This window comes from Rutilus rutilus (assembly GCF_951802725.1).
Source record: "Rutilus rutilus genome assembly, chromosome: 23".
NCBI classification, from domain to species: domain Eukaryota; kingdom Metazoa; phylum Chordata; class Actinopteri; order Cypriniformes; family Leuciscidae; genus Rutilus; species Rutilus rutilus.
This window is the reverse complement of record NC_140233.1, coordinates 30,759,667-30,831,755: the sequence shown is the minus strand read 5'-3', so window position 1 is coordinate 30,831,755 and position 72,089 is coordinate 30,759,667. Positions and strand designations below refer to the sequence as shown.

Here is a 72,089-nt window from a genome sequence, read left to right as displayed (position 1 = left end):
GCTTGAATTATTTATACTTTGGATCTGAATCACCCAAAGTCTGTCTACAGGTTTTTTCCTATAGAGGTATAAGGAACATCTTTGAATATACACTAGGCCTAATAATACATACCATTCACACTTAAGATAACTAATGTTCTGCATTTCATTTATAATAAAAATCATAACAAGGACAGGTGTGAATTCCAGAAAGGTTTTAATCACTGAGAAGACATTCACAAAATTGTATACCATTGCAAGTAATGTATATTAAAGTACATTTCTTACAAAAAAATAAGTAATGTACTTATTGTTTACATTTTATTGCAAAACACTTTTGCTGCTGTTGAGATGGGATGGGTAAGGAAGCGACATATTTGGTGGTCTGGTTAGGTTTAAGGGTGGGTTAAGGGTTAAGGGAAGGGTCAACAATGTAATTATAAATGTAACTGTGCTTATTTTTATACTACTTTATTCAAGGCATTCAACTTTCAATTCTATATGGTTTTATGTATTGGCAATTATTTAATATTGATGTTGAAGGCAATGTTTCATAATAAAAAATCAAACAGAGGCCGATATTCAGGTGTTGCATAGTTTATTTGGAGCTGTTTTGGAAGGGAAAGAATAATAAACTGCCCCATTATGAATTAGAGCCATGAGGATTCTGGAATGTCTCGGGACTTCGTTATCAGCTCGCTTCATTAGCAGATTTGTCTGATAAACATTTATTGGCTTGTCAATTAGCTCCCAGAGGATTAATTATTATTTGACATTTCAATATGTCCTTTAAAAGCAAACTATTTTAGAACTCATTAATGGAAATGCAACCGTTTCATTGCCCCTCTGTGGATTCAATACAACTATTGTCTAATTAAGACATAATCTTCATCTGTTTCAACAATATACTGTGTAATGTGGACAATAACAATAGGTTCGGGGTGATGCAACTATAGTCCTGAAGGTGCTCCAATTACTTTGTATCAACAAACATTGTTTACAACATGACTCTTAGAAAGCAAGCATCTTTCTGTCAATGGGGAAATCAGCTGTCATACCACATCAGCTAAATTACAGAAATTAATTACAGCTGTAACTACATGCAGGTATTTATTTTTTATGTATTTATTAAATATAAGTACAATGTAAAACATGCATGTAAACAATAAGTGCAATTGTATCAAATTATTAATTTAAATGTTAGTTAAAGGTGAAGTTAAAGACATCATATAAAGTGGGACTATTAAATGATCTGAATGACTCAAACAATAATTAAAGTGAATTGACTCAAAAATAAATGTACATGAGTGTGTTATCTTACAGGTAGAAAATATATTCTGTTCAAGTATAAACGAAGCTAAACTCAGTACAAATACATGAAAATACTGTAATAATACTGTAAACATGTTAACTTCCTGTCACCCAGCTCCCAGTAACATTTGCATCCATCTTTTTACCGTGTACAAGTCTAGTCAGGAGTGGAGTAGCAGTAATGTTTTGTTTTTGATTATTAACTACTCAAATATATTCATTTTTATCATTTATTTATTTATTTATTTTTTCTTGAAAATAACGAACACATTATATATTGAAGTTTTACATTGACCTTTGTCATCCTAGAATGTTTATTTCACAGTTCCCATTGATCACAGTTGCCTTGGTGAAGGTGTTGATGCTTTCTGGTACTATACAACCATGCTCAAGTGTTGCATCACATTGATAATGTGCAAGTAGTTACTTTCTACGCAGGAAAATCAAGTCTTAGTAATTCTCTACTTTTTTCTACTTGTTCCTAGAATTTTTTTTTTCTTTAAATGTTCAAATAAGAATTTGTTTTATTAAAGAAAATGAAATAAAAATTATGGAGCTGTAAAGAGTTGTTAAATATAACACGTTATATTGATGCACTTATCCAATAAAATATTTAATCTCCTGCTTTAACCTCTGGGTTGTACATGTTGGGTTTAAAAAATGTATATATAGTGTGTGGTCATGGTAAACCTATATGTCGTGTGGACCAAATGTCCCCACAAAGATAGTATATCCCCAAAATATTTTGATCCCCTTGAGGAAAACAGCTTATAAATCATACTTAATGAGATACACATATATTTTTCCAAATGTCAAAATGCAGAAAGTTTTCTGTGATAGGTAGGTTTAGGTTTAGGGGTAGGGTTTACGTTTACGGGTTTTCATAATCATTATGTACATGTGGAACTACATTATTGTGAGAAGCTCAACATAAATACACCTATTGTATAAATAAATAATAAAGATAATATTAATAATATTTAAAATAATATTTTAATCATTTGTTTAGGCTTTAGTACATCACATACAAGCCAGTTATTTAAAGGTGCACTATGAAAGATTTGTTCCAAATTAAAAAAGTTTTTTTTTTAAATCCTCCAAGCCACTTGCAATTTTATGTTTCAACCACAGATGGTGACAGAGAGACAAAAGTTCCATACTGCATAGGAAACATCATAACCGATCATTAATCCTACATGTAACCAAGTTAGCTTAAGACCACAAGCATTTCCTGTTCATTTTAAATAGCTTGCAGAAAACAACTTGTAACTGATTGTAACTCCACATTTCTAGATTAAAATGAGAGATAAAAACTCATGACAAGCTTTTTAATCCATATTTGTTTTGCTGAGGAAGGCAAAATATACCTTTAATAGTTATGATTTTATTTCTCCAGAATGTGTTGTATCTTGTAAAAACACGAAATGACAGCTATTGGGACAACAAGACGTCGCAGATCAATGGGTCTCTTTAACAATATCAAGGTAAGATTCAAAATGTAAATATCCCTAATTACATACAAATATGACTTCTAAAATAAAGGTGTCCAGTGACACAACTTTCCCCACCTCAGGAAAAGATTATATTAACCAGATCAATATGATTTAAAGGGTTAGTTCACCCAAAAAATGTAATTCTGTCAGTAATTATTCACCGTCATGTTGTCCCAACCCCGTAAGACTTTCGTTCATCTTCTGGATACAAATTAAGATATTTTTGATGAAATCTGAGAGCTGTCTCACTCCTCCATCGGCTGCTAGGTAATTTCATCTGCCAGCCCAGAAAAGTTAGTAAAGAAATTGTTAAAATAGTCCAAGTGACTACAGTGGCTCAACCTTGAGTTTGTCAAGCGACGAGAATACTTTTTGTGTGCAAAAAAATCCCCAAAATAACGACTTTATTAAACTATTAATTTTCTTCTGTGTGGGCCACTGAGTGAGTTCACGAGAGCGTCACGACGCATGCGCGAGAGCTGAGAAGATGATGCAGATGGGTCTCGATGTAGTGTTTAAAATGGTTCTAAAGTGTGCATTTCCTGGATGTCCGAGAAACCAACGAGAAAACGTAAAAGTGCCTTACCAATTTCATCAAAAATATCTTCATTTGTGTTCCGAAGATGAACTAAAGTCTTATGGGGTTGGAACAACATGACGGTGAATAATTACTGACAGAATTTTCATTTTTGGGTGAACTAACCCTTTAAAGGAAAAAAAGGCTACTGCTTAGTCTACCCACTGACACATCTTTTGATAACTAACATATGATATTTTATTCATGAAGAAAACAGCACACTCTAAAAGTGCGGTCAAATTAGCATAATTTCAGTGAAATTTGGCAGGCAAAAACATCCGTTGTCTAATGACTATCGACAATAGTTTAGCGATGTATGAAGCACAGCTCACACTGTCAAACCAAGCAGCTTTCTGTTTGTCATTGCTGCAAAATCAATTTAATTACTTTAGTTACTTTGATGGAAAGTAATGCCTTATCTTATGTTTGCACGTATATTTACGCTTGTACATTAGATGGTGCAGCTCAAGTCAAGTCAAGTCACCTTCACTTTTAATAGCGCTTTTTACAATACAGATTGTTTCAAAGCAGCTTTACAGTGATAATAGGAAATTAATGCAACAAAGATTGTTTTGGCTGTACAGCAGCTCTAGAAGTAAGTCATTAAGTCATTAAGCTTAAGTAAGTTTTTGATTGATTCATTTCCATTGTAAAAATCATTTGTTATTAACTTAGGGGCCGCTTACATGACACCATTTTCAAAACAGAAAACTTTTAATGTGTTCTGGGGCTCGTTCTTCGTACGTTGCTTATTACATCCGAGATCAAATGACACATCCAAGATGATATCATCGTGCTAATCATGATCCGGCTAATTGGGTTCTTCGAACTCACCTGTTGTTTATGATTAGTATCGCTGGATTGAGTTATCTGAGATAATTGCGCGTTCATGCGCTGGTTTAAAAGGGGATATGTATCGATAGTAGAAACATTGATCAGCAACGCTGCTATTGGCTGCTCAGCGTGGCCAAAGAGCGGCTCAGCTTTTCTCCTCAGCAGAGCAAGAACTAATAGTCGAAGTTTATTCGGAATTTTAATGTTTAACCAAAACGCCAGGGAACACCTCAAAGTCTGCAAAAGCCAGGAGAGAGGGCTGGCAAAAAGTAGCAGACAATTTAAATCCGTTAGAAGTGGCCATGTTAGATGTTTTTATTACTTAATATCACCTATATTTTTGTATTTTAATAATTGCATAATTACTTTGTTCATTGTAATGTAAGAGTCACCACACTAGAACATGGGAACAAATAAAAGTGAAGTACAAAAATATTCTACATTATGGTAATTTTTAGTTATATTATCGTCTCTTTTATAAAAGACACTGTTAAATAAATGGTTGTCTGTTTATAAAAGCAACCAAGAAAAAGGCTGAGAAAAAAAGAAAAGATCTTAGTCTTACACTGTAAAATAATTTTTGCTGCATTAAATTAAGGCTGTATAGTCATTTCAACTGTTAAATTTTGAGTAATGATGAATTGCTTTGACTTGTGAAAGTGAAAACTGATAAACTTATGTTTATGTAAAAATATTTTGCCATGAGTTATTGATCACATTTTTCCCGAGTGTAGTTCATTGTAATGACATTGTGTTTTCCTCTTTTGTGCACTTTTACATGATACACCAATACTTGTATCTGTTCCCAAGAAAGTGGTGTCTGAAATATGTGCAGTAAGTGGACATTTTCTAACTTTCCAAAGGAAAGAAAGTATAAGACTTTGTAATGTCCATTTGTTTCCATTGCACTGGACAGTGAATAAAGCCTCTCAGATAACTGTCATATGGAGGAACTAGCCTACCTGCAAGTGCATAAATAACTTTACTTAATTTATACTTGTATGCTTTATGGCTGCAATATAAGTTGTAGGATTCCACATCTACAGAAAGGCTACAGAAGAGTCTGCACAGACAGAGAGACACATAGGCCTACAGGTGGGCAGTGTATAGACAACTTTTCCTTTTTATTTGTTGCATGAGGCATGTGTCTAATATCTGTTGTTGCAGGCACTTGACCACTGGCTTTTCTTTACAAAGAACAATTGAAATAAAACTCAAGGAACTAAGCATATGTGTCTTTTATTAAACATTTAATGAAAAGTGTTTTTTTTATATGGCACATGCAGCAATGTCACAGGCCCTGTCAGGTGTGCAACCCTCAGACTTCTTCAGACACTGAAATCCTCCCTTTAGCCAAAGTTCATTTCATTGTGTGCCCTTGTCCTGGCTAGAGCTGCATTGGTTTGGGTCAGGGAATGGGGTCATAAAACACCTGTATGCAGGAACATGTCATAATCACCTATGAAAAAATGCAGTTCTAATAGGATCAGCATAAGTGTATGTAATACAGTGAGCTTGATATTTAATTGTGGAACTTTCCTTACCACTTTCAAATAATGTGCATAAATGTGAATCTCTGAAAATTCTTAAGTCATGCACAGATCCTGGCCATTTTTCTTTCACAATTGTGATATGAAAGATTTTAGTCAAATGCCTTTTTTTATTTGATATAATCTGGAATATTAAGAATCACAATAGTAACTGGGCTGCACATTTACATTGTGAACCCCCTTTCTGTTCACATAATCCCCTTCATTGAGGCCTTAAAGGCAGCCTCCACTTTAAAATGAAAATTCTGTCATCATATACCCTCATGTTGTTTCAATCCTTTATGAATTTCTTTCTTCTGCTGAACAAAGGAAGATATTTAGAAGAATATCAGTAACCAGACAGTTTCTGGTCTCATTGACTTCCATAGTATATATTTTTTCCTACTATGGAAGTCAATGAAACCAGAAACTGTCTGGTTACTGACATTCTTCTAAATATCTTCCTTCCTGTTCAGCAGAAGAAAGAAATGCATACAGGTTTGAAACAACATGAGGATGAGTAGGCTATATGATGACAGATTTTTAAAGTGGAGTATATCCCTTTAAGCCTGAGTGGCATATAGGCTACTGTAATCAGCATGGTCATGATTGCATGATCCTCATAGAAAAAAATATTATAGCATAAAAAAACTGCTTTAAAAAAAAACTGCTTTACAACATTGGGTCTTCAGTGGCTAGGAAATGCCACAAAAAAACCTAAAACTGTTTTTTAAACCTAAAAGCGCCAGGTTAACAGACAGCACTTTCCATCAAGTTCTCCGCATCTCCAATAGTGTAAAGGAAAGAGCCACTCGCAAATAATCTTAGGGTACAGTTTATGCTGTAGTTAAAGCCCGACTCCGACAAGTCGAAAATAAATGTGCGTTTCCAACAAATTAATAATGTAAACGACAATCTCACGAGTCACGAGAAAAAAAAAAAAAATCTCAGAAAGTGCACTATCGCGCTGCGCTGGACTTCCCGTATCAGCTCCGCTTATAAAGCCGGGATCTAATCCTGTTTACATGAAATAAGCCTGCTCCCGAGCAGGTTTAAGATTGCGCACCTGTTGCTATGACAGCAAGTCCAGGATGAGCTTCGAAGAACCAAACAATCCAAGATCATGCCAAATCGTCAACAATCAAATCCAGCTAACTGAGTTAGCGACGTACGAAGAACGAGCCCCTGGTCGTTAATTTACACGACAACGGTGTTTCCAAACAAACCTTTCAGCTGTGCTGCCATTCAGGATTGCAGTAGAATAGGACGCATGAGAAGAAAGTTCAACACTCTTGCTTCCGAAAAAAAAAAGAAAAAGAAAAAACACAAATGTGATGTTTATCTAAAATTTTTGTGCTTATTAGTATGGTTGAATTGGATCATTGAAGGTCAGCAGCAAATACTTGTGTGTGTATATATATACTGTGTATATATATGTATGTTTGTGTGTGTGTATGCGTATATATGTGTTATTTAACATATTTAATTATATTCTGAGTTTGCGTTTCACTGTTTTTATTCATTTTAGGAATACTGAAACATTTTGTGCAAGTGAAATGAGTAAATGCTCACATTCAGTCAAGAGCTACAATAAGAATCATGTTCACACAGCTCACACATCGCCTCTGCACTTACTAACTTGTGTTACTATTTGAAAAGTAACTCGGATCTCTTGTTTGTTATTTAAGTAGTGTTTTACTTTACTGGTTACTTGATACTTGTAATCTGATTAAGTAACTCATGCTACCTTGTGATGCATTACCCCCAACACTGGTGACAATCAATTAATTTAACATGATGCTGGGCATCTACCTGCACTGTGATATGATTTGCCAGTCTACAGGTTCGGTAGTTTGTTTCTGGAAGTGTTTTAAAAACAATGTAAACACTGTAAGAATTTCAGCAGTATTAGATATTGGAAATGTTAGATGTAGCAATGGAAGCTTCTTTTTACAATGCGGTATTTTATTAGAGGCGTAGCTGAGTTAAGTTTCCTGACTTTACTAGTCTCCATAGATTTGGCCTGGACAATATTAATTTCCTTATATTCACTGCACATTGATTTAATTGATTTAATCATCAATTCCCAAAATACAGTGGTTCATTCAAGAAATAATCCAACTTTATCTTTTTTTACAGGCATACTTTTCGCAGTTACTGTGATTGGGCCGACATTTGGCTACTTGATGTCATCTGTCCTCCTTCGTTTCTTTGTTGATGTTGAGATTTCTTTCCGGTGAGTCTAATATGCCATGTCTACACTTTCATAAATGTAAAGTCACATTTACACACTTTACTGTGCTTAAACGGCATGAGATGTCATTATAATTAAATACTTTAGCAACTGTACTAAACATGTTTAGACGAGTGCCTTTTGACAAGCTATACTGATTTTAAAAAGAAAGTTTGACCTCAAGATTAAACATCTTTAGCAGTCTTGCTTGATGTATCATAGTAAGTTTGGCTTCATGTCTCTTGTATGTGGGAAATCTATGATGAATCAGCTGTTATTTCCACTTTTCAGATAAAAAATTTTCTCTGAAAAATGATGACCCCAGATGGGTTGGAGCTTGGTGGTTGGGATTCTTGATAGCTGCCACCCTCCTTCTCCTGACTTCTTTGCCATATCTGTTTTTCCCTAAGAAGATATCCAGAGGAGGTGATGTATATTTGTATATTTTTTGATTCTGGAAATGATTTAGTAAATTCTGATATAAATCAGATGAATGTGGGTGTTTCTGCTGTAATTTAAGATTCTGGCTTTGTTCATGAAGCCTACTAGGGTCTCACAGAACATGTGTGTATATATATATATATATATATATATATATATATATATATATATATATATATATATATATATATATATATATATATAAACTACAAACAAGGAAAGAAACTTGAGTACAAAAGGAGCTTGTCTCAGCCTGTTCTTGACCCTCTTGCTCAACATGCTAACCTCGCATAAAACACAAAGTGTGTGTTCAACAAGAATGTTCTTGTACTAAATGTTCTTTTTCTGAACTCTGTAAATGAGCATATTCTAATATTGGATGCAAAACCTCAACTTTTAAAATATTGGTATAAAAACAGGCTTCATAAAATCCTAAAAAGGTTAAGGTGATTTGCTGGTGTAAACCAGTTTGCAATATGTGCATCGCTACTTCATATTCCAGAGTTTTTCACTACAATCTTGATCATATCAGTTGGTATTTCAAAAACAAATTTAGATTTCAATCTCCTCAGGAAATCGAAGAAACTCCTGCAGAGCCATCAACAGAGAAAATTATGGAAGACAAGAAGCCTGGAACTGACACAATGGAAGAGGTTTCTCCCACTGAGTTCCTAAAAAGTGTGTTTGCCATTTTACCTGTCAGCGATTTTATTTGACAAAAATTAAGTACTTCCAAGTTCAAATAACAAAAATCAACCTGGGGAAATTAACTTGCGCTTGCTGGTAATGTTGTTTATTTGCATGCTGTCTGCATTATTTTAACAGCCAGTTCAGAGATAATTCCACAAACTCACCCACAAAATCTCATCATATTCAGCATCTGGTCAAACTGGATTCTAAGTGATTAGTAAGTAAGATGCAGGTTTATGGCCTACATTAGAACACGCTAAGTGAAGCAAAGAAACTTTATGCTACGCACTTTGACCTACTTACTCAGAACCAGATGTTAGAAGCCAAATAATGACTTTTGACTTTTTTTTTTGTCTCAACTACTGTAACACTTTATTTTGATGGTCACTTTTGAACATTCTGTTAATAAGTAACTTTGCAACTACATATCAACTAACTCTCATTAGAGCATTAGTAGACTGTTTGCTTAAAGGGTTACTTCAGGATTTAGCATTAAGCTTTGTATTAGTAGAAAACCTGTAGTATTTTCGAATTACCGTACTTTCCACCCTCATATCCCCCTGAGATGAGAGATTTATGTATTTTTTGTCTGGAAAAAATCCTCCGATGACGCAAAAATCGTCATTTTGCGTCATCGGAGGATTTTCTGTCCAGAGGCTAAAGACTACAGCCAGTAGATGGCGTTGTTACGCATGTTTTCAGCCCGCCCATAGAGGGTGGGATCTCACTCACAGAATGTACACACAGTCAGCCATCTTTCTTTGGAAGCTAAGCTTGCAGGCTCTTGTTCTGTGGAGAAAGCTGAATAGTAGGAGAAAGCTGAGTAAGTAGGGAAAACCATCCTCCTTTTCCCGGACTTGTCCAGCGGGCGAGATCGTTCAAAATGTCCGGGATTCAGCTTTTGCGTTCTGCGGTCGCCATTCATTGTTTACATGCAGCTCACCTTTTGTTTCAATCTAACTGAATTCATTCCGATTGGTGAATCTGAATGTAGTGTTTACATGAACGCTAAACAAGTGATCGGTTGATGTGCGTTTTACCCTTGCTAAGAAAATTCCCTCTCCTCCGTGAGAGATGCGAGACCCGGCGCGTCACAGTAATGACGCCACCGGCCTCGCGCCGTTCTCCCGCGGCCGTCAGCCTCGTCCTGCTCGCCACAGTAAACATAATGAATGGCGTCTGTAGAACGCAAAAGCCGAATCCCGGACATTTTGGGTGCTCTGTAAATACCTGGCAAACTCATCACGTAGGCTAGCCTTGTTGTTTTCAACTGAGCACTCTTACCGGTAGGCGTGGCCTCCTAAGGCAGCGAAGCAAGTGCATTCTGGGAGTTGTTGTCTTTCATCCACATAAGCCAAAAATACATTTTCTGGCTTTTCTCAGTCTAGAAAGCTCCAAATTCAAATATTTCTTCACATTTCTTCTACTTAAATGACCTATTTTAAATACACATTCATCTTCCCAGAGGTGAAGTATCCCTTTAATATCTGCTAAATATTCATTGTGATGGTCTCATTACAGACATTATACTGACTATAAGTAACTTTGGAAGTACATGTCAACTTATTCTAACCCTACCAGTCTACAGTACTAATACTCTACTGACACTCTAATGAGAGTTAGTAGACATGTAGGTGTAACATTACTTACAGTCAACAGAATGTGTTAAAGAGACCATCAAGTGAAACCTCAACTACAAATTAATCATTCAAATGTTCTGTTCCTGTAACAATTGTATATCATGAATGTAGCACATTTGTTCTCAATGGGTGGGCTGCACACCAAAAAAATATTTGTTGTTAAAAGTTGTGCGTCCAATCAAACTCTACAATATTTTGGAACTTGTGTAATACGTCTGAAAATAACTTTCCTGGTAATATTAATAATGTAATTTTAGTGTTTGATTTTTTAAGGAGATTACTGTAGGATAAATTATGCTGACTTCACTTGATGTCAAATGTAAAATATGGGTTCTAAAACAAAACCAGCTCGCAACCACTGACTTATCAAAATATTAAAGATCCTTGGATACTGTTTTCATGAAACCATGCTGTTTCATTAATCTACCAAAATATAATGTTCTTTTCTTCATGGATATTCTTTTTGTGCTTTAATGTAGAAATGTTCTTCAGATTCTTTCAAATAGTTTGGTGTCTCTTATCTTTCCTCAGGCTTCCCCAAAATCTTCAGGAGGACTCTGCGGAACCCAATTTATTTGTTGGTTGTGTTGGCTCAGGTGAATCTTGCTGCCATGGTTGCGGGACTTGCCACTTTCATGGGCAAATTAATAGAGAAGCAGTTTGCACAAACGGCCTCCTTTTCTAATATTATGATGTGTAAGTTATTGAAAGAAATTAAGCACGCCTTTTTTTAAGGTGTTCACGCAAGAAAAAATATTTTGCTCCACCCAAAACCATATATCAATATGTGGTGTGTGTTTGAGGCCAGTGAAAGCATATCATATTGTTCAAAGGTACAAATTACTCATTCAAAACCTTTACTGCTACTAATCCACACACAATACAGTATGTCACTCTAACAAATTCTGATTCAAAGGCAAAGTCCAGGGAAATAAGCAAGGGAATATTGAAGCTTTTTGTCTGAGAGTAACATATTTCACTATTTATTGTTCAGTGGGATTAACCCTCTGGGGTCTGAGCTGTTTTCTGGGGCCTGGAGGTGTTCTGACATGCTCTGACATTTGTGCTTATTTCTGTTACTTGTGACATTTTCATGGCTAAAGTCTGATTACACTGTATTCAGCACAAACTCTGCTACAATAATATATCAGCAGCATGTATCAGCAGTTTGTAGTTTTGAGATAATAACATTTATGCGTGGTTTGTGAAAATACAAAAAAAAAATTGTCACTGAAATAAGGCCATAAAACCCATACTGATTATTTCTTCACAAGACTTTTGAAAATTGTATCACGTAGCCTAGAATATTTGCTGCAAAACTATGTGAAAATCACCCTGACTGCTCATTCAGAGAAGACAATATATTGATTTAAAATGTCTAAGACGTGTTTTGTGTGAGAAAGCTTTATGTGAAGGGGCGGATCACCTCATTAATATGCAAGCTTTTCACACCTGAGAAAGACAAAGACACTCCCTAATGGCCCTATTTTAAGAGCTATCAGGCCCTATCATTCTGAGCAACCTTGCACAAAGAATGAGGAGATTTAAAAAATAATGGCTTTTTGATTGTTTGGATTTATTTACAACACAACATAATCCAAATATACACAACAAATGACAAAAAAATCACACTATTGAAAACAATAATCCAAAGACAGAGACCTTTGTGCCATTCCTAAAAACATTGTACATACCTTTCATTTCCAAGGTGTTTGATTTTCACTTTACCATGTTCATATACAGAGACTCATGTGAATGTTGAAGTCAGCAGGACTCAGTGGCATCTGGGCCCTGAGAGAAAAAAAAGTGAACATACTGATATCAAGAGAAATAGGGAATATAGTTCTAAAATTTATTGGGAATAAATTTGAGATTTTTCTGGTTAAAATTGCTTTTTAAAATTCACAGAATACACACACACACAAATGTTTCCAACAATATATAATATAATGAACACCAGGTTTGTTGTGCCTTGTAAGCATAGGCTATGCACAGTGCTGCATAAAATAATAACAATAACCTATAGCAGCATATAAATCTTCCAAAGATTTCAGTAACAACTACGCTAGAGAAAAATATATTAATTATTAGGGCTGTTTTCGACTAAGGATTTTCATAGTCGAATCTGATTCGTTAGATTTTGCCGTAGTCGACTGATAGTCGAACCTCTTTTATATAACGATATATCCAACGATATATATTGCGATATTGCGAGCCATCAATCCAGGCTAACGTCAATTATTACCATTCCATGATATTAATAATTTCACTAATAAGCAAGCTTCATTACAAGTGAAGTGACAAAAAGGTCACTTAATATTTTATTCCAAAATTTATTCCAAAATTAGAACATATTTCTGTAAGAGTTTGGTGAACGTTCTACGCAATCCAATGTGGTGCCACTCTTAACAGATGTTTGTTTATACAATTCCTCAAAATAAGCAAAAAAATTATTATTCTCTCTCTTTCTCTCTCTCTCTCTCTCTCTCTCTCTCTCTCTCTCTCTCTCTCTCTCTCTCTCTCTCTCTCTCTCTCTCTCTCTCATATGCAGTGGACGCGTTCATGTAAACGGCACCTAAAAGCTGTCACTAAGAACCAGAACCAGCAAAAGTAATGATTATGAATATGTAAAATATTTCAATGAAACATTTTAATTGTTTATTAATAAACAAGTGTTTTCTGTTTCGGCTGCAAAGATGAAGTTGACGATAGGCTAGCCTACTAACTCGCGATCTTCGCAGTGAACGCGCCGGAGAAAAATGCACATTTCGGATTACATAGTTTTGTTTTGTTTTGAATGGATCTGTTTAAAAGTAGAGATTTCTGTAGAGAATATATATATATTTCTATTTTTTTTTTAGGTGTGTGAGGCGAGTGGGCTACCTTATACGCTGAGTTTCGGTTCATGGATGATAGCTTAAGCTCCAGCCAGGCGCTTGCGCCTCCGTATATCTCTGTTATATTTACTTTTTATTTATTAAATCCAGGAAATTGGATAATGAAACACTGATTAAAATTAAGATACAATTAATACAAAACGAAATTCATTTTAAAGAAAGGCTTTGTGCTTTCTGTTTGAGGTCTCTGTGAAAGTTTTAAAGCAGTCTTTTAGTGCCGCTTTCAGTGCGGTCGCCCGTAATGGAGAACTGTCACGTAACATTGTTTTTTCCTCATAAATGCGAACACGAAAAATAAAAGACAAAAGACTTTTTAAAAAAGACAACCATCCACAACTTTATAACACTCCAGGAAAAGTAGGCTACCTCTTTTTGGTCAACATCCTCCTTTTTGTAGCCGAAATAGTCCCAAATAGCCGACTATATAGCCAAGATATTTTGACTTTCTTTTTGGTACGAAATCATCATTCGTCACCCCAGCAACAAGCCATACAACAAACTCGTGTTTACTGTGTGTGCTACCGTTCTCTTAATACACCATGGGTGCTACTACCCTTCACATCGCATGTTCCGGGGATGTGACTATCGCTCATGCGCACATTGCGATGCCGATGTTAAAACAGAATATCGTTCAGCCCTAATAATAATATGGGATTTATGTCTGTATTGACAAAAGAGTGGTAGAACTGTTTGTTTGTTTTTTTGTTTGTAAAGTTAACAAGCCTTACCCGTTTCAAATGATACGCCATGTTGGTTGTCGTCGTGTGATATGAAAGAAGCTGCTGACACAACTTGCACTTAACTTTCTTTGGGTCATCTTTAACCTTCTCGAAATACTCCCACACTTTTGGTGATTTTTTAGTGAGCCAATAAATCCGTAAATGCTAACAAATGCGGTCCGGACGTTACAGGCCTGTAGTGTGCTGCTGCTCATTGGTTACATAACACTTCCTACTATTCGACTATGAGGTTCATAGTCGAATCAAACCTCTCCGAATCGAATCGTCGAATCCTCGACTATTAGAAGTCAGCCCTATTAATTATCATATGTTACTTCAAATGTTTCCATTCGTTATGATGATATGAAATGAGATAATAGTAAAAACATGAAGCCTTTGTTTGGTGCGTTTTGCTTTTCAAACGCGATCGTTTCAAACGCGATCGCGATACATTCAAAACCAGAGCTCGCTCCAAAATATTAAACATTATGGTTACCATATTATACATATCTACATTTGAGCAGATATCCACAAACACAGTAACAGTAAACACGGGTCTAAATCACACGCAATGAACGGATCGTTCGCGAACAAGACACATCACTACATTTCAAACATTTACACCTGTATTCACAAACATCTATGCATAAGGCAGTATTGGAGTGTGTCATAGGCTAACCAAAACCGAACAATTATATAAATAAAATAATATGTAGACAGTAGCCTATCACATATTTTACCGGAGGCTGAAATATATTTGCACTAAATCACATTATATTTGTCTAAGCAGATATTCACAAACAAGCTACATTACGCATAAGGAAGTATTTTAGCATTATAATCAGTGTCATAAGCTAATCAAAACTGAGTGCAATGAAGTATTTACATTTAGCACTGAAAGGTTGCCTACCAGTCTAGTTCACATTTCAACATGTTTCTGTCTATTTATAGATACATACATGTACGATATTAGGCTTAGTTCATGTTTTTACTCCAAACTCATTTCATAACATACATTTTAAACTGGTCGTTTAACATGTCTTACCTTAAAAATCGAATCATCATTGATCGCGTTCTTCTGAGGTAAATCCGAGTGAAACAGCACAGCACAAACACAGTCTTCCAAACTCGATGAAAAGCAGAGAGGAGTAAGTTACCGAAGTCTCTGAATCTTTGTTTTGAGGTGATGAGGGCGTTTGCAGGTCTGCGTTTCTCCACATGGATCATTTGCATGTCAATCGCTCGTGCGCTCGTGGGTGTGGTCACATTATAGTTAATTAGGACGCGTTTGAGAAACTGTACATGCCGCTGCTTTCATAAGGATTACTTAAAAAGAGAATATTTGTTTTTTATATAATATACATACTTTAAAAAATAGAGACTCCAAGCGTTGTATAGACATGTGTTTCAAGTCTGTGTGACAAACATTCGCTGAGTTACAGGTCATTTTCTGTCGCGTTTCAGAATGAGTTTCACATTGAGAGAGACGGCAGAACGCGCATCAAGTTTATTTTCTTTATTTTACGAAAAACACAACATTTTGTTTTTATTATGAGTGTACACAAATAAAAGAAGACATTTAACAGTTTTAAATTATGTACAACACTTGCCTGTATGACAAAAATCGACGGAGTTATTTGAGTCAATAAGAACAAAAGTGAGCTGGTATCGCCGGTGATACCGCCGACCCCAGGGGGTTAACTGAAGTCCTTTTTTTTTCCTTACAAAATAAACTAAGAATAGTGTCAGTTTCTAAAATACAGAATCTTTTCAATTAAAATGAAGTTGCGAGCACTTAATCAATACTCTGTTTGACCTTTAAATCTCTGCAATGACTAATGTGTTCATTTATTTAGTTTTTTAAAGGCAGATACATTGCTCATTTATCATGCACCTCTGCCCTTCAGCTATAATATGTCATAGTATCATTCTAGCATAGTGAAAAACCTGCCTGTGGAGGCCCTGCCAACATCACGAAAAACGTACTTGGTTACTTACGTAACCTCGGTTCCCTTAGAGATAAGGGAACGAGTACTGCGTTGCAAACGCTGTGGGAAAACTCCTTTTCTCGAGAATATTGAAGCCTTTATTTTAAAACGCATTGCATGCAGCACAGGCGAGAGCATCAAGCTCGCGCGAGCGAGCTGATAGGCTGTGCTGTGGGCAACTGCACGAACCAATGGTGGATCGGCAGAGGCGCGCGAACCAATCAGGGAGCTTGGCACACTGCCAGTGTCAAGCGCGCGAAACTGCACGTGACCAAAGCATATAAATATAGACAATATTCCGCCATTTGACAGATATAATCGACTGAAGCGAAAACACCTGACATAAGAGAGATTGCACGGCAAGGCAACGCAGTACTCGTTCCCTTATCTCTAAGGGAACCGAGGTTACGTAAGTAACCAAGTACGTTCCCTTACGAGAACGTTCTCTCGTACTGCGTTGCAAACGCTGTGGGAACGCTTATTTAAAACGCCGTGCAATTAATCTCTTATGGCCGCTCTGACTCACCAGAAGTTCCGGGAAGTTACAGAATAGCCAGGATAAAACGAGACCGAATTTCGGGCCCAGAAAATATCCAATAATAAAGATCTGGGCCAAGGGCCAGATTAACTTTACCACAAGTCCAGTGACAACTGAGTGTCCAATTTCACAACTAGTCTGGGTCCACAGAGCCAAAGTCTAGAAGGAAAAATTGTGTCTGCAAAGCAGAGACATATAAGTTGAAAAAACTCACAAATGTGGACGGAGTGGACTTAGCCGGCCGCCACACAAATTTCCTGTATAGGAACACTCACGTGTTCAGGTCTGAAGTCAGACTGAGTCCGCAGAGCCAGGTTCTGAACAGAAAAGAGCTCGTGCCTGCAGAGCAGGAACATCCAAGCTATAGAATCTAACAAATGTGGACGGAACGGACCAACCGGCCGCCGCACAAATGTCCAGATAAGAACACTCATGTGTCTAAGTCCTAAAGTCAGCCTGGGTCCGCAAAGCCAGGGTTTAGACAGAAAGAACTCGTGCCTGCAGGGCAGGAACGTCTAGGTTATAGAATCTGACAAATGTGGACGGAACGGACCAGCCGGCCGCCGCACAAATGTCCTCGATAGGAACACCACTCGACCAGGCCCACGAAGAGGCGACACCTCTCGTGGAGTGAGCTCTAACACCTATGGGACAGGAAAGGCCCAGTGAAGTGTAAGCCAGAGCAATGGCGTCAACTATCCACCTGGACAGCGTGAGCTTAGTAACAGGAAGGCCCTTGGTTCGGCCCCCGAAACAAACAAAGAGCTGTTCAGACTGTCTGAAAGAGGCTGAACGCTCCAGATAAATTCTCAAAGCTCTGACGGGGCAAAGCGTGAGAGAATCACTGTCCCCTTCAGAGGAGGGAAGAGCTGACAGAGAGATAACCTGGGCTCTGAACGGAGTTGAGAGCACCTTAGGAATATATCCATGTCTTGGCCTAAGGATGACCTTGGAGTCATTAGGGCCAAACTCCAGACAGGAAGCGCTAGTAGAGAGCGCCTGCAAGTCCCCTACTCTTTTAACTGACGCCAGTGCCAGAAGCAGGGCGGTCTTCAGAGAGAGGGGCTTGAGATCTGCCGACTGAAGTGGTTCAAAGGGAGGTCCCCTAAGAGCCCGCAGGACCAGTGAAAGGTCCCAGGCCGGCACAGACGGTGGCCGAGGCGGGTTAAGCCTTCTGGCACCCTTAAGGAAACGAACTATAAGGTCGTTTTTACCTAAGGAGGCTCCGGCTTCCAATACGTGAAAAGCAGCGATGGCTGCCACGTACACTTTGAGAGTGGAGGGGGAGCGACCCGCGTCCAACATCTCCTGTAGAAAAGAAAGCACATTTGGCACTTCACAAGTGTGTGGGTCGAGGTTTCGAGCTAAACACCAGCTGGAAAACACTGACCATTTTAGGAGATAGAGGCGTCTAGTAGACGGAGCTCTAGCCTCCATAATAGTGTTTAGGACACCTTCTGGGAGATCCTGGGGTACCCGTTGAGTGGCCATACATGTAGGGCCCACAAGTCGGGACGAGGATGCCAGATTGTCCTGTTGGCCTGAGCCAGAAGGTCGCACCTCAGTGGAATTGGCCAAGGGTCTGTTACAGACAGTTGCATCAACTCTGGGAACCAAATCTGGGTCCGCCAGAGAGGAGCCACCAAGAGGACCGCGCTTTTGGTGTTCCTGATCCGTTCGATGACCTGAGGGAGCATCGAGACCGGAGGAAACGCATAGAGAGGGAGGTTGGGCCAGTCGTGGGCCAACGCATCCCTGTTCTTTGAAAAGAATATTGGGCAGTGACAGTTGTCTTCTGAGGCGAAAAGATCTACTTCTGCCTTCCCGAAGACCTCCCAAAGCAGGAGAACCGTCTGAGGGTGGAGAGACCATTCCTCTGGGGGAACTCTGCCCCGAGAGAGCATGTCTGCTCCTGTGTTCAACGTGCCTGGCACGTGAGCTGCCCTGAGCGAGCGCAGGTTGGTGTGAGCCCATAGCAGGAGCTGCGTGGCTATGGCAAGCAGGTTGTGGGACCTGAGGCCGCCCTGGCGATTTATGTAGGAGACCACTGACATATTGTCCGTTCGGACCAGCACGTGGTGTCCAGCCAGGTGAGGAAGGAAGGTTTTTAGGGCTAGAAAAACTGCTCTCATTTCAAGGCAGTTGATGTGTAGGCGTTTCTCTGAGCTCGACCAGAGGCCGGAGGCAGGCCTGCCCTCGTACAGCGCTCCCCAACCTGAGTTGGAAGCGTCTGTTGAAATCACCCTCCTCTTTGAGACCACCCCCATGCTTACGCCCTGCTGGTACCAGCTGGCGTCTTTCCAAGGGGCCAGGGCTCGAACACAGCGCTGGTTCACCTTGATAACCAAGTGGCCTGAATGCCAGGCGTGGGGTGGCACCAGAGGTGCTAGCCACAGCTGAAGAGGACGCATACACAGTAGGCCGAGTTGGAGTACTGATGATGCGGAGGCCATGAGGCCAAAGATCCTCTGGAACGTTCTGAGGGGTACATAAGAGCCCTCTGTGAACGATGCTGCGAGCTGCTGAATCGTTAGAGCACGGGCCGGTGTGGGCCATGCTCTCATAAGTACGGAGTCGAGAACTGTTCCCAGGAACGTGATACGTTGGCTGGGCAACAGAATACTCTTGGCAAAATTGACCTTGAGCCCTAGACATTCTAGATGTCTGAGGAGCCAGGCTCTGTGAGTATGTGACTCCGCCTCTGACTGGGTCAATATGAGCCAGTCGTCGAGGTAGTTCAGGATGCGCATTCCCCGCTGTCTCAGGGGGGAGAGAGCTGCATCCATGCACTTCGTGAATGTACGAGGTGCCAGTGCCAGTCCAAATGGTAGGACTGTGTACTGGTATGTCTGCCCCTCGAAGGCGAATCTTAGGAATGGCCTGTGGTGGGGGTTCACTTGAATGTGAAAGTAAGCGTCTTTTAGATCTATTGAGAAAAACCAGTCGCCTGGGCGAATTTGCGCCAGGATGTGTCTGGTCGTGAGCATTCTGAACGGCCGTGACATGAGAGCCTTGTTCAGATGTCTCAGATCTAAAATGGGTCTCAGGCCGTCGTCTTTCTTTGGAACAAGAAAGTAACGGCTGTAAAAACCTGACTCGCTCTGAGAAAGGGGGATCTTTTCGATGGCCCCTTTGGCCAGCAGACTTAACACTTCGGTGCGGAGGACATGACTCAGTGTGCTCCTTACCGTGGTTTGTATAACCGCACGGAAACGCGGTGGTCTGCGGGCGAACTGAAGCGAGTAACCGCGCTTTATGATGTTCATTACCCATTCTGAAACTCCGGGGATAGCTTGCCAAGCTAGAGCCCGCAGAGACAGAGACATTATCATATCTGGAACGCCCAGTGTTGGGGGTTCGAACTGACATGTATGTGAGGGAGAAATTTTGCTCGATTTGTGCTTTTTGTGGGTCGCTGTTAAAACAGCGTTTGTGTGCAGGGGTGCGTGACAGGTGACGGGCCCATGTTCTGCATTTAATACTGCTCCAACCGCCTGAACTGAAGAGGGGGCTGAGAGTAGCACTCGAGCGATCTTCGGGGCTGGTCCGGCCGCGGCGGGACAATGACCCCTTTTTAAGCCGGTTAGGACGGCTTCTTGGGCTCGTGATCGAGCGTGAGCTTCGGCCGCGGGCCCTGGCGCTTAGGGAACGGGAACCGTTTTGCAGGCTTCATGCGCTGGCTAGTCTCAGCCACTGGGCGGGGCTGGAGGACTTGTGAAGCTACCCTCTCAGGTCGCGGCGTGCTCTTGGGGCGCCGTTGGACTGAACTGGAGCGTTTAGGGAGGAAATGCTTCATGGCGCTGGAGGCTTTCTGAGCCTCAGTGAAGCGTTCTGCGAAGCCGCTGACAGATGGGCCGAAGAGACCAGATGCTGTGACCGGAGAATCGAGGAAGGCGGTTTTGTCTGCGTCCCTGATTTCGGTCAATGTCAGCCAAAGGTGGCGCTCTAAAACTACTAGGCTGGCCATGTTGCGGCCCAGTGCTTGAGCGGTGGTCTTAGTGGCCCGAAGCGCTAGATCTGTCGCACTTCTGAGGTCCTTAAAAGTGTCTGGGTCAGGGCCTGACTCATCCATGGAGCGGAGGAGCTTCGCCTGAAACACTTGGAGGGTCGCCATGGCGTGGAGAGCAGAGGCGGCTTGACCGGCGGCAGCATAAGCGCGGCTGGCAATGGCCGAAGTAGTTCTGCACGGCTTAGATGGGTGCACAGTCTTAGACCTCCAACTTCCTGCAGTGGGAGGGCATAAGTGTGCAGCGACCGCTTCCTCCATTGGGGGGAGACACACATAACTTTTCTCTTCAGCGCCGTCAACAGTGGAGAGCGTTGAAGAGGCAGATGAGCGCGTTCGCGCTGAAAAGGGCGCGCGCCAGCTTTTTGTGAGCTCTTCGTGGACCTCAGGCAGAAAAGGGGCGGAGCGCTGACGAGGGGCCTGTTGGCGCCCCGGCAGGTACCACTCGTCGAGGCGGCTTCTGGCAGGCTCAGCTGGGGAGAGCCAGTCGAGTCCCAACTCGTCAACAGCGCGAGACATGACACGGAAGAGTTCGGCGTCGATGTTCGCTCGAGTGTCAGAAGGATCTAACTGAGAGGGGGGGGCGGGGTCCGCGGAGCCCGACCAATCCTCACTCTCAGATGCCGCCACGGAAACTGCGTCATCCATATCATCAGCAGATCCGCCGAAAGAGACGAGCCCAGCCGCTTCAGATGAGGGGCGTTGGTCGCTCTGAGAGAATAGAACAGGCGAAGAGGGCGTGGGCGAAGCACGTGGAGAGAGGCCCGGCGTGCATTCGCTAAACTCACCGCGTTCAGGAAGCCTCTGATCGCGCCGCTTCTTCCTACGGGGCTCGCGGGGCGCCGAAGATGGAAGATGGGCGGAATCACTCACCGACGAAGCGAGCACGAGCCGCGAGCGGAGAGTAGAAACAGGCATCCCGTCGCAGAGAAGGCAGCCGCCTTTAGTGAGCGCTGACTCGCGTGCTCAGGGCCGAGACAGGCAGCACACTGTGTGTGTCTGTCAGACACATGCAGAGGAACCCCGCAGGATTCACAAATAGAGAGCGGCATTTGAAACAACGCCGCGCGCTGTGAAAACAGCGATTTAGCTCTTTTAGAAAGAGAGAGAGAGAGATAGAGAAAAAGGATACTCGTCGGATGCCACAGGGAAACGCTCAGCTGGCAGATGCCGGGATGCGAAGCTGTTCCGCTGGACGGCTGTTCAACGACGAGCGGCTTCTTTATCCGGAGAAGATCAGCGACGAGGTGAGTCGAGCTGAAGGAGATAAAATCTGTCAAATGGCGGAATATTGTCTATATTTATATGCTTTGGTCACGTGCAGTTTCGCGCGCTTGACACTGGCAGTGTGCCAAGCTCCCTGATTGGTTCGCGCGCCTCTGCCGATCCGCCATTGGTTCGTGCAGTTGCCCACAGCACAGCCTATCAGCTCGCTCGCGCGAGCTTGATGCTCTCGCCTGTGCTGCATGCAATGCGTTTTAAAATAAAGGCTTCAATATTCTCGAGAAAAGGAGTTTTCCCACAGCGTTTGCAACGCAGTACGAGAGAACGTTCTCGTAAGGGAACTGCCATTAGCGTAATAACAGACTTCAGGCTCTTTAACAGCCCTTACTTTCAGAAAAAGCCTCAATGGATATGTTAAAGAAGATTTCAAATAGCTCATACTCTGGCATTCATGAAATGGAAGTGACGTCATATACATATGCAAAATGTCATAAAATTATGTATAAACTGATGGGTTACTTTAATTCAGTAGTCCACTTTAGACATTCTACTAAAGTAACTTGCATCTGCATGTCAACTTACTCTCGTCAACTTACTCTCATTAATTGGTAACTACATGTCAACTAACTCTCTTTAGAATATTAGTGTTAGACTGTTAGGTTAGGTTTGGGAAAATTACAACAGCTCCCCCAACCTAGAACCCATCTAGAGAAGTTTGAAGTAGGGAGTCAAAGGAAAGGGCAGATTCCAACGCATGACTATATCATACCGCCTGTCTAGAAGATTAACCTATCTTAGGCTTTTGAATGTTTTTTTTGTCCCGCCCCTTTCCTAAATGACCCTGTTACAGCCAGGCAAATGCAAAAGTTCAACTTTTTTTCAATAATTATTAATCTAGAGTCCAAAGAATTGTCCTAGACTGGTCTGGTTCCGATTGGGCGAAAAACCAGGGACTAGTTGGCCAAAGTAGTTTTGGAACAGAATTGCCCATACAATTTTTGGTCCCAATGTGAATTTGGATAGACATTTTTTCCATCTGGAGCCAGGGATCACAGTGATGCTAAAATTGAGACTCTAGGACAAACTGTCTAGGAGTTATGAGCAATTTAGTAAATTTGGTCATTATAGAGCCACCTATGGGCCAATCGGGGTCATATTTTGATAACCTCTCCTCGATTTTTGTACTACCATCTGGCAAAGTTTCAAGGTTCTAGCACTTACGGTTTGGGCTGCAAGATGCGTTTTACGCCGGAATAATAATAATAATAATAATAATAATAATAATAATAATAATAATAATAATAATAATAATAAAAATCAGTACAATTACAATAGGGTTTCAGCACTTCGTGCTTGAACCCCTAAATAAAAAATCAAGATGTTTCCAACTCTAACTTTGAACCAATTCTGTAGACTGGCCCATATAGCCTATTTTAACAGGATTTGTTTCCAGGTATGACTATGTACTAAAAATCTGCTTTTGACTTTCATTTATATTTTGATTTTATATACACACACACACACACACGAGTTGGTGGAGTTTCAGGACACCATTAGGTCACTTGATGGAGTTTTTCGGTTCCTTGCCACTGTTGCCTTTGGCTTGCTCAGTTGGGGATATTTTCGGGATATTTAATTTAATTTTATCATCAATAAATTCCACTAGAAACAAACCTTGTTGTATTATTTTAATTTAATACTGTGAAGCTGCTTTGATAAAATCTGTATTGTGAAAAGCGCTATACAAATATACTTGACTTGACACACACACATATAAAAACAGGTGCTGGTCATAAAATTAGAATATCATCAAAAAGTTGATTTATTTCAAGAATTCAACTTAACAGGTGAAACTAATATATTATATAGACAAAGTGAGATATTTCAAGCCTTTATTTGTATAATTTTGATGATTATGGCTTACAGCTTATGAAACCCACAAAATCAAAATCCCAGAAAATTAGAATATTACATGAAATCACACAGTAATTACACAGTGATACCATGGTCATTGAACCAGGTTTTGGTTATTTTGGCAGTGTGGGCCGGTGCAAATCCTGCTGGAGAATGAAGGAAGCATCTCCATAAAGCTTGTCTGCTGAAGGAAGCATGAAGTGCTCTGGAAATGTCCTGATAGACGGCTGCGTTGAGTGGACAGCACAGTGGACCAACACCAGCCGATGACATGGCTCCCCAAACCAACACAGACTGTGGAAACTTCACACTGGACTTCAAGCATCTTGGATTGTGTGCCTCTCTTCCTCCAGACTCTGGGACCTTGGTTTCCAAATGAGATGCAAAATTTGCTCTCATCAGAAAAGAGGACTTTGGTCCACTGTGCTTTATTAAATCCAGAGTCAACGCAGCCGTCTACCAGGACATTTTCAGAGCACTTCATGCTTCCTTCAGCAGACAAGCTTTATGGAGATGCTGACTTCCAGCAGGATTTGCACCTGCCCACACTGCCAACATAACCAAAACCTGGTTCAATGACCATGGTATCACTGTGTGATTTCATGTAATATTCTAATTTTCTGGGATTTTGATTTCGTGGGTTTCATAAGCTGTAAGCCATAATCATCAAAATTATAATGCGAGGAGCATTCTTTCTTGTGTGACACACTTGAATGAAAGGCTCATTATGCAGCTCATAATGCAGGTCATTGTCTTCTCAGGTGTGAACCTGATCATTGACGCCCACATGCATATTGCCTTTCCAAACAAAAAGTGTTTTACAAAATTTAAATCAGATTTTTTTTATGATTAGGCAGGATGATTTTCAGATCATTTTGAAGAAAAAACTCTAGGCAACAACATCCATTAGTCAAAAGTATTGTGGACACATATTTAGTATGTTTTGTGGCCTTATTTCAGAAACTTTAATTTTTGTTTTTTTCAATAACTATGCATAAACATTATTCTCTCTCAACAAAAAAACAAAACATGTTGCTCATATATTATGGTAGCCCTGTTTGTGCTGAATAGAGTGTAATGACACCTTTGCCATTAATATGTTTATATGTCAAAACATCTCAAGGACCCCAAAAACACCGTAGACCCCAGAGGGTTAATACTTGTTAATTTTCAAAGCAGTAAACTGAGAGGAACCATATAAAACATTCTGCAGTTTTCTATAACCTGAGGACAAATACATTTAAAGGTTTGTGACCTGTTATATTCTGCATGCACCACATATGCAGATTCCTACATGATGTATCTTTAATTTGGCCAAAATTAAAAAGATAATTATCCCAAAGCAGAGATTCTGTTGAATGAACTTTTTTTGTGCCATGCACAATTCAATTCATGTTGTTCGTTGACCTTTCATGTGCCTGTCTTGTTACTGAAGAAAACATTGTTTGGAGGATACATGAAATATGTTTAATGTTATTATAGATTAAAGAACATTTTATATTTATATACATCTGAGAAGTCATTGAAAGTAAAAAAAAAAAAAGCTTCAGTGATCTAATGGAATTAAAACATATATCAGGCAGACCGCAGATCACTAACACTATCAGCTGATCCGTTCCTCCACCTACTCTAGTCAACTACAGTATTTAAGCCTACTCAAAACGCATGCCTCTCAGTGTGTACTCAGACATCTGTACCACCTCCACCCCTTCACCTCCTAACATCTCCATAATAGAGCATATTTTGACTGGACTACTATTGTTCACTATCTTTATTTGCAATTATTGTATCTCTTTCTGCACTGTGTATGTAGCTCAGAAACATTTGGATATTGTCAGGCTAGGAGGATTTATGTCTCAAGGATGTATACATCAAACTGTCTAATATGGCAGCTGAGCCCCTTAGATCCTAAACCTTTCGCCAAATCCAATAATTGCCAATAAATGTATTATTCTCAAATGTGGTACTGACTGAAATAATAAAATGATCTTCCAGAATAGAGAACCCCCAGTGAATCTCAGCCATTTCCAGTCCTGTATATGTATACATGTTGCACACACTAATACTTCATTGTACTGCCTTATGCAACATCACAACATTTATTTCCATCAAGAGGTGCATCAATTTTTGTTCAAGATCTTGAATTGACAATGCAAGAGTCGAGCACTCTGTAAAGTCTCCTCCAGAAGACTTTCACTGAGGCTAAGGTCAGGACTCAGCATTCTTTATGCTCCCTGAACCACTCTTCAAATATTTGAGCCTGATTAATCTTGGCATTGTCATCTGGGAATTTGGCCATGAAACGTCTTCTTATATGGTTGTTTAAGAAATGAAAAGCTCACATCAGTAAGGGTTAAAATAACTGTTGCCAAACATCTAACATGCTAGAAACATAATAATCACTGCAACAATGATAAAATCATAGACACTTAAGTATTTACCTATTTAAATTCAAACAGCAACCTTTTTTTTTAATACGTTTTATACGGACAGTAAATATATTTTGTCTTGGTAGTTTAAAAAAAGATTAATATAATACATATACATATGTATAATACCACTTTCAAATGTATTTCAAGTTGTCAAGTGAATTATGTACACTACCATTAATTTGCAAATCATATTCTGAAGACAGTAAGATTATGAAAACCATTCTTTTTACAAATATACTGCAAATTCATAACATTTACATTTGACATCAAAGTATGCAAAGGCAGCTACATAGGTCAATAATCTATTGCCATACAATTCATAACCATGTTTAAAAAAACAATGTTTACATGACACAGACATTTACATTTAAACTGAGGGAGATGTGAACTTAATTAAGAACTTCGTAAAGAACAGTCCAACAGTCTGATCAACAGGAGGAGACATGAACGGTTAGTGGTTTGTCTTAATCTTATTTGATTTTAGTGCAGTTGTCGTTACTAGGAAAAATTTTTGTTTACTGTGTTCACGTGCTGTAGTCGCGTTTGCTCTCGTTTGTAAACAGCTCCAGTAGTGTGGTGTGGCCAGTTGAATTCAATAACAACATTTTTGTTGGCCAGTATATAATCGATTAGTATACTGCAGCAGCCTTCGTGTGAAGCCCTCATCGTGTGAAGACCGAAGAGTGTAAAGACCGGCGACTCTACCTGCCCGACTCCACCGAGCAAGGACAAGGCTCTTGAGTATTGTTTTCTTTACTTTTATACAGCGTGGTATCATCTGTTTGTTTTAGTTACCTGTTTTCACTACGTGCTTCCAAATCCCTACTATTATTAACACTCGTAAATCACGTCTCACGTAAGAGCCAGCACAATCCTAACAACCTAACAAAAAGCATACTTTCCCTGTGTCTTCTAGTACATTACTTTCTTTTTCCTGTTGGCCTATAAACAAAGCAGACTTCATTACATCTATTTCTCGTCATTCAGGTCTCAGCCTATTGGTCCTGACTGAGACCTGGATCAGACCAGAGGACACTGCCCCACCGGCTGCCCTCTCCACTAACTTCCCTTTCTCACACACCCCTCGCCTGACTGGGAGGGATGGGGGTACTGGTCTGCTCTTTTCCAATGAATGGAAATGTAATCCTTTACCATCTCTGTGTGACAAGAGCTTATTTGAATTGCATGCAATTACTATTACCAGTCCTATTAAAATCCATTTTGTAGTTTATCGTCCTCCAAGTCAGCTTGGCAATTTCTTCCCTGAGGATGGTACTCCTCTGGTAATTCTTGGAGACTTCAACATCCACCTAGAAAAGCCTCAGGCTTCTGATTTCCATACTCTGCTTACCTCATTCGACCTCAAGCTAGTATCTACTGAGGCTACTGACAAATCAGGTAACCAACTGGACCATATTCACACATGCTACTGCTCCACTGACCATACACTGGCCACTCCACTGCACACCTCAGATCACTTCCTCCTCACTCTCAACCTCAACCTGCCTCAGAACACAACACACACTCCTCCATGGGTCATCTGCCTCAGAACACAACACACACCCCTCCACGGGTCACCTTTCGGCGAAACCTACGCTCACTCTCACCTATCCTCTCTGGTCTCATCCACACTTCCTCCCCCGAATCAGCTCTCAACACTAGAGACTAACAGTGCAACTGATACTCTTTTCTCCACTCTAACCTCCTGCTTGGACAACGTCTGCCCCCTTTCCTCCAGGCCAGCCCGCCCCACACCCTCTGCCCCCTGGTTATCTGATGTTCTCCGTGAACATCGTTCTAAACTCAGGGGTGCAGAAAGGAAGTGGCGCAAATCGAAAGATCCTACTGACCTTGGTCTTTATAAATCCCTCCTCTCTTCCTTCTCTGCTAATATCTCTACTGCTAAAATGACTTACTATCTTAAAATTAACAATTGTTCTGATTATCGCATGCTTTTCAAAACCTTCTCTCTTTTTAACTCTCCTCCTTCTTCCTACTCCATCAACCCTTACAGATGATGACTTTGCCACATTCTTCATAAATAAAACCACCACCTTAAGCGGCCAATTTTCCACACCACAATTTGACATGCACATCTTAACAGCTAACACACACATTCTCTCGACTCTCAGAGGCAGAGGTCTCCAAACTATTTCCAATCACCCTGCAACCTGCCCGCTTGATCCTATCCCCACTCATCTCTTTCAAGCCATTTCTTCCTCAGTTGTACCCGCACTCACTCAGATCATCAACAACCCTCTTCACACTGCTACCTTTCCCACAGCATTTAAGAGGCTAGGGTAATCCCACTGCTTAAGAAACTCCCTCTAAATCCAGCACTTTATCCCTTCTTCCATTCATTGCTAAAACACTTGAACGAGTCGTTTTCAACCAAGTCTCTTCCTTTCTTGCACAGAACAACCTCCTGGACAACAACCAGTCTGGTCCCAAAAGCAGACACTCAACTAAGACTGCCCTGCTCTCGGTTACTGAAGTTCTGAGACTGGCAAGGGCAACTTCCAAATCTTCAGTGCTCCTCCTGCTGGATCTGTCTCCTGCTTTTGACACAGTTAACCACCAGATCCTCCTGTCAACCCTCAAGACAAAGGGCATCACAGGAGCCCCACTCCAATGGTTCAAGTCTTACCTCTCAGATGATCTGTCTAAGTCGTAACTTCTATCTACTGGGGTGCCTCAGGGCTCAGTGCTGGGACCACTTCTCCTCTCCATCTACATGTCATCACTAGGATCTGTCATTTAGAAATGGTTTTTAGTTGCTGGTTTTTCCTATAACTGCTGTGCTGATGACACACAACTCTACCTCTCATTCCAACTAGAGGATCTGACAGTTGCTGCTCACATCTCAGCCTGCCTGACAGACATTTCTTGGTGGATGAAGGACCACCACCTTCAACTAAACCTTGCGAAGACAGAGCTGCTTGTGGTCTCGGCCAACCCAACACTACACCACAATTTCTCCATTCAGCTCGGTTCATCAACCATAACTCTATCCAGGACACCCAGGAACCTTGGAGTTGTGATCGATGATCAGTTGAACTTCAAAGACCACATTGCTAGAACTGCCCAGTCCTGTAGATTTGCCTTATACAACATTAGGAGGATCAGGCCCTTCCTATCGGAGCATGCTACACAACTACACAAGTCCAAGCTCTTGTTATATCCAGACCAGGCCTATTGTAATGCTCTCTTGGCAGGCCTTCCAGCATGTACTGTCAATCTTCTGCAACTGATCCAGTATGCTACAGCAAGAGTGGGTTTTAATGAGTTGAAGAGAGCGTACGTCACGCCTCTCCTCATAAAATTGCACTGGTTGCCAGTTGCCGCTTGCATCAAATTCAAGGCACTGATGTTTGCCTACAGAACAACCACTGGCTCTGCACCTCTATACCTAAACACATTACCTAGACCTAGGTCCCTTCCAGAAGCTTGCACTCTGCAAGTGAACGGTGCCTTGTGGTGCCATCTCAAAGAGGCACAAAATCACTTTCATGGACCGGTGGTGGTGGAATGACCTGTCTAACTCAACCCGAGCTGCTGAGTCTCTAGAAATTATCAAGAAACTGCTAAAGATGCATCTTTTTTGCCAACATTTGACTCAATACTAATCATTTCCTATTACAGATCTATTATGAAAAAAATCCTATTGCATATTGTTGCCCTATTGCTAATTTGATTGCTTCTATTGCTCTCCTCATTTGTAAGTCGCTTTGGATAAAAGCATCTGCTAAATGATTAAATGTAATCAAAATCTCAGCTTTCAAATTCTGTCAATTTTATCACTAATTTAAAAAAAAAAGTGTGGCTCTTTAATGTGTGGTGACAGATCGCTGTAGCACAACAATTCAAGCAGCACGTGAACCGATAATGTCTTCCTCTTTACTACTAGTTAAAGCTCCATGATGATGGAGTATTTATATTTATAGCCTGACGTATTTAATATCTGTTAAGTGTAAATATTGTAAAAATCATTCAGTGTGAATTCTCATGTGGTAATTAAGGTTTCTTTGCCGGGTGAAACTTTTTCCACACTGTTGGCAGGTGTAAGGCTTCTCTCCAGTGTGGATTCTCATGTGGACTTTAAGGTGTACATGTTGATAAAAACTTTTTCCACACTGAGGGCATGTATAAGGCTTCTCTCCAGTGTGAATTCTCATGTGCCTGTTTAGGATTCCTTTATGATTGAAACTTTTTCCACACTGTTGGCAGGTGAAAGGCTTCTCTCCAGTGTGAATTCTCATGTGGTAATTAAGGTTTCCTTTTTGGTTGAAACTTTTTCCACACTGTTGGCAGGTAAAAGGGCTCTCTCCAGTGTGAATTCTCATGTGGTATTTAAGGTTTCTTTTTCGGGTGAAACTTTTTCCACACTGTTGGCAGGTGTTAGGCTTCTCTCCAGTGTGGATTCTCATGTGGACTTTAAGGTGTACATGTTGATCAAAACTCTTCCCACACTGAGGGCATGTATAAGGCTTCTCTCCAGAGTGGATTCTCATATGCCTGTTAAGGATTCCTTTTTGGTTGAAACCTTTTCCACACCTTAGGCAGGTGAAAGGCTTCTCTCCAGTGTGAATTTTCACGTGGTAATTAAGGTTTCCTTTTCGGGTGAAACTTTTTCCACACTGTTGGCAGGTGTAAGGCTTCTCTCCAGAGTGGATTTTCATGTGGACTTTAAGGTGTACATGTTGATCAAAACTCTTCCCACACTGAGGGCATGTATAAGGCTTCTCTCCAGAGTGGATTCTCATATGCCTGTTAAGGATTCCTTTTTGGTTGAAACCTTTTCCACACCTTAGGCAGGTGAAAGGCTTCTCTCCAGTGTGAATTCTCATGTGGTAATTAAGGTTTCCTTTTCGGGTGAAACTTTTTCCACACTGTTGGCAGGTGTTAGGCATCTCTCCAGTGTGGACTTTAAGGTGTACATGTTGATCAAAACTCTTCCCAAACTGTGGGCAAGTGTAAGGGCGCTCTCCAGCGTTAACTCTCTTGTGAACTTTAAGGTTCCTGTCTTGAGCAATAGTCTTTCCACACTGAGAGTATGTAAAAGGCTTCTCTCCAGTGTGAATTTTCATGTGCCTGTTAAGGACTCCTTTTTGGTTGAAACTTTTTACACACATTTGGCAAGTGTAAGGTTTCTCTTTATTGTGAATTCTCATGTGCCTGTTAAGGATTCCTTTTTGGTTGAAACTTTTCCCACATTGTTGGCAGGTGAAAGGCTTCTCTCCAGTGTGAATTCTCATGTGGTCTTCAAGGTGTCCTTTTTGATTGAAACACTTTCCACACTGAGGACATGTGTAAGGCTTCTCAGTGTGAATTTTCATGTGGTCTTCAAGGTGTCCTTTTTGATTGAATCTGTTTCCACACAGTTTGTAGCTGGAAGGACTTATAGTCCCTGTCTTTTGCGCTATATTTCGTGAGGAATTTTCTCCAGCAATGAAATAATGATGATTGTTATATTGATCTTTCTCTTCCATTTCCTTCAGTACTTCACTCTCCTCTTTCAGTGCCATCAGGTCTAAGGCGAAAAAAGAGGAAACAAAATAGTTAACCCCAGTTTAATGGCACAAAGCAACAGACATCCAATCATTTATACATGTAAAGCATCAAAACCCATTTAATCATCAAAGCCATCTTAAACCCAGTTGGCAGTTGAACCCTTAATTAAAAAATTACAGACTGATCTCAATCTCATACTTTTGTCAGGGAGCACGCAGAATATGTTTGTTATAATTTTGGAATAACCCATTGCTGCCAAGTGGAGTTACAACTCCCCAATCGACCAAACCTGAAACCAAAACACTCACAGATGCAAGCGAGAGACCACAGCAGATCAAAATGAGAAAAACGAAACAATCTTTGTAATACAATTTAATGTCTAAATATCAGAACAATAGTGTCTTCTGAACCAGAGAAACAGTATTTGTGAAGAATTTCAATCAGGATTAAAGCCCCATCATTGCAAAGAAACTGCTTGTTGAAGTTAGAAATTACCTGCATTTACCATCTGATTGTGTAACAAAGTAAAATAATGACGTCTTTGAAACACAACAGAATGTTGAGCATGTTGATTTCCACAAAAAAATGCATTGTATTATAGGTGCTTGCATTTTGGGGGGCTGAAGTTGGACAAAAAAAGTTTTTTTTTTTTTTTTAAATAATCCATATTAACTTGACAGAATTAATTAGCAAAATATTAATTTGTGCAATGATTTATTAATAATATCATATATAATAATATCCAACAGGCAATTTTTAGTCCATTTTATTTCGCTTTTCAAATTCAGTGGTTCAAATTTGGCAGAATAATCAACATTGCACATCTGGGAACTGCAGCAATAGCAGTAGAGTACCGATGGATAATCTCCATCTGCTGTTAGTCGGCTCACCAGCGGGTGTTGACCAAGACCAGAGCAACAGGTAGAGTCATTCATTCACAAAAACTGATTTACCGAAATGGAGCAAGCTGTAAATGTGTTATTATTTTCAGGGCCAGTTGCCTATATATGCAGAAAAGCTGAAAAAGACACAAAAGCTGTTTTTATATTTAATTCAAAGTCTTTGTGGTTCCCTTTTGAGAGCGGTAACTCAACATTGCGTCAGCTATGACTCCTGAGGGAACTCTTCCTTTCTCCGAATTTGCTGAAATCTTATAGGCTAACGCCAGTGTAAGGGTGGATTTCCTGCAGGGATTTAGACTGCAAGACTGCCGCATGACTAAAGAAATGTTATTAGCAAGATGGTAGAAAACTGTACATTTCTTGTCTATTCCACCCACTGCTACTTATACCAACGACGGAAATAAGCACAGTTACAATAGCTTAATATGTGGGAGAGCATTGCTATAGAGAGTGACAATATTGTATTGCAATATGTAGCACTTTAAAGTCAAAACCAAATCAAAACTAATTAGCACATTATTTGTAATTGAAAAGGTTTAATGACAAAATCTGATTATGGTTACACTTAAAATAGTTACAAAATAGATGTATGAGATGATGATAACTTGTACCATTAATCTTACCCAGCATGTAAAATGTTACCTGAGAGAGAGAGAGAGAGAGAGAGAGAGAGAGAGAGTAAGAGGAAAGAGGAGGTAAAGAGAGAGAGCCCCAAGAAAGGGACCCAGAGAATAAGAAGAGAGCCAGAGCACCGAGAGGCAGAGCATCAGTTACAATCTTGTTTTTTTCCTTTCTCAGACCATGTGACTAAAACCCAAATGCGAGACATTGAAACTGACCAATCAGATAATTACAACTTCCCCCACCGTACTAAAGGTGTGACAATTCATCGACCCCCAAAGTACACACATCTTGGCCTACAGGTCTTGATCACTATCAGCCCCTCTGTGCCTTTAGGAACTCCAAATGGTCCTTGTGGTAGAAAGAGGGGGTGGAAAACAGTCAAGATTATTTTCAATCCAACACCAGCTTGGAACTGTGGTTAACCCTAGCTGACCTGAAGGATGCAGACCGCAAGAGGCTCCTCTCCGGCCTCTTTGGTGACACCGTGGAGTCAGTCGCTGAGCGTTTTTCTGAGGCTAAGAAGAGCGCGAAAGTGATGAGCCACATGATCCCCCGTCACTTGTTCCCCTCCCGCAAGAGTGTTTAGCCTCGCCGGGGCAAGGCTCCCATCTACACCAGCAATTATAGAATTAATATGGCCGCTGTGTCATTTTCTAGACGCGTGTGAAGGGGGTGGATTGGAATCCACTGCTGCTTCAATGAATATGTAATGAGAGATTATAATCAGGGTTTTAATCAATATTTTTCCTTCTAAATATCACATAAGTTGAATTACTTCTCAAGGAGATTTTATTTTGTTATTGACGTTACCAGTGTGATTACTGAAATGTTCTTTTCATGTATTCTTTAATGTCTGTAATTAGGGTTGTAACGGTATGAGATTTTCACGGTATGATAATCGTCTCAGAAAATACCACGGTTTCACGGTATACAATATTAAACTCTCAATCATCAAAAATCATCAGCTACAATGACCCTTAAATGAATGAAAACAGATATGGTTTTTGGTTGAACATGGTTTATGAAAATGCAATCAGATAAAATGTAACAACTTTTGTTTGAGAGGTTTACTAAATTAAAACATGGACAAAAAACTATACACGATAGTAATATATTTCAGTCATTATTTCTTCAGGCTAAACCAAACTTTTTTTGACAGGTTGTACTGAACACCTATGAGTTTCAGTCAGTGTATTTGATGATTATTCTTTTAGAAAAAAATATAAAATGCTCATTAAGTGTTCTCTCAGAGTAGCTCTGGATATGTTCATGTGTTCACGTCTTCACATACATAGTGAGTGAGACAGCAGACGCTTTAAAAACCATGATGAGCATCATGCGTACTTGAGTGTGTACTAGATCTACTAGACGAAACGGCGCTGCTCATTCATACAGAGACACGCTAAATATAGAATTAAGGGGGTCGCACACCAGTCTTTTTGCGCTATATATTCACAGACACGCACATAGCGATTTGATTTACTGCACAGCTATATTTTTATTTATTCATCCATCTATCAAATCGCACATTTTACGTGGCATCTGTATTGTACTGTAATTGTTTACAATTACAATACTGGATTCCGGGATTCCCTCTGCATGACAGAAATATGGCCTTAACTTATAAATGGAATTACCTTTATCTTCACGGAGGGATGGTGTTCCTGAATATGGGAGAACATGTTCGACGTGTTTCCTTATTTTGCCGCCACTCTTCGTCCACATCTCTTGCAAACTGGATATCCATCTTCAAGGACAACCCCACGATCGTTTTTCGGAAAATATTCCCATAGCCTACTGCAGATTTTAATTGTTTTTTTTTCGGCGGAGGATAGAGATTCGCAGCGTCTCGGACATTTTCAGCGCTGTACAGGTATGGGTGGAGTGTAAGCAGTCAAGCTGAAAGAAGTTGCATAGGCCTATATGCGGCAGCGCGGGTGAAATCTGGTTTCATTTTTTTTTTTTTTTTTTTTTTTTTTTCAAAACCGCGGATAAGCAAATGTGCACGATATGATAATCGTACATGTCAATATCGCAATAAACCGCCATACCGGTATACCGTTACAACCCTATCTGTAATCGATATTTGAATGCAGTAACAGTGCTTGCCTATTTATCCCGGAATTATCCTTCCAGAAATTAAATAGGGACTAGTTGTGTGTTTGAGAAAGGTCTCCAACGTGTTAAAACATATAGGGGTCATTGAAGTCTATAGTTTAAGGGACCATTTCTCAGTTAAAGCCTTACTTTCCATTTAGACTAAAGTTTCCTATCCTTGAGAGAAAGAACGCATTATCCTGATGTTTTGAGAGGACTCTCCTGTTTATAGTTAGAGCCTGGCCAAATCCAACCTTGGAGAAGCTGTGTGTCGGTGTGTGTGTTAGTCTTCTTGGTTACAGGTTAAGGAACCACTGGCATTATTGGAGACTGACTGAGTTGTTGTTCTGGACATTCTGGCGCCCAGCGACCCAAATCTGCGACCTGGAAGGTCACGACGTGCCTAACTTCAGGGTCCGAGTTTCAATAGCATAATATATGGAGATTATGGAGATATGCTTCAGTCTATCTGTATATGTGTGGAAAATTACTATGTTTATCAATTTCTTAGCCAATGAGAATCATTCAACCTGTAAGCAATGATGTAGCTTAGACCTTGGAAATGGTATAACTGCTTTGATCTGTGAACTGTAAGGGGGGCGGCCTACAAACTCCAGCGACTTCTGCTGATGAAACTGCAAACTATCTTCAGTAAAACTTTTCTTCAATATATTATAATTCTCTGGGTCTTCTTTCAAATATCTGGTTCTTGGGTCCTAAACTGTTAACCCCTAACACGTGGAGAGCTATCCCAGGCATTTCACCCTGGCAGCTGGGAATATTTCAACATGGGTATTCTCTTAAGTTCAGATGCAGGCCATCCCGCTTTAAAGGCATGGTTCCGTCACTTACATTGCCTCAAAATGCCCCCGTTTTGAGACAAGAATTTGCAGTCTGCTCGCAAAAGGAGCTATAGAGCGTGTCCCTATAGAGCAAGCAGGAGAGTGGTTTTTACAGCCGCTATTTTGTGGTGCCCAAGAGGGATGGAGGGCTCCGTCCGATACTGGACTTGAGACCATCAACTGGGAACATCACAAGCACGCGTTAAGGATGTTCCTGGCACAGGTCCGTTACGGGGACTGGTTCGCATCTGTGGATTTAAAGGACACGTACTTCCATATTCACATAGCGAAGTGCCACAGGCGCTTCCTGAGATTTGCTTTCAAAGGCACAGCATTCCAGTATTCACTGGGTGAATACTGGAACCCTACACTGAAGGGGCGTTCGGGATCAGTGAATGCTTAAAGAACCCTACACTGAAGGGGCGTTCAGGACCACGAACGGTTAAAGAACCCTACACTGAAGGGGCGTTCGGGACCAGCGAACACTTAAAGAACCCTACACTGAAGGGGCGTTCGGGACCAGCGAATGCTTAAAGAACCCTACACTGAAGGGGCGTTCGGGACCAGCGAGCGCTTAAAGAACCCTACACTGAAGGGGCGTTCGGGACCAGCGAATGCTTAAAGAACCCTACACTGAAGGGGCGTTCGGGATCAGCGAATGCTTAAAGAACCCTACACTGAAGGGGCGTTTGGGACCAGCGAATGCTTAAAGAACCCTACACTGAAGGGGCGTTCGGGACCATGAACGCTTAAAGAACCCTACACTGAAGGGGCGTTCGGGACCAGCGAACGCTTAAAGAACCCTACACTGAAGGGGCGTTCGGGACCAGCGAACACTTAAAGAACCCTACACTGAAGGGGCGTTCGGGACCACGAACGGTTAAAGAACCCTACACTGAAGGGGCTTTCGGGACCAGCGAACACTGAAGGAACCCTAAACTGAAGGGGCGTTCGGGACCAGCGAACGCTTAAAGATCCCTACACTGAAGGGGCGTTCGGGACCAGCGAACACTTAAAGAACTCTACACTGAAGGGGCATTCGGGACCAGCGAACGCTTAAAGAACACGACACTGAAGGTGCGTCCGGGACCAGCGAACGCTTAAAGAACCCTACACTGAAGGGGCGTTCGGGATCAGTAAACGCTTAAAGAACCCTACACTGAAGGGGCGTTCGGGACCAGCGAACGCTTAAAGAACCCTACACTGAAGGGGCGTTCGGGATCAGTGAACGCTTAAAGAACCCTACACTGAAGGGGCGTTCGGGACCAGCGAACGCTTAAAGAACACGACACTGAAGGGGCGTCCGGGACCAGCGAACGCTTAAAGAACCCTACACTGAAGGGGCGTTCGGGATCAGTAAACGCTTAAAGAACCCTACACTGAAGGGGCGTTCGGGATCAGTAAACGCTTAAAGAACCCTACACTGAAGGGGCGTTCGGGATCAGTAAACGCTTAAAGAACCCTACACTGAAGGGGCGTTCGGGATCAGTAAACGCTTAAAGAACCCTACACTGAAGGGGCGTTCGGGATCAGTAAACGCTTAAAGAACCCTACACTGAAGGGGCGTTCGGGACCAGCGAACGCTTAAAGAACACGACACTGAAGGGGCGTCCGGGACCAGCGAACGCTTAAAGAACACGACACTGAAGGGGCGTCCGGGACCAGCGAACGCTTAAAGAACCCTACACTGAAGGGGCGTTCGGGATCAGTAAACGCTTAAAGAACCCTACACTGAAGGGGCGTTCGGGACCAGCGAACGCTTAAAGAACCCTACACTGAAAGGCCGTTCAGGATCAGCGAGCGCTTAGAGAACCCTACACTGAAAGGCCGTTCGGGATCAGCGAACGCTTAAAGATCCCTACACTGAAGGGGCGTTCGGGATTAGCGAACGCTTAAAGAACCCTACACTGAAGGGGCGTTCGGGACCAGCGAACGCTTAAAGAACCCTACACTGAAGGGCCGTTCGGGACCAGCGAACACTTAAAGAACACGACACTGAAGGGGCGTCTGGGACCAGTGAACGCTTAAAGAACCCTACACTGAAGGGGCGTTCGGGACCAGCGAACGCTTAAAGAACCCTACACTGAAGGGGCGTTCGGGATCAGCGAACGCTTAAAGAACCCTACACTGAAGGGGCGTTCGGGATCAGCGAACGCTTAAAGAACCCTACACTGAAGGGGCGTTCAGGACCAGCGAACGCTTAAAGAACCCTACACTGAAGGGGCGTTCAGGACCAGCGAGCGCTTAAAGAACCCTACACTGAAGGGGCGTTCGGGACCAGCGAGCGCTTAAAGAACCCTACACTGAAGGAGCGTTCGGGATCAGTGAACGCTTAAAGAACCCTACACTGAAGGAGCGTTCGGGATCAGTGAACGCTTAAAGAACCCTACACTGAAGGGGCGTTCAGGACCAGCGAACGCTTAAAGAACCCTACACTGAAGGGGCGTTCAGGACCAGCGAGCGCTTAAAGAACCCTACACTGAAGGGGCGTTCGGGACCAGCGAGCGCTTAAAGAACCCTACACTGAAGGAGCGTTCGGGATCAGTGAACGCTTAAAGAACCCTACACTGAAGGGGCGTTCGGGATCAGTGAACGCTTAAAGAACCCTACACTGAAGGAGCGTTCAGGACCAGCGAGCGCTTAAAGAACCCTACACTGAAGGGGCGTTCGGGATCAGCGAGCGCTTAAAGAACCCTACACTGAAGGGGCGTTCGGGATCAGCGAACGCTTAAAGAACCCTACACTGAAGGGCCGTTTGGGACCAGCGAACGCTTAAAGAACACGACACTGAAGGGGCGTTTGGGACCAGCGAACGCTTAAAGAACCCTACACTGAAGGAGCGTTCAGGACCAGCGAGCGCTTAAAGAACCCTACACTGAAGGGGCGTTCGGGATCAGCGAACGCTTAAAGAACCCTACACTGAAGGGGCGTTCGGGACCAGCGAGCGCTTAAAGAACCCTACACTGAAGGGGCGTTTGGGACCAGCGAACGCTTAAAGAACACGACACTGAAGGGGCGTTTGGGACCAGCGAACGCTTAAAGAACCCTACACTGAAGGGGCGTTCGGGACCAGCGAGCGCTTAAAGAACCCTACACTGAAGGGGCGTTTGGGACCAGCGAACACTTAAAGAACACGACACTGAAGGGGCGTTTGGGACCAGCGAGCGCTTAAAGAACCCTACACTGAAGGGGCGTCCGGGACCAGCGAACGCTTAAAGAACCCTACACTGAAGGAGCGTTCGGGACCAGCGAGCGCTTAAAGAACCCTACACTGAAGGGGCGTTCGGAACCAGCAAATGCTTAAAGAACCCTACAATGAAGGGGCGTTCAGGACCAGCGAACGCTTAAAGAACCCTACACTGAAGGAGCGTTCGGGACCAGCGAACGCTTAAAGAACCCTACACTGAAGGAGCGTTCAGGACCAGCGAACGCTTAAAGAACCCTACACTGAAGGAGCGTTCGGGATCAGTGAACGCTTAAAGAACCCTACACTGAAGGGGCGTTCGGGATCAGTGAACGCTTAAAGAACCCTACACTGAAGGAGCGTTCAGGACCAGCGAGCGCTTAAAGAACCCTACACTGAAGGGGCGTTCGGGATCAGCGAGCGCTTAAAGAACCCTACACTGAAGGGGCGTTCGGGATCAGCGAACGCTTAAAGAACACGACACTGAAGGGGCGTTTGGGACCAGCGAACGCTTAAAGAACCCTACACTGAAGGAGCGTTCAGGACCAGCGAGCGCTTAAAGAACCCTACACTGAAGGGGCGTTCGGGATCAGCGAACGCTTAAAGAACCCTACACTGAAGGGGCGTTCGGGACCAGCGAGCGCTTAAAGAACCCTACACTGAAGGGGCGTTTGGGACCAGCGAACGCTTAAAGAACACGACACTGAAGGGGCGTTCGGGACCAGCGAACGCTTAAAGAACCCTACACTGAAGGAGCGTTCAGGACCAGCGAACGCTTAAAGAACCCTACACTGAAGGGGCGTTTGGGACCAGCGAACGCTTAAAGAACCCTACACTGAAGGGGCGTTCGGGACCAGCGAGCGCTTAAAGAACCCTACACTGAAGGAGCGTTCGGGACCAGCGAGCGCTTAAAGAACACGACACTGAAGGGGCGTTCGGGACCAGCGAGCGCTTAAAGAACACGACACTGAAGGGGCGTTCGGGATCAGCGAACGCTTAAAGAACCCTACACTGAAGGGGCGTTCGGGACCAGCGAGCGCTTAAAGAACCCTACACTGAAGGGGCGTTCGGGATCAGCGAACGCTTAAAGAACCCTACACTGAAGGGGCGTTCGGGACCAGCGAGCGCTTAAAGAACCCTACACTGAAGGGGCGTTCGGGATCAGCGAACGCTTAAAGAACCCTACACTGAAGGGGCGTTCGGGACCAGCGAGCGCTTAAAGAACCCTACACTGAAGGGGCGTTTGGGACCAGCGAACGCTTAAAGAACACGACACTGAAGGGGCGTCCGGGACCAGCGAACGCTTAAAGAACCCTAAACATGTTATTGCCTATATATTTACTCCACAAACTAACTCTACGAACATGAAAAACTGTATAGTTGAAGCTCCTAACCTTCACACTGAGGAGAAAACCCAACGCAACTTTGAGACTGAAAGAAACATGATTATGTATTTCTGCTCAGCAACACTAGATATAAACCACACGCTAATAACTTTTTATTACTGTCTGCTTTCTATATATAACAGTTTTATCTAATAACGTATTAGACAGGACTGTTAGGCATCGCTCACACTGCAGGCCTTGATGCCCAATTCTGATTGGTTACCTTTATCCGATTTTTTTGACCGTCCGTTTACACGTTCTTTCAACTGTGACCCATATCCGACTCATGCGTTTACACTTGCTATACTATCTGAAACATCGCGCATGCTTCAAGGGGGTTCTTGCACAGACGGACGAACTTGAAATATGCTTGATGCTAGCTTTGTGATATAGCCATCACCGAGACTTTTTGGTCCTAAACTTTAGGATGAGCAAGCCAACCTTTGATATGTTGTGTCAACGTTTGTCCACGTTTCGTCGGGCCGTCCATCCCTTTGCAGAAGCACGTCGGGGTTTCTCTCGTCATTAAACCGCAGAGACGTTGATAATGCCTCAGAAAATCCGATCTGCCTGTTTACATGAGTCGCATTGGCACATATCTGATTTATTTCCACATATGAACGAGGCCTGAAACCGATCTGGAAATATCCGAATGCATGCGTGTTTTTCCTGTTATACTGTCATAGAACACATCCGACACATCTGTGTTCCGGCACCTCAGATAAATTAATAAATAAATAGATTCAAATCAAATCTTTCTAATCAAATTCAATGATTCTCATCATTCATCAAATATAAACGTAACAGTGAACAGAGCGCGAGATTCCACGCAGAGAGAGTGAGATTCATCATGGCGGCACACGCTCACTGAGAGAGAGCTGTACCAACTGTATTAACTGCACTTACTGTACCAACTGTACCAGCAATACTCATCGCGAGGGCATTTCCCCATTTACACTGGAAAAACTAACGGACTTAGAGATATTCATCGATCACTACTACAACTGCTACAAAATGGATACAACGCAGCAAACCCCGAAAACAAACAAACAAACAAACAAACGAAAGAAGACATCATCATCATCTACCGACACCAGCGATTTACAAACTACAGAAATTGAGGTCAGTGTACTTGCATCCATCAACAGCAAATTGGACTTACTGGTTTCAGTACATGAAGAAGTAAAAGAACTTCGAGCAAGTCTGGAATTCGCATACACACATATTGAAAAGCTAGAACAGTCGAATAAATCCCTCCAAATGAATGCTGAATCACTCAACAAACAGATGGAGACAGTCATAAAAGAAAACAAATTAATGAAAGAAACCATTCTAGACATTCAAACAAGAAGCATGCGCGATAACCTGATATTTTCTGGCATCACTGAAAATCCTTCCGACGATCCCGAAGCAATGATCAGAGACTTTATGAAAAATCAACTCAAACTCCAACCGGACACTATAAATCAAATAACCTTTCACAGAGTCCATCGTCTCGGAATACGGTCAAATAAATCACCTCGACCGATCATCGCTAAATTGGAACATTACAAGCACAAAGAACTCATCAAAAGTAAAGGCAAAGAATTGAAAGGAACTAGCTACGGAATAAATGACCAATTTCCACGCGAAATAAACGATCGGCGCAGAATCCTCTACCCCATCATGAAAAAACACAGAAAAAACAATCAACGTGCAAATATAATTGTGGACAAACTTTTCATTGATGGACAGCTCTACCGTGACTCCAAAATTACTCACTGGCTCTTCTAATTACAACATCGAAAAATCTGTGCCTGTCATATCCTATTATATATTGACACGATGATCCACCCTCTTTCTGTTCTTTAAACGGATACTTACGTGGATAATCCACCGATCCTAATACTTTTGTTTAGTATGTTTCACTATGTCACACTGTACTTGTTTATATGTATTCTGTACACATTTATATGTATAGTCTATAGTCTCTCTATAGTCTTTTTTTTCTTTGTTATTATTAGGCTACTATCATCATTATCTCTTTTTAGACATTTAATCAACAATCATGCAAACACTTAAAATGGTATCGTGGAATGTGCGTGGCTTCCGGACCCAGGCAAAAAGGACTAAAATAATTAATCATCTGACGAAATTGGGGGCAGATATATCTTTCATACAAGAAACACACCTAACAAAATCCGAACTTGAAAATCTAAAATTTAGTAAATTTAACAACATATTCTCATCGACATACAATAGTAAACAACGAGGAGTTTCAATATTAATAAATAAAAACATCCCACTTACTCTTAACACATCTGTTATTGACCCAGAAGGGAGATTTATTATTATCAATATATCCATTAATAATACAACATACACACTAGCTAACATTTATGGACCAAATACTGATGACCCATCCTTCTTTCATAATTTCTTCTCACTAATACCTGACACAAATAATATTATTATTGCTGGAGACTTCAATACTGTTATCAACCCACAAATGGACCGATCAAATTCAACCAATTCCACAAGAACTGGGCAGTCTACTGAAACAATAAAACAATATATGACTACTTTTGGACTTGGCGATAGTTGGAGAATGAATAACCCTTCACTCAGAGAATATACCTATTCTTCTTCTGTTCAGCCAATCAATTTCCCGAATTGATCTTTTTCTCATCAGTAATTCATTAACCCAACGTAACAGATACTTTAATTCATCCAATCATAATCAGCGATCACGCTCCCATCTCTATCACATTAAACACTAAATTTTCTATTAAACCCCCCAGCAGATGGCGTTTCAATACCTCATTACTCCACGACTCCGACTTTGACTGTTTCATTAGGAAAGAATGGGCTTTCTTTCTGGAAATGAATGACTCACCAGGGATTTCTCCATCATTATTATGGGAAACAGGCAAAGCAGTAATTACAGGAAAAATAATATCATATTCAACATACAGGAAAAAAAAACAACAAGAGCTGGAAAATAACTTAGAACAGAGAATTAAACTTCTCACAGATACCTATACTACCGATCCTAGTGAGGAAATACAATGCGAACTAAACTGTCTTAAAGCTGAACTCGATAGCATCATTAACCAAAAAACACAGTTTATTATCCAACGACTCAAATATAAACAATATCAATATTCTAACAAAATGGGCAAATATTTAGCAAATCAACTAAAGCGTAAACAAGAAAAAGCAATTATTCCATCCATATACAATGAATCAGACAGAATAACCCAGAACCCACAAGAAATTAATAATGTATTCCGAACTTTTTACCAAAACTTATATTCATCAGATCACAATACAGATGCAAAAGAAATAGAACATTTTCTGAAAAAATTAAAACTACCAACAATGTCAAAAGAGCAGGCAAATGCATTAGATGCACCATTCACTAATGATGAGCTCCATAAAGCATTAGATAAAATGCCAAATAACAAATCACCCGGACCTGATGGACTACCAGCTGAATTTTATAGACACTTCTGGCCAATTCTATCTCCGTTATTCGTCAAAGTTATCAAAGAAATTAAAACCACATCAACAATACCAACACACATGAACACGGCAGCTATGACACTTCTGCTAAAACCAAACAAAGATCCAATGCACCCTTCTAGTTACCGACCTCTCTCATTAATAAACACAGATTTAAAAATCATCACCAAAGTATTAGCTACTAGAATAGAAACAGTTATCCCGATGTTAATTCACCATGATCAAACAGGTTTTATTAAACAAAGGAATGCCTCAGATAATGTACGCAGATTATTCAACTTAATTAATATTGCCCAACAAAAACAAACAAAAACTATAATTGTATCACTTGATGCTGAAAAAGCGTTTGATAAAGTAAACTGGACATTTCTTTTTTACACTCTACACAGATTTGGCTTTGGAGAGTCATTCATCCATTGGATAAAAATATTATATTCTTCACCTAGGGCCACAATAACAACAAACGGGATCACATCACAAAATTTCACACTTCACAGAGGGACCAGACAAGGATGCCCACTTTCTCCCTCTTTATTTGCCATATTTATAGAACCACTTGCAGCAGCAATACGACAAAACAATAATATCAGAGGAATACAAAACATCAATACACAACATAAAATCTGTCTTTATGCGGATGATTTATTGTTATGTTTGCAAAACCCTTCGAAATCACTGAAAGAAACCTTTAAAATTATTAATAATTTTTCAAAAATTTCTGATTATACAATAAACTGGAATAAATCAACAATACTACCACTTTCAGAGGATGCCTGGGATTCCACAGCTCATGATTCTTCTCTCCCACTCCGCACCGGCAACATTACATACTTGGGTGTCAACATTTCTTCCAGACTGTCAGAGTTGTTCAATCTTAACTATACTCCACTTTTAAAAAAAATAGGAGATGATTTAAAACGCTGGACTAACCTACCACTATCACTTGTCGGGCGCATTGCTACAGTTAAAATGAAAACTTTACCACAAGTCAACTATCTGTTCTCAATGCTTCCAACAACTCCCAGCGATAAATGGTTCAAATCACTTGATTCATTAATTTCTCAATTCTATTGGAAAAACAAAACATCCAAAATATCACTAGAAAAATTACAGAAGACAAAATCACAAGGTGGCCTGGAAGCTCCAAATTTTCAATATTACTTTTTAGCAAACCAGCTACAATATTTGTATAAATGGATCCATAATAAAAATCACAATTATTCATGGATGGAATTGGAACAAAATCAATGTAAAAATACTTCAGTTTCAGATCTCGCCTTCCTACCAAAATCAATTAAAAAAATGCACTATTTTAATAATGTTACAATTGCATCAACTCTGACAGCCTGGTGGAAAGTAAATAAAATTAATAACTCATCACTAACATCATGTAGACACACCCCCATCTGGTTCAACCCTGACTTTCAACTATGCAATAAACCTATACATTTTCCATCCTGGAAACAAAAAGGAATTACGCATCTCCATCACTTATTTGAAAATAATAAATTTGTATCATTCCAAACGCTAGTCCAGAGATACGGTCTTGGGGGAGAACAGTTTCTACAATACCAACAAATTGAATCCATAGTTAAATCCAAGATCAACATAATTAATAACCCACTTAATCCCTCTAAGTTAATGGAAGATATAATGAAAATTACTAACACCAACAAACTAATATCCAAACTACATAAACTTATATTAAATAATGATACAACAATTATAATACCCATGAACAAATGGGAAAATGATTTAGCCTTATCCCCCAACACCGACCTCTGGAAAGAAGTCTGTAACAATACTTTCTCAATGACTAACAATACTAACCTCCAGCTCATACAGTTTAAGATTATACACAGGATCCACATCACTGAAAAAAAGATGTTTATAATGGGCTTGAGGGACACAGACATTTGTTCACAGTGCACAATGGGGAGCACAGATGACTATCTTCATGCCCTATGGACCTGTCAATCAGTTTACTCATTTTGGATATCAGTGACCACAAAACTCTCTGTTATCATGGGTTGTGGAATCCCTCCATCTCCGTCACTTTGTTTACTCAATAACTATATGGAAGTTGATCATCTCCCAATTAAATACAAAAATCCACTCCTCATTTCTCTAACTATCGCCAAGAAAGTAATTTTGCAAAACTGGAAGTCCAAAAACTGTATAAATATCAATCACTGGACTAATCTTCTTATAGAATACATCACATTAGAAAAAATAACATACACTAACAAGAATATTCTATCTACATTTCTTGATATCTGGAAGCCATTCCTAACTCATCTTCATATAATTCAGCAACCTGTAACCGGATCCACGCACTCCCCCAATATATGTGTGTAGATATATAGATATATATGATGTTCAATAAGCTATACTTTTCTTTTATTTAAATCTGCATATTATTGCTATTACTAATTATTTCCATTTGTGATGGTGGTATTAAGAATAGTGATTTTGGTAATATTATAATATAATTATTAGTCAGTCCTCTCTTTATTATATAAATAACAAAATGTTAAGTATAAATATTAAATTATTATATATATATATAGATATTTTAATAATATAAACCGTCTGGGTTGGGCGTCTGTTCTAGGTGCTGTTGGTGGGTCCGATTGGCGTTCCCTGTTGTCATGGTCATTGTAGTCTCAGTGGTCTAATTGACCCTTCCCCTTTCACTACCTCCGGCCAAATCCCTCCCTCATGTAAAATAATTTGGATTGATACCTGGGTTGGATATGGTGTCTCTGGCTGGGTAGCTAACCAGTGCACACCATGGTCCTAGCCATGGAGGAGGAGGAGGAAAAAAAAATAAAATAAAAAAAATTAAAATAAATTGGGACAAGAGGGCCAACCACTAATAACATTTGGTTATGTCAGGTCACTACCAGACTAAGGGAGCTTGGTATGGTGGTGCCTGATATGGTGCCCCAGCATACTTATTGGAGGAAGACTCAATGGAGCATAGAGGATTAACCCTGTAAGACCCAAATATAGAAAAAAATTAGCAAAAAATGTTTTGACCTCCCAGATATTGTTTTAGGAGGCCTCTGATGTAGAAATGAAAGAGTTTTCAGATTTTGTACGTTTTAGTAAGTTTTTAGGAAAATGTTGTAAATTTGCAACGTTGGGCATTGTTGGGAGCAGAACTTCTGTGTTTGTTCTCACTTTGTCTGAACAGATATACAGAACATTTAAGCATTCATTTGCAGGGTTGATTGCTTACTTAGCCCCATAACAGTATATATCATGAGTAATAACCATACAACAATCATAGTTTTATGAATAAGCATTTATTAATAAAAAATATTGGAAAAAAATATTTACAAAACTTTTCGTAAAAAAAAAACAAAAAACTGTGGTTTGAAGGCAGTCTGTGTTCACTTGCAGTGATAGTCCCTAAAACAGTTCTTTTCATCTGTTAAGCACAGGTGAACATTGCACTTGCTACACAGTGTGTTTGTGTATCCATCATAAAAGACCTTTCTGCGCTGGTGGCATTCTGAAATGGAAAAAGTAAAAAATAATGTGAACAATTAACATTATATATGTAAACATTAAATATGTGAATAATACACATGGGTCTTACATTGTAGTAGATAAACTGAAAGAATAGACAGGGTGGTAGGCCATGTGGGTAGAAATCTAAGTATTTCCATTAGCATGCCCACAAGTATAATTATAATTTCAATGAAGTGATAATCAACATTTCAATACATTCAAACAATACTGTCTATTGCAGCCTATTATGATCTCTACTTATCATACTAAAGGAACACATGCATCCCCCCAGAGCACTTACAGGTTCACATTCAAGACCATTCGCACCTGTCCCTGGACAATGCAACAGGCATCCCAAGAATTCCAGAACATTCAGAATCTGTTTTTCTATCTCCTAATGCTACTAACTGCTGCTTGGGCAACACTGAGAAAAAATGGCTCAGGATCATTTAGAAGTTAAAAAACAAACAAAAAACTACAAAGATACAGGGAGTTTCAAATACTGCTATAGATGTTGAAGTTTCAAATATCCCATACAATGTATTCATGTGTTTAATAATAGTCTAAGCTAAACTAAGTAAAACAATTAACAGAAAAACACATTTAGAGCTTAGTTACAATGAATCACTACATTTCTACTAAATTTTTTTTTTCAATTTGTGATCATTTGAAAAGTGCAGTGTCCTTATGTAATGTAGAAGGTGTACAGGCTATTTTGACTACCACTCTGACCCAACGTTGTAGAATTACAACATAGACATAACAAGCTCTAAATCAAATTTGATGAAAGTTTTCCAAAATAACTAAATATGTACATGTTCTAGACATTATAATAAATACCCCAAAAAATATTTAAGCAATTTTACTTACTTTAATCCTGACAAATCCAGTCATGCAAAAAAAGCAGATGAGCTCAGCGGGAAGTTTGCAGGTAGAGTGAGTTCATAGCCAGATGACCGGACCTATAAACACTTCTTCTATCCAATAGCATTGTGAGGACAAACAACAGGACCCATTAACTATGTAAATGTGGTTTTGAGAGAAAAAAACATTTGCAGGCATTTTTTCTGAATTGTTAAAAGTGATGTTGTAAATTTGCAACCGTGGGTCTTACAGGGCTGTGGCCGGGTGTCGCTGGTGGCAGTGGGGGGGAGGGGATTGGATTGTCGGATCAAGGAGAGGTGTCTTTGTCGGGGGGACATGCTGGTTGTGCTCACTGGCAGTTGTGGATCAGCCCCTGACCTAGAGTTTAGAGCAAATATACAATAACTTATGGACTGATCTTAATGTATTGTTATTGTTATTATTATTACTGTCACTAATACTATCATTACTATTTACTATTTATTTATTTATTTATTTATTTATTTTTGATATATATATATATATATATATATATATATATATAATTTTTTTATAAATCACTAAAACTAACACTATTACTATTGTTATGATTATTATTATCATCGATAATAATAACACCACTAATATTGATATATTATTATTGATTATAAATATCAACAATGAGATTGAGCTTTCCTTTTTTTTTTTTTTTTTTTTCTCTCTCTTTCTTTCGTTGTTGTTATTCTGTTTCTGTTCCTCCCTCGCTTCTGTATTTATGTCAATGATTTCTTACCGTGTATATGTTACTGTTTTGTTAATCTGCAATAAAAAAAATAAATAAATAAATAAATAAATAAAAAAATCTAAACGTAATATCACCCCCTGGCCCCGCCTTCACAAACACGCTTCCCGACGTTCTCAGTCACGGTTCTCCTGTCTGCTTTGAGTGCATCTGCACCGGTTCACACCTCCCCTCCCAGCTGAACGCCAGCGATTACTAATGCGTGAATGCACTCACGGTTGTTGAGCGCGCTACAGTTAGTTTTAGGTTCGATATTCGCTGGACATTTGTTTTCCCTTGTAATATATTTTATTATTTATTATTATATTATATTTATACCTGAGAGAATGCTTTGACGCATTTCCACAGCGCCAACTGCGGTAAACGTAGACTATCATTTGTATTATTTAAAATTACTTTTAACATTTAAAAACAGACGTTTTCAAATTACACAGCTTGTAGAAGGTTCCTATTGGCAATACTGACTTAGGCTACATATGGTAGCCTTGAGTAAATTAACTTGTCTCAGAAAATGATTCATAAAACATATAAATATCAGTTGAGCCCATACATACAACCGGCACATCCGGGAACTTCACTGTCAATTTCGTAACCGCCCCTTTTTAGGGGAAAACAAGCCAGACTTCCCATAGACTTCAATACAAAATAGTGGCACAAAACAACGTCCGTACACAGCTGGCAGACGTGTATAACTTCAGAAATCACTTAGATGAAATATGTCGAGTAATTATATGTCCACCCTGCCTTCCATAGAGCGTGAACGATACATTTATAAACTTAATTTGGGCAACTTAAAAAACATGTCCCTTTCATTCTACCAGCGTCAAATTGGCCTAACAACCCCACCCATTGGCCAGAAGTGTCTTACCCGGACATTTACTCGTACCTCATCGAGTCACCAGGTAGCCAGTGAATGATTTTACTACGGTTTTAAGAAGTAAACATCTTTAAATGTATAATATTGTGTCTTTATATTTAGAGTAGCTACTGAGTGCACTTTTCTGTCCAGCTATACAACTAGCCTGATTTAGCTTTCGATAGCATCATCCGTAATTCATGATATTTCCATAACAGCAAGATATTGTTGATGATGGCAGGCAGAGATGGGCATAAATACATGGAAATGTATTTAAAATAAAATAAAATACAAAATACTGTGTGGAAAAATTAAAAAAAATACAAATACATAATAGGGGTAGCCTACTGTGTGAAAAAAAATGTTTAAATACAAATTACATGTTTGTAAGGGTTAGTACACATCCTCAATCCGATACTGTGTATGGCGCTCGCTGGATTGTTTTCCCCTAAAAGTGGGCGTGAACCTTTTCAGAGACGTTCTATGACGCTACGCCGGTTGTATGTATGTTTACTTTCTTCACTGACACAGACGAAAATGAAAAGACTATCAGTCAAAGTTCAGCTTTAGGAGGGGAAGAAACAGGGCAGGATAAGGAGACTGAGAGAATAAGAAAGATGAAGATGAGGAGAGAGCAGGTGTTGACACATATCTAATGACAAAGTTTTAAAGCTATTTCTTACTTTTTATTTTTTGGCCTTCAAAAGCCCTAAATTGCACATTTGTAGGTCAAAGAAATCCACATTTAACCCCCCAACCCCCCTAACTACCGCACATTTGAGTCAGTTTTGACTTCCCATTATTATGTTTAAATTTACATTGTGAAAAACAAGGTTGTGTTCCATATCGTGGTGTTCAGCAATTTTAACACAGTACCTTCATCATATCAGTGTAGATGTAGGTGGACCAAAATAAAAACATTAAAATAAGTATTAAATAAGTATTGTGCCACAGTGACAATCTTGTCCCAAAACGTATTGCTATACCACAATCCTCAATATGTTGTCCCACGTGAGTCATTTTCCCTGTTGCACCTACACAAAACTTTAAAGGGACACTTCACCCATTTGCATCAAGCCTTGTCTCGTTAGAAACCCAGTCATATTTTTGAATGGTCGTGTATTATTCCCTCATTCTCCCATGAGACGGGAGAAATTAGGATTTTAGCGTTACAGTTCCTGCTTACAATGATGTAAAAATCGTCATTTTGCGTCATTCTAAGCAGGAAGTCCCATATCTTTGTAGAGGGGTTGAGACTACAAACACTCGTTCCTCATCTTTCCCAGGGGGCGGGACCCACTCACGCTACAGACCTATCACAGATCAGGGGGCGGGACCCACTCACGCTACAGACCTATCACAGATCAGGGGGCGGGACCCACTCACGCTACAGACCTATCACAGATCAGGGGGCGGGACCCACTCACGCTACAGACCTATCACAGATCAGGGGGCGGGACCCACTCACGCTACAGACCTATCACAGATCAGGGGGCGGGACCCACTCACGCTACAGACCTATCACAGATCAGGGGGCGGGACCCACTCACGCTACAGACCTATCACAGATCAGGGGGCGGGACCCACTCACGCTACAGACCTATCACAGATCAGGGGGCGGGACCCACTCACGCTACAGACCTATCACAGATCAGGGGGCGGGACCCACTCACGCTACAGACCTATCACAGATCAGTGGAACTGAAACTGAAAGCAATATCCTCCATCTTGTTTGGAAGCTAAGCTAACAGGCGCTGTGGAGCCAGATGTGAAGTTACGACAATGGTAGGGCTGTCGCGATAACCGCAATATTGTAATACCGCTCTATTGACAAGCAAACCGCAGAGGAAGGATAGCAACCGGAGAAACCGCGGCAACCGCAGTGTTCAGGTTTTTTTTTTTTTTTTTTTTTTTTCATGAGGCTGTGGCCTTCTTGTTTTACAATTTGTCACTGTGCATTCAATGTTAAATAAATTAATGATACAATATGGTTACGGCTGTTATTTTCCCGCGAACCGTTGTAGCTGTTTCGTTTGTTTTGAATAGACCTGCTGAAACGATGGCAGACGCTCTCGTCCCAAAACCCAATGTCACGTCGCCAGTTTGGGAACATTTCGGCTTTCAACCCAATGAAAAGGGCGAGCCAGCGAATTTAGATGAGCCGATATGCAAAATTTGCGGCAAAAAGGTTCCTGTGACACGCGGCAATACATCTAATTTGAGGTGTCATCTCGCTAACTGTCATCCAGCCATTGAAGCGCAGCTGCCCCCTCAAGCATCAGGTCGCGGAGCAACATCAAAAAGAACAGCTGAGACCGGTACCGGCCGACGGCTAGGAGTAGCTGAAGCCTTCGCGAAATCTGTCAAATACAGCCGTGAAAGTAACAGGCATAAATGCCTTACAGCCGCTGTAACGCAGTATCTAGTTCAGGAGATGGTTCCATTCAACACGGTGGAGAAACCTGCATTCAAGTCAATGCTTCAAACATTTGACAAGCAGTACGAGTTGCCGGGCAAAACTTACTTTTCAGAAACTGCTGTGCCGAAAATGTACAGCAGGGTAAAGACATCGATCAAAAGCGAGCTTATGAATGTTGATTACTTTTCTGCCACAACCGATATGTGGTCAAGTGTCAATATGACTCCTTATATGAGTCTAACGGTTCATTATCTCAGCATGGAACGTATTCTGAAATCACGGTGCCTCGAAACAGTGTTTATGCCCGAAAACCACACGTCCGACAATATTTCGGATGCTCTCCGGCACGCATTTGAAGAGTGGTCCCTGGATGAGAAGAAGCTGGCCTGTATCACTACAGACAACGGGTCCAACATCGTTGCAGCAGTCAAAAAGTTGAACTGGCCAGGGCTGAACTGCTTTGGTCACAATTTACATTTGGCAGTGACAAACGCACCGGCGAGCGTCGAGGACCGCACAGCCCGAGCAGTGGGCCTGTGTCACACATTGGTCAGGACATTTTCTCAGAGCTGGTTGAAGAGAAGAGGCGAAAGCACAAGCGGAACTTCACATTCCTCAGCATGGCCTCATACTGGTAAGTTATAAATGTAAACTATTTGCTAACTTTTTGATCATGTTATTAGGCAATAAATAAAAATAAAATTATAAAAATTAAACAATATAGCCTACTGTTACAATAGCATACTTGTCTGTTGCTTGCTGGGTTTAATGTATTTTTCGTTTAAAATAAATATTTTGAAACGAAAATTATTTCAAAAGGTAGGCTAAGATATATTGAAGAAAAAACATTTAGGCTAAGCTTCAGCTCAATTTAACGTCAATATAGGCCTATCTGTCTGTGCACATTTAGCCTAATATGCATTATTTTGCAGTCGGGGTAAATTAAATGTATTTTTTGTTTAGAAAAAATATATTGAAACGAATAAATAATTTAAGATGTAGCCTAGTTTGCCTACTTAAGAATTCTTTCGTTTTTCAAATTACAAAAAGCCGTTTTCTTATTGCTTGTTTTCATGTGATACTTTAGAACTTTTATTTTTTAAATGGGAAAAAGCATATTCTTGTTGCTGTTTGGCATTTAACAATAAACAAAAATGTATCATAAAACGTGTCTCTCTGTCAGTTAAAAAGCAACAATATCAACAAAAAGCAACAAATAAGGGTTTTATGCAGTAAAATCAGGATAAATTAGGTTTGTAAAAAAAAAAAAAACGCGGTAATACCGCATATCGCGCTATTGAGCCACCCAAAATAACCGCGACAGCCCGAGACAATGGCGGAAGGTGCTCAATCTGATATAGAAGAAGAGGATTTCGTAAGTCTAATGCTCGAATCAGGTGTGCGTGGCTATCTTTACGAGCCGCATTATAGCGAAGAGCAGCCGAGGCTGATGGAGGAGCAGGAGGCAGAAGACCTGTGGCGGACGAGGAGCCTGGCTCGAGCTGGGGCGGACTGGTGCGTTCTGGCTCGAGCTGGGGCGGACTGGTGCGTTCTGGCTCGAGCTGGGGCGGATCGACTCGAGCTGGGGCGGACTGGTGCGTTCTGGCTCGAGCTGGGGCGGACTGGTGCGTTCTGACTCGAGCTGGGGCGGACTGGTGCGTTCTGGCTCGAGCTGGGGCGGACTGGTGCGTTCTGACTCGAGCTGGGGCGGATCGACTCGAGCTGGGGCGGACTGGTGCGTTCTGGCTCGAGCTGGGGCGGACTGGTGCGTTCTGGCTCGAGCTGGGGCGGACTGGTGCGTTCTGACTCGAGCTGGGGCGGACTGGTGCGTTCTGGCTCGAGCTGGGGCGGACTGGTGCGTTCTGGCTCGAGCTGGGGCGGATCGACTCGAGCTGGGGCGGACTGGTGCGTTCTGGCTCGAGCTGGGGCGGACTGGTGCGTTCTGACTCGAGCTGGGGCGGACTGGTGCGTTCTGACTCGAGCTGGGGCGGACTGGTGCGTTCTGGCTCGAGCTGGGGCGGACTGGTGCGTTCTGGCTCGAGCTGGGGCGGACTGGTGCGTTCTGACTCGAGCTGGGGCGGACTGGTGCGTTCTGGCTCGAGCTGGGGCGGACTGGTGCGTTCTGGCTCGAGCTGGGGCGGACTGGTGCGTTCTGACTCGAGCTGGGGCGGATCGACTCGAGCTGGGGCGGACTGGTGCGTTCTGGCTCGAGCTGGGGCGGACTGGTGCGTTCTGACTCGAGCTGGGGCGGACTGGTGCGTTCTGGCTCGAGCTGGGGCGGACTGGTGCGTTCTGGCTCGAGCTGGGGCGGACTGGTGCGTTCTGGCTCGAGCTGGGGCGGACTGGTGCGTTCTGGCTCGAGCTGGGGCGGACTGGTGCGTTCTGGCTCGAGCTGGGGCGGACTGGTGCGTTCTGGCTCGAGCTGGGGCGGATCGACTCGAGCTGGGGCGGACTGGTGCGTTCTGGCTCGAGCTGGGGCGGACTGGTGCGTTCTGGCTCGAGCTGGGGCGGACTGGTGCGTTCTGGCTCGAGCTGGGGCGGACTGGTGCGTTCTGGCTCGAGCTGGGGCGGATCGACTCGAGCTGGGGCGGACTGGTGCGTTCTGGCTCGAGCTGGGGCGGACTGGTGCGTTCTGGCTCGAGCTGGGGCGGACTGGTGCGTTCTGGCTCGAGCTGGGGCGGACTGGTGCGTTCTGGCTCGAGCTGGGGCGGACTGGTGCGTTCTGACTCGAGCTGGGGCGGACTGGTGCGTTCTGGCTCGAGCTGGGGCGGACTGGTGCGTTCTGGCTCGAGCTGGGGCGGATCGACTCGAGCTGGGGCGGACTGGTGCGTTCTGGCTCGAGCTGGGGCGGACTGGTGCGTTCTGGCTCGAGCTGGGGCGGACTGGTGCGTTCTGGCTCGAGCTGGGGCGGACTGGTGCGTTCTGACTCGAGCTGGGGCGGACTGGTGCGTTCTGGCTCGAGCTGGGGCGGATCGACTCGAGCTGGGGCGGACTGGTGCGTTCTGGCTCGAGCTGGGGCGGACTGGTGCGTTCTGGCTCGAGCTGGGGCGGATCGACTCGAGCTGGGGCGGACTGGTGCGTTCTGGCTCGAGCTGGGGCGGACTGGTGCGTTCTGGCTCGAGCTGGGGCGGACTGGTGCGTTCTGGCTCGAGCTGGGGCGGACTGGTGCGTTCTGGCTCGAGCTGGGGCGGACTGGTGCGTTCTGGCTCGAGCTGGGGCGGACTGGTGCGTTCTGACTCGAGCTGGGACGGACTGGTGCGTTCTGGCTCGAGCTGGGGCGGACTGGTGCGTTCTGGCTCGAGCTGGGGCGGACTGGTGCGTTCTGGCTCGAGCTGGGGCGGACTGGTGCGTTCTGGCTCGAGCTGGGGCGGACTGGTGCGTTCTGGCTCGAGCTGGGACGGACTGGTGCGTTCTGGCTCGAGCTGGGGCGGACTGGTGCGTTCTGGCTCGAGCTGGGGCGGACTGGTGCGTTCTGGCTCGAGCTGGGGCGGACTGGTGCGTTCTGGCTCGAGCTGGGGCGGACTGGTGCGTTCTGACTCGAGCTGGGGCGGACTGGTGCGTTCTGGCTCGAGCTGGGGCGGACTGGTGCGTTCTGGCTCGAGCTGGGGCGGACTGGTGCGTTCTGACTCGAGCTGGGGCGGATCGACTCGAGCTGGGGCGGACTGGTGCGTTCTGGCTCGAGCTGGGGCGGACTGGTGCGTTCTGGCTCGAGCTGGGGCGGATCGACTCGAGCTGGGGCGGACTGGTGCGTTCTGGCTCGAGCTGGGGCGGACTGGTGCGTTCTGGCTCGAGCTGGGGCGGACTGGTGCGTTCTGGCTCGAGCTGGGGCGGACTGGTGCGTTCTGGCTCGAGCTGGGGCGGACTGGTGCGTTCTGGCTCGAGCTGGGGCGGACTGGTGCGTTCTGACTCGAGCTGGGGCGGACTGGTGCGTTCTGGCTCGAGCTGGGGCGGATCGACTCGAGCTGGGGCGGACTGGTGCGTTCTGGCTCGAGCTGGGGCGGACTGGTGCGTTCTGGCTCGAGCTGGGGCGGACTGGTGCGTTCTGGCTCGAGCTGGGGCGGACTGGTGCGTTCTGGCTCGAGCTGGGGCGGACTGGTGCGTTCTGGCTCGAGCTGGGGCGGATCGACTCGAGCTGGGGCGGACTGGTGCGTTCTGGCTCGAGCTGGGGCGGACTGGTGCGTTCTGGCTCGAGCTGGGGCGGACTGGTGCGTTCTGGCTCGAGCTGGGGCGGACTGGTGCGTTCTGACTCGAGCTGGGGCGGACTGGTGCGTTCTGGCTCGAGCTGGGGCGGACTGGTGCGTTCTGGCTCGAGCTGGGGCGGATCGACTCGAGCTGGGGCGGACTGGTGCGTTCTGGCTCGAGCTGGGGCGGACTGGTGCGTTCTGGCTCGAGCTGGGGCGGATCGACTCGAGCTGGGGCGGACTGGTGCGTTCTGGCTCGAGCTGGGGCGGACTGGTGCGTTCTGGCTCGAGCTGGGGCGGACTGGTGCGTTCTGGCTCGAGCTGGGGCGGACTGGTGCGTTCTGACTCGAGCTGGGGCGGATCGACTCGAGCTGGGGCGGACTGGTGCGTTCTGGCTCGAGCTGGGGCGGATCGACTCGAGCTGGGGCGGACTGGTGCGTTCTGGCTCGAGCTGGGGCGGACTGGTGCGTTCTGGCTCGAGCTGGGGCGGATCGACTCGAGCTGGGGCGGACTGGTGCGTTCTGGCTCGAGCTGGGGCGGATCGACTCGAGCTGGGGCGGACTGGTGCGTTCTGGCTCGAGCTGGGGCGGACTGGTGCGTTCTGGCTCGAGCTGGGGCGGATCGACTCGAGCTGGGGCGGACTGGTGCGTTCTGGCTCGAGCTGGGGCGGATCGACTCGAGCTGGGGCGGACTGGTGCGTTCTGGCTCGAGCTGGGGCGGACTGGAGGCGCCGGTGCTCTCACTGTGCGACTACGGACACAGAGATAGAGTCCGTCTGCTGCAAAGACTTTCAACGATGCCAGTTTCTCCTGGACGAACTCTCTGAATCAGACGAGGACACTCCTAGTTTCGCACCGCATATGTTCTGACTGAACATCCCAGTACCGTGCAATAATTCACCATTTCGAAAGAAATACAAACGAGGAGTAATTCACTAATGAGTTCGCCAACTAACTAGACACTAGGGGTGTAAATCAGACAGTTCATCACGATACGATACGATATCGATTCTCTCAGCCAGCGATTCGATATTTTCCGATACTTCAAAAAATTCCACGATACGATTCGATTCGATTCAGGGCTATATCGATCGATTAATCGATATTTAGATATTATGTTCACACAACCAGTTACGTTTTTATTAACTCACAAATGCAGCCAAAATATATAACATGAACGTTTAATTAAACTCTTTGAAAATTGCACACCCTCTCCCAATTGGGACATTTATAACAGAAGTCATTTGCAAGTACTCCGTTCTTGTTCATTTTCATAAATCATGTTTTTTATTATTATTGTGCATCCAAGTAATATCAATCAAACTGCAGCTGGGTTGTTTTGATTAATAATAAGAATAACTTAAAAAATAGGCCTACAGGTAAATTACAAAATTAAAGTTAATTGAAAGTATGCTTTAATATGTTAAAAGTTTTTTTTTATTTTTTTTTTAGCAGAGCAGATACATTCACATTTCATCTTTCTGAGTCAAACAAAACCAAGTAATTGCTATGATAAATAATACAACACTCGGTTAATCTTCATAACGTTAATCTCCTCAGCTGACATAGACGCCTGACAAACTTTGTTGCTGTGATAACGTACACGCAGTACAGGGAGCTTTTCCCTCACCACTAAACGAGCTGCTTTAGTAAGGGTCCGTGAAAATGTTTCAGCTTTTATTTTCCTTTTACGCCCTTTAGAAGATATCACGAGTTCATTGAAATTATCCATCCTCGATCACTTTTAGTCAGCTTTGACGAAACTCCTCTTAGCCAGCGCGTCTTTTCAAAGTGACGTCTGACCTGAATACTGCGCGCTGAGTCGCTAAAACGGACTTATCGTGTTGTGTTCACCAACACGGCTGCGAGTGCTTGTCTGTTTCTGCTGTAAAACATGAACTCGCGATGCCTTGACAGCGGACAATACCGGCTTTTGTGAAAAAAACTTGTTTAGGGTTCAGTCAGTCTTGTCAGGCGTCTTTTTCAGATGAGGAGATTAACGTTACACACCGGCAGGCGGTTGGTGAGTAAACGAAAATGTGCGCATTGGCGGAAGGATGTTACGTGAGAATGTGGAGAGTGTCAAAATAAAGGTGCATATCGATATTTTAAGTGTGGAATCGATGCATCGTATCGTTAGACGTTATATCGATGCATCGATCCATATCGATGTATCGTTACACCCCTACTAGACACTAAGGGCCCTATTTTAACAATCTGAAACGCAAGTGTCAAAACACAAGTAACTTTGTGGGCGGGACTTGGGCGCTGTTGCTATTTTCCCGGCGGGATAAACGACTCTTGCGCCCGACGCAAATCTAAAATAGGTTGGTCTGAAGTCGCTTCATTACTCATAGGTGTGGTTTGGGCGTAACGTGAAATAAACCAATCAGAGCGTCATCTCACATTCCCTTTAAGAGCAGGAGCGCTTGTTCCATGGCGGATTGCTATTATAACGGCGGATTTGCCAGGAGCGGTTCACAGCCGAGGAGACCGACGTTCTCGTCAGGGCCGTAACACACAGAGAAGTGACATTGGGGATGGAGAAACACACCCAGATTAGCTTCGGTTAAACAGGCGTATGATAATTTGGGTAAATGTGTAAGCTAGATGTATGCTTTTATAATAAATTATCTATCTATCTATCTATCGTTTGTAATAATATGATTTGCAAAAATGAAAACTGCTGCTTCTGTGTAGATTAGAGAATCAAAGTGTGTGTGTGTTGTGCACGCTGTACATTATGGTCAAGCATGCGCCCTTAAAGGGGAAATGAAGCAGTCAATCAAGTTTACATGATTTACGAGATGGATTTCCACTATAATCAACAATTATATAAGAAACATGACAAATGTAAACATATAAAAGAAAAAAAAGAAAAACCGTTATATCTTCCGCGGCCAGGGCGCCACCATTGTGCAGAACTCTAACATGTGACGTCACGGGGTTGGTTGGCTTTAATAAACCTGGCTGAATGTAGGGATATCCGACATCACACTGTCTACACCACGGTGTTTCGACCGCGAACAATGTACATTAGGTACAGTCATTATTAGCTAACAGCTGTAAGCATGAACTAGCTAACGCTAACTTAGTGTTTAGCTAACTTAGTGAAGTTTATTAGTACCATACAAAAAGATGACGTCTAACGTTATATTTTAACAAACTGCACATGGAAACATTGTTCGCGATGTCTGCCATCATACTCCTGTCTCTTGTCAACACCCTGTAAGTTAGCATGTATTAATATATGCATTTGAGCCGATACGGCGTGGGAAGGAGCAGTGGTAAGTTACATCGTTATGTCGGACAGCCGGTGGAGGTTTGGGGCGAAGAGCGGGTTGCGCAACGCTAAGTTACCTGGTGTTACCACCGTGTCAGAGTCATAGACAGTATATGGTCAGAGTCCATCTGCTGTATAACGTTAGACGTCGTTAGTTGTTCGCGGTCGAAACACCGTGGTGTAGACAGTGTGATGTCGGGATATCCCTATATTCAGCCAGGTTTATTAAAGCCAACCAACCCCGTGACGTCACATGTTAGAGTTCTGCACAATGGCGGCGCCCTGGCCGCGGAAGATATAACGGTTTCTCTTTTTTTTCTTTTATATGTTTACATTTGTCATGTTTCTTATATAATTGTTGATTATAGTGGAAATCCATCTTGTAAATCATGTAAACTTGATTGACTGCTTCATTTCCCCTTTAAAATAGCATAATGAACACTGACTTTAGACAAGGTTTCTCCTGGCCAGTGGCGCACTTGTTTTATGGAACAGTAAAATAGCACCAGGGATTGTTTGCGCCGGATCACGCCTCCTCTTTTGCACTGAACCGCCCAGGGAGCGCAAGTTCATTCCCTAGTTTAGCGGCGTGCGTCTGTGGAGGGAAGAGGCCGCTGTGCTCGGGTGCAGAATAGGAATGAAACATGCGTCGCTGTGCAAAGTCAATTGCGCTGGGTGCGAGATAGGGCCCAGTGTGTGAAGTGAATTTCAAGCTCTGGCGGTAGCTAGCCTTGTAGATGGAGGAGTGGTTTCTCTGGGCGTGGGCGTGGCTTGCGGAGCTGTGCATTGTGGGAGTTGTTGTCTTTCATACAAATGCGTCCTGAAGTTACTTTCTCTTTCCTCGGTCAAGACGGCACCAAATTCAAAATTTATTTTACATTTCGACTACATATATGACCCACTTTCAATAATGTAATCAATGTTCCCATGGGTGAAATGCTCCTTTAACCACTGCCTATAGCTGAGCTGCCCGGTGCGAAGCCCCTAAAGACGTCCAGGGGACATTTGTTGACATTCATTTCTGTAGAGCGGGACATTTTAATAAGGATCAGACGACTGAGTTCAGCTCTGAGGACGAAACCAACCTGTTTGTTCCTCCGTTTCTTCATGTTTCACTCTGAATGTTTCTTCAATCTTTATGTCTTCAATCTCCTCTTTAATAAACACCATCTTTGTAATAGTGTGTCACGTGGATCTCAGTCGCTTCGCCAGGAGATGCTCTGTGTTTGTCCTGTTTAAGATGAGGATGATTAACAGAGAATGAATCAGAGTGAGAGTTAATTACCTGATTAAAGAAAATACAAATGATACAGAAAGTTCATATATTTATGATTTATGTCATATTCAAGTATGTAACATTTAATAGATAACACATGTGCAGTTAGCTTGTAAAAGTTGTCATCACACATTAATGTTCGTTACGCTGTTTTGAGCAGCTGGTGACGTCAGTGCGCGGAGATTCGATTCACTGAATCATTTCACGAAACATTTGATTCAATTGACTCAGAGTTTCAACAAGCTCAGTTTCTCTCATCGCCTCTTTCCACTACATGAATATGGAACAACTTGCATCACAATAAGTGTAATTATGACTGTCAAAACATTTGGTAACTAAACAGAATTTTATTAAGACAACATGTTACATGCATACGGCGTAAACCCACTTATAAATCCCCTCTGATGTGCGTGTGAAAGCACCCAGTCTGACCGACAGAAATAATCAGTTTGATCAAAGACAGTGGAAACTATAAGCTCAATTTAACAACACAAGCACCCTATTAAATATATTGCCATTATTATTATAAATATAATGTATTTGTATAACATTACCTCGAATGTGTTTGAATACTTTTCACTGTTTGTATCTCTCCGCTTCTCTGTGTTTGCGCAACTTACATCATTAACCCAGAAGGTGACGACACGTGACTGTCTTTATGAATATGATTAAGGTTTTTAAAGAAAAAATTCCAGGATTTCCCCATATAATGGACTCCAATGGGCCCCAAACGGTTCAAGGTCCAAATGACCGTTTCAGTGCCGCTTCAAAGGGCTTTAGACGATACCAGACGATGAATAAGAGTCTTAATACGCAATTACGTTGAAAAGGTCACGCTTGACGTGTTTACAAATGTGCGGAAGGAGGACCATATACACATATTCAAATATATATCCTGGGTGCTTTAATATTAAAAAGCCTAAAAGAACATTTTCTTCAGGACAGAAATTTTTCAAGCGTGACCTTTTCAACGTAATTGCGTATTACGTGACGTCACGAACGCGCATCACAGAACATTTGTGCTTATAAAACTTAAACTTTTTTATTTATTTTTGAAATGACCGATAGTTTCGATAGATAAGACCCTTATTCATCGTCTGGTATAGTTTCGCTAGATAAGACTCTTATTCATCGTCTGGTATCGTTTCGCTAGATAAGACCCTTATTCATCGTCTGGTATCGTTTCGCTAGATAAGACTCTTATTCATCGTCTGGTATCGTTTCGCTAGATAAGACCCTTATTCATCGTCTGGTATCGTTTCGCTAGATAAGACTCTTATTCATCGTCTGGTATCGTTTCGCTAGATAAGACCCTTATTCATCGTCTGGTATCGTTTCGCTAGATAAGACTCTTATTCATCGTCTGGTATCGTTTCGATAGATAAGACTCTTATTCATCGTCTGGTATCGTTTCGCTAGATAAGACTCTTATTCATCGTCTGGTATCGTTTCGCTAGATAAGACCCTTATTCATCGTCTGGTATCGTTTCGCTAGATAAGACCCTTATTCATCGTCTGGTATCGTTTCGCTAGATAAGACCCTTATTCATCGCCTGGTATCGTTTCGCTAGATAAGACCCTTATTCATCGTCTGGTATAGTTTCGCTAGATAAGACTCTTATTCATCGTCTGGTATCGTTTCGCTAGATAAGACTCTTATTCATCGTCTGGTATCGTTTCGATAGATAAGACTCTTATTCATCGTCTGGTATCGTTTCGATAGATAAGACTCTTATTCATCGTCTGGTATCGTTTCGCTAGATAAGACGCTTATTCATCGTCTGGTATCGTTTCGCTAGATAAGACCCTTATTCACCGTCTGGTATCGTTTCGCTAGATAAGACGCTTATTCATCGTCTGGTATCGTTTCGCTAGATAAGACCCTTATTCATCGCCTGGTATCGTTTCGCTAGATAAGACTCTTATTCATCGCCTGGTATCGTTTCGCTAGATAAGACTCTTATTCACCGTCTGGTATCGTTTCGCTAGATAAGACCCTTATTCATCGTCTGGTATCGTTTCGCTAGATAAGACCCTTATTCATCGCCTGGTATCGTTTCGCTAGATAAGACTCTTATTCATCGTCTGGTATAGTTTCGCTAGATAAGACTCTTATTCATCGTCTGGTATCGTTTCACTAGATAAGACCCTTATTCATCGCCTGGTATCGTTTCGCTAGATAAGACCCTTATTCATCGCCTGGTATCGTTTCGCTAGATAAGACCCTTATTCATCGTCTGGTATCGTTTCGCTAGATAAGACTCTTATTCATCGTCTGGTATCGTTTCGCTAGATAAGACCCTTATTCATCGTCTGGTATCGTTTCGCTAGATAAGACCCTTATTCATCGTCTGGTATCGTTTCGCTAGATAAGACCCTTATCCATCGTCTGGTATCGTTTCGCTAGATAAGACCCTTATTCATCGTCTGGTATCGTTTCGCTAGATAAGACTCTTATTCATCGTCTGGTATCGTTTCGCTAGATAAGACCCTTATTCATCGTCTGGTATCGTTTCGCTAGATAAGACTCTTATTCACCGTCTGGTATCGTTTCGCTAGATAAGACCCTTATTCATCGTCTGATATCGTTTCGCTAGATAAGACCCTTATACATCGCCTGGTATCGTTTCGCTAGATAAGACTCTTATTCATCGTCTGGTATCGTTTCGCTAGATAAGACTCTTATTCATCGTCTGGTATCGTTTCGCTAGATAAGACTCTTATTCACCGTCTGGTATAGTTTCGCTAGATAAGACTCTTATTCATCGTCTGGTATCGTTTCGCTAGATAAGACTCTTATTCACCGTCTGGTATCGTTTCGCTAGATAAGACCCTTATTCATCGCCTGGTATCGTTTCGCTAGATAAGACTCTTATTCACCGTCTGGTATCGTTTCGCTAGATAAGACCCTTATTCATCGCCTGGTATCGTTTCGATAGATAAGACCCTTATTCATCGCCTGGTATCGTTTCGCTAGATAAGACTCTTATTCATCGCCTGGTATCGTTTCGCTAGATAAGACTCTTATTCATCGTCTGGTATCGTTTCGCTAGATAAGACTCTTATTCACCGTCTGGTATCGTTTCGCTAGATAAGACCCTTATTCATCGCCTGGTATCGTTTCGCTAGATAAGACTCTTATTCACCGTCTGGTATCGTTTCGCTAGATAAGACCCTTATTCATCGCCTGGTATCGTTTCGCTAGATAAGACTCTTATTCACCGTCTGGTATCGTTTCGCTAGATAAGACCCTTATTCATCGCCTGGTATCGTTTCGATAGATAAGACCCTTATTCATCGCCTGGTATCGTTTCGCTAGATAAGACTCTTATTCATCGCCTGGTATCGTTTCGCTAGATAAAACCCTTATTCATCGTCTGGTATCGTTTAAAGCCCTTTGAAGCGGCACTGAAACGGTCATTTGGACCTTGAACCGTTTGGGGCCCATTGGAGTCCATTATATGGGGGGAAATCCTGGAATGTTTTCATCAAAAACCTTCATTTCTGTTCGACTGAAGAAAGAAAGACATGGACATCTTGGATGACATGCGGGTGAGTAAATTATCAGCAAAAGTTTTTTTAAAAGTGAACTAATCCCTTAAATGAACAGATTAGTCCAAAAACATTGATTAATTTAGGAAAGAAAAAGTGTCTGAAACTGATCTTTGATCAGACTAACTGCTCATATGCCTGTGGACACAGAAGGATCGCATTGGCGTTTGTTTGAAATGTGACATCTATGCAAAATAATCCTTGAATCATTTCTTATTTAAAGCCATTCCCGTTTCGAATATGGGATTGTGTATCGTCAACAATAAGCATAAACAATCTGCATTTCCATTTTGTAGTGTGTGGATCATTCATTGCGACATTTAAACTGATGCTCATGTTTAAAAATATCTGATAAATACTTCATGCTACTGCCCACTGACATGCTTTTAAAGCTACTGTTGTCCATTGTTTTAGCCTTCGAAACCCCTTAAATGCACATGTGGAGATCAGGAAAGGGGGGGTATGCCCCCCAGCAGGATCATGTTTGGGACCTCTGCGTTTATAAACCCTGCGTACGGCCCTGACCCAGTCATGCAGTGATCCCTTCAATAGCTGTCCAATTTTCATGTGTGGATGGGCTAAGGAATAGTCACTCAAACTTCATATTTATTTACTATTAATAAATAATTAAAAGCCAGTATTAATTGCAAAAACTGCACCTCTTCAGTGGCTAATATTAATTTCATAATGATTCTTTCTCCGTGAAGTCAAGCAGCAAAAGTTAAGTGATGATGTGCAAATACTACTGGCCCATTGTGGGGTGAACTAATATGCAGGACTAGTCTTACATATCAGTGTTCATAACACAGAGCGTTCATCCTTTGCTGGGACGCTTAAAACACACTGGGGTTATAAATGAAGAGTATAGCCATTCTCCAGGCAGCACTACAGCACTGCAGAGTGAATCTGTTACTGAGGCGCTCCTCTCTGTTACTCGCGATTCACTCCAAACAAATAACATTCACTAATGTTAAATAAAGCATTGCAACTTAACTTTCAAGAATGGTTAATTTATTGTAAAAAAACGATTGAATTGACTGAACATTCTGCATTGATTGAGACACTTTAAATGCTTAAAACAAACCTTTCTTCGGCAGAATCACAACAGACGCAGGAGCGGCGCATCCTTATGACGTCACCGCACCAGACCAAAATAAAAGTCCCGTTCACTAACTGCTGTATTTTACATGACATACTGTACATTTGATGCAAATGTGGTTTACAAGTTACCAATACATCGTAAAAAAGTGTATGAAAAAGTGAATGACTTAATAAAACAGAGTTCATATAGGATGTTTGCACATGACGTCACTGTGGCGCGAAATGCAGATTTATTTATTTTTTTTAAATGCATTTTCAAAATTACAGAATTCAATATCAAGTTCTTGACACATTTCTTTTACACATTTTCACATTTTGTAAGTATAACTTGAAACACAACAAAAAAGAAAAGAAAAAGAAGCTTAAAAATAAAGGGCATCACGTGTTAAATTCATTTAGCAGAGATGAGCGAAGCGATTTTCTACATTCTACAAACTCAAAATGGCAGGCAAGGCAAGTTTATTTATATAGCACATTTCATACACAGTGGCAATTCAAAGTGCTTTACATAGAAGAAATTAAAATAATAAAAAGAAATAAGAATAATTAAAACAGTTTAGAAGAATAAAAAATAAAATACAGTACAGTACAGTACAAACAGTCGGACGAACAGTGGCACAGTGCTCATTCAGTAAATGCATAGCTAAACAGAAGTGTTTTGAGTCTGGATTTGAATGTGACTACTGTAGGAGCACGTCTGATCTCCTCTGGAAGCTGGTTCCAGCATAATAGCTAAAAGCAGACTCGCCATGCTTAGAGTGAACCCTTGGTATTTCTAGCTGATATGATCCTAGTGATCTGAGTGATCTGTTGGGTTTATATTCAGTGAGCATATCTGCAATGTATTGAGGTCCTAGGCCATTAAATTATTTATATACTAGTAATAATACTTTAAAATCAATCCTATAAGTAACTGGCAGCCAGTGTAAAGACCTGAGGACTGGTGTGATGTGTTCATATTTTCTAGTTCTGCTCAGAATCCTGGCTGCAGCGTTCTGTATGAGCTGCAACTGTCTTATGGTCTTTTTGGGAAGGCCAGTGAGGAGTCCATTACAATAATCCACCCTGCTGGTGATGAAAGCATGCACAAGTTTCTCTAAGTCTCATCTGGAAACAAAGTATCTAATTATTGCAATATTTTTCAGATGATAGTATGCTGATTTAGTTATTGCTTTGACATGACTACTGAAACTAAGGTCTGACTCTAGAGACACACCAAGATTCCTGACTTGATGTTTAGTTGTTTGACCCCTAGAGTGAAGGTATGCGTTCACCTTGAGAACTTCATCTTTGTTTCCAAACGCAATGACTTCAGTTTTGTCTTTGTTTAACTGAAGAAAGTTTTGACACATCCAACTGTTGACTTCATCAATGCATTGGCACAGGGAGTCAATGGGGCTGTAATCGTTAGGCGATAGGGCTAAGTAGAGCTGTGTGTCGTCTGCATAGCTGTGGTAAGAGATCTGGTTCTTTCTCATTATTTGGCTTATTGGAGCATATACAGGTTGAACAGGAGTGGCGCAAGAATTGAGCCTTGAGGGACTCCGCATGTCATGGATGTCCACTCAGACTTATGGTCTCCTATACTCACATAATAACCTCTCCCATCTAAGTATGACCTGAACCATTTTAGGACTATCCCAGAAAGCCCCACCCAGTTTTCCAGCCTGTCCAGAAGTATGTTATGATCAACAGTGTCAAATGCAGCACTGAGGTCGAGTAGTACCAGCACTGATAATTTGCCTGAATCAGTATTTAAGCGAATATCGTTTATTATCTTTATGAGCGCCGTCTCTGTGCTGTGGTGCGGTCGGAAACTAGATTGAAAATTGTCAAAGTATCCATTCGAGCTCAAGAATTTGTTCAGCTGATTGAAGACAACTTTTTCAATGATCTTGCCTATGAAAGGAAGATTTGAGATCGGCCTATAGTTGCTTAATATAGTCTTATCCAGATTGCTCTTTTTCAGGAGGGGCTTGACAACTGCAGTTTTCAGGGAGTTTGGAAAACTCCCAGAGCGAAGTGAGGCATTTACCACTTCTAGAATATCTGCTTCTAAACTGTTTAACACGCTTTTGAAAAATGATGTGGGAAGTGTGTCAAGAGCACAGGTTGATGTTTTAAGGTGCTGTACGGTTTCTTCCAAAATTTTGCCATCAATTTCTTTGAAATCAGACATAGTAACTACTTTCTCAGGTGGTTTGATCTGTCTGACCTCAGGGCAACTCAAGGATGTGCTGATCACCTTTCTGATATTATTGATTTTCTCAGAGAAGAAAGAAGCAAACTCACTACACTTGTTCTCTGAGAGCATTTCACTGGGAATCTGGCTTGGAGGGTTTGTCAGTCTCTCTACAGTAGCAAAAAGAGTGCGTGTGTTTAAATTACTGTTTATAATATTTGAGAAGAAAGTCTGTCTAGCTTTGCCTAGTTCCATATTAAAAGCATGGATGCAGTCTTTGTAGATGTTATAATGGACTACAAGTTTTGTCTTCCGCCACATGCGCTCTGCTTTTCTGCATTGTCTTTTCATATTTTGCACTGCTGTTGAGTTTCTCCAAGGTGCTTTTTGTCTGCCACTCTTCTTCCTGACTATAACAGGAGCAATATCATCAATTACAGTTTTAACTTTTGAGTTAAAAGAATCAAGGAGAAAATCAACAGAGTCTGCAGATATGCTTGGTGTTAAGGATATAGCCTTCATAAATAGTACACTAGTGTTCTCATTTAAGAATCTCTTCTTGACAGACACAGATCTCGCTTCAGTGGCAGGAGAGATCAATATATCAAAGACAGAAATGATCAGAGAGTGCTACATCCTTAATAACAATTAATGAAATGTTTAGACCCTTACTGATGAGTAAATCTAGAGTGTGTCCACGATTGTGTGTGGGTCCATGTACATGCTGAGTCAGATCAAAAGTTTTTAAAACAGTATTGATTTCTTTTGCCATATTGTTCTCTGCACTATCTATGTGGATGTTTAAATCTCCAGCAATGGCAAAACAGTCAAACTCGGAGGTAATTGTTGATAACAGTTCTGTAAAGTCCTCAGCAAAGGCTGGAGAGTATTTTGGAGGCCTGTAAATAATGATAAGTAAAATGCGTGGAGCACCTTTCAACACAATACCCAGATATTCGAAAGACAAGTAATTCCCAAATGATATTTGCTTACATTGATAGATATCTTTAAAAAGAGCAGCTAGACCCCCACCTCTCTTAACAGCTCTGCAGACACTCATAAAAGTAAAGTTAGGAGGGGCTGCTTCATTGAGGATTGTTGCACTGCAGCTGTCTTCTAGCCAGGTTTCATTCAGAAGCATAAAATCCAGATTGTTTGTGGTTATTAAGTCGTTGACTAGAAGTGATTTATTTTTAAGTGAGCGGATGTTAAAGAGTGCTAACTTAACAGTCTTACTTTTCCCCACAGCAATATTAGTTTGACGTGTAAGAGGCACCAGATTAGTTAGGTTTGCTGTACGGCTATTGAAGGCCTATGCCGTCGAAACGCTGTTATTTTCACCCAGATTGCAGGTCCACTTTGTTCAGTCTTCCTAAGGATGGTTAAAATTTATTTTTATGTTTCATTTTGATTGTTTTTATTTTTAAATTATTTATTTATTTGATGTTACATTTTTATGATTCAGTTAACTGTTAGCACTTCCCCTTACAAACCCCATTTTGTGAAACCCTGCTCTAGCCTATAGACTTGGTACATTTAGTTTATCTTTGTTGATCATCAAAACTAGCTTGTGAGTCCTGAGTGTTAACCTAAAGTGGTTAGTTACTTTGTTTCTCTTAACCATCACCCAAGTTGCATCAGTGATGCTATTCTGCCAAAACGATCTAAAAGATTTCAAATTATCATATTTAACAATGATCATTCAAAGAAAATACTTAACATTTTAAAATAAAATTTGCAAACATAAGTGAGATATGATATGATATGATATGATATGATATGATAGTTGATTCTAACATCTACAGATGAAAAAGAGTGCGTGGAAATCAAGTTTTGTGAAATAAAACATTTCCCTGAGCATGTTTATGTTGCACTGCATCATTGAAGACCTTAAAGAAAAGAGAGATCAAAATAACAGTTTAGTTTTGGTCAGAATCAGCAAGCAGATAATCAATGAACAATCACCCTCTCTCTCTCTCTCTCTCTCTCTCTCTCTCTCTCTCTCTCTCTCTCAGTGTGTGAGTGGTGTTCTGGTAAATCCTAACTTATGGCACGGGACATGTCATTAAAAATCATTACGTCTATGGAATGTCCCCATTAAACATGGAAACCAAATGTGTGTGTGTGTGTGTGTTTATAAATCATTCTAAATTAAGTTTTTTAAAATCTAAAAATGCATAAAGTTTTCTGTGAATAGGTAGGTTTAAGGGATAGAATATACAGTTTGTACAGTATAAAAATCATTACATCTATAAGAAGTCCCCATAAAACATGGGAATTGTGTGCGTGCATGCATGTGTGTGTGTGTGTGTGTGTGTGTGAGAATATGTAAATACATGATACCTCCTTTAAATCCATTTGCTCCCAGATCCTTTTGGTTTCCTGTTAGAATGAAACCAAACCATTACAACCTTAGCCAAAGCCAATTGTAGATTATTTCATGCATAATATGAAATGCTCAATTTGAGATGTTCTGTGTTTACATAATTTGGGAAATAGATTTACCTCTCACTTCCATGTGATCTGGATATTTGCTCCTGTTTGTTGATGAAGTGACCCTTATTTTCACGGTATTGTAGAAATCTTCTCCAACAGTTCATTTACTTGAGTCTGATCATGTTTGTCCTTGTTGTTCAGTGTGTGAAGCCTTTCGCCATGCATCTCTACAAGACTTGCGAGCTGTTGACTCTCTCTTACATATTCTTCAATAGCTTTGTCTTCTAGATCATCCTTTCCAGAGAAAAGGATCATTGTATGTGTTACCGAATTGTCCAGATATGCATGAATGCGTTCTGTCATTATGAAGGTTTCCTCAGTAACTCGTCCCACTTTGATTACAATCATAATGACATGCGGCCCTGGACCGGCACGTGACAAAGACTGAGAGATTACATTGTCCACATCTTCTACGTTTTTAATGCCATGGGAATCAATCAACATTAAGTTCATCCCAGATCTGCTGGTCGTGTAAACCAATGTGCTGCTATCAGTTTGGACATTTTTCCCTAAAATGGTTTTAATGGATGCAGTTTTTCCCACTCCAGCCATTCCCAGGACTACAACTCTGACTTGTTCAGCTGGATGTTCTTGAGGTTTTGTAGTGTCTCTCCTGTGCCTCTTTATATGCTCATCTGAACTTCCTGGCACTGAATCAAATGTAATGAGATCTTCCGGTTCTGGTTTTGTATTCATTTCTTGACTTTGCACGTTACTCTCGGCGCAGGTCATAGAATCTTCATTTGTTTTCTGTGTTTTTTTCAGATCTTGCAACAGCTTGTCCATATTCTTCACAGATGCACTATCTCTGTTGTTCCAGGTGTACACTCGATTCCCACATCCCTGTATAATGCTCTGCAATTCTCCTCTTTCCTCCATAAGAAACTGATCAAAGGATTTTGACTCAAGATTGTCGCAGTGTGAAAACAGAATTGAAGTATGATTCGTGAAGTCATTTCCCAGAACCTGACTTAATCTTGAAACCATGGACATCTCTTTCGGTGTAAAGGAACCGATTGGAATGATCAGGAGAAAGGCATAAGGCCCATTAAGAGATGCAATAGCTGTTTTTAGGACTGCTTCCAC

The 72,089-nt window shown here is 41.8% G+C and overlaps 1 protein-coding gene across 1 annotated transcript; it reads right to left on the bottom strand.

The window, feature by feature from the left end:
* Positions 1-28,440: 28,440 nt before the first annotated feature.
* LOC311282983 (uncharacterized protein) lies at positions 28,441-66,379 on the bottom strand. Its single transcript, XM_084397114.1, has 3 exons — positions 66,309-66,379; positions 61,482-61,627; positions 28,441-31,975 (listed from the first exon to the last, which is right to left on the bottom strand). The coding sequence occupies exons 2-3, from the start codon at positions 61,564-61,566 to the stop codon at positions 30,432-30,434; spliced, it is 1,629 nt and encodes a 542-aa protein (XP_084253240.1). The 5' UTR covers positions 61,567-61,627; positions 66,309-66,379; the 3' UTR covers positions 28,441-30,431.
* Positions 66,380-72,089: the final 5,710 nt, after the last annotated feature.

Bases quoted from the DNA above. Each gene is read 5' to 3' on its own strand.
- LOC311282983 (XM_084397114.1), bottom strand. From the start codon at position 61,566: ATGGTGTTTATTAAAGAGGAGATTGAAGACATAAAGATTGAAGAAACA. The intron at 31,976-61,481 runs GTTGGTTTCGTC...TTTTCGCCTTAG, and splicing joins AGAAACGGAGGAACAAACAG to ACCTGATGGCACTGAAAGAG.